This window comes from Bombus flavifrons, chromosome 18, assembly GCF_040668555.2.
Source record: "Bombus flavifrons isolate JBK064 chromosome 18, iyBomFlav1_principal, whole genome shotgun sequence".
NCBI lineage: Eukaryota > Metazoa > Arthropoda > Insecta > Hymenoptera > Apidae > Bombus > Bombus flavifrons.
The window spans coordinates 431,763-503,851 of record NC_138459.1 but is presented as its reverse complement, the minus strand read 5'-3'; the positions used below and the strand labels follow the sequence as shown (position 1 = coordinate 503,851).

The 72,089-nt window shown below is 36.6% G+C and overlaps 1 long non-coding RNA gene across 2 annotated transcripts; it reads left to right on the top strand.

The window, feature by feature from the left end:
• Positions 1-23,350: 23,350 nt before the first annotated feature.
• LOC138189102 (uncharacterized) lies at positions 23,351-47,305 on the top strand. 2 transcript variants are annotated; one of them, XR_011175895.1, is made up of 3 exons: positions 23,351-23,375; positions 46,987-47,075; positions 47,177-47,305. It is a non-coding gene; the product is annotated as an uncharacterized LOC138189102 (long non-coding RNA). The 2 variants fall into 2 exon arrangements; XR_011175894.1 differs by lacking the exon at positions 23,351-23,375 and adding an exon at positions 46,375-46,483.
• Positions 47,306-72,089: the final 24,784 nt, after the last annotated feature.

Sequence of the window (72,089 nt, the reverse complement as noted above, 5' to 3'; positions counted from 1 at the left end):
CGAGATTTGCGAGCTGTTCCGCTTGTTTCGACGGTTAAACGGTTGTGCATTGCATTCTGCACGTAAAAAGGAGTGAAATGAGCTTTTAAACGTCGAAATATCTCAAACGGGAAGGAAATGACGGTCAGTTTTCATCAAAATCGACGAAATCATCGAGATTTGCGAGCTGTTCCGCTTGTTTCGACGGTTAAACGGTTGTGCATTGCATTCTGCACGTAAAAAGGAGTGAAATGAGCGTTTAAACGTCGAAATATCTCAAACGGGAAGGAAATGACGGTCAGTTTTCATCAAAATCGACGAAATCATCGAGATTTGCGAGCTGTTCCGCTTGTTTCGACGGTTAAACGGTTGTTTATTACATTCTGCACGTAAAAAGGAGTAAAAAGAGCGCTTAAACGTCGAAATATCTCAAACGGGAAGGAAATGACGGTCAGTTTTCATCAAAATCGACGAAATCATCGAGATTTGCGGGCTGTTCCGCTTGTTTCGAGGGTTAAACGGTTGTTTATTACATTCTGCACGTAAAAAGGAGTAAAAAGAGCGCTTAAACGTCGAAATATCTCAAACGGGAAGGAAATGACGGTCAGTTTTCATCAAAATCGACGAAATCATCGAGATTTGCGAGCTGTTCCGCTTGTTTCGACGGTTAAACGGTTGTTTATTACATTCTGCACGTAAAAAGGAGCAAAAAGAGCGCTTAAACGTCGAAATATCTCAAACGGGAAGGAAATGACGGTCAGTTCTCATCAAAATCTACGAAATCATCGAGATTTGCGAGCTGTTCCGCTTGTTTCGACGGTTAAAGGGTTGTTTATTACATTCTGCACGTAAAAAGGAGTAAAAAGAGCGCTTAAACGTCGAAATATCTCAAACGGGAAGGAAATGACGGTCAGTTTTCATCAAACTCGACGAAATCATCGAGATTTGCGAGCTGTTCCGCTTGTTTCGACGGTTAAACTGTTGTGCATTGCATTCTGCACGTAAAAAGGAGTAAAAAGAGCGCTTAAACGTCGAAATATCTCAAACGGGAAGGAAACGACGGTCAGTTTTCATCAAAATCGAAGAAATCATCGAGATTTGCGAGCTGTTCCGCTTGTTTCGACGGTTAAACGGTTGTTTATTACATTCTGCACGTAAAAAGGAGTAAAAAGAGCGCTTAAACGTCGAAATATCTCAAACGGGAAGGAAATGACGGTCAGTTTTCATCAAAATCGACGAAATCATCGAGATTTGCGAGCTGTTCCGCTTGTTTCGACGGTTAAACGGTTGTGCATTGCATTCTGCACGTAAAAAGGAGTGAAATGAGCGTTTAAACGTCGAAATATCTCAAACGGGAAGGAAATGACGGTCAGTTTTCATCAAAATCGACGAAATCATCGAGATTTGCGAGCTGTTCCGCTTGTTTCGACGGTTAAACTGTTGTGCATTGCATTCTGCACGTAAAAAGGAGTAAAAAGAGCGCTTAAACGTCGAAATATCTCAAACGGGAAGGAAACGACGGTCAGTTTTCATCAAAATCGACGAAATCATCGAGATTTGCGAGCTGTTCCGCTTGTTTCGACGGTTAAACGGTTGTGCATTGCATTTTGCATGTAAAAAGGAGTGAAATGAGCGTTTAAACGTCGAAATATCTCAAACGGGAAGGAAATGACGGTCAGTTTTCATCAAAATCGACGAAATCATCGAGATTTGCGAGCTGTTCCGCTTGTTTCGACGGTTAAACTGTTGTGCATTGCATTCTGCACGTAAAATGGAGTAATAAGAGCGCTTAAACGTCGAAATATCTCAAACGGGAAGGAAATGACGGTCAGTTTTCATCAAAATCGACGAAATCATCGAGATTTGCGAGCTGTTCCGCTTGTTTCGACGGTTAAACGGTTGTTTATTACATTCTGCACGTAAAAAGGAGTAAAAAGAGCGCTTAAACGTCGAAATATCTCAAACGGGAAGGAAATGACGGTCAGTTTTCATCAAAATCTACGAAATCATCGAGATTTGCGAGCTGTTCCGCTTGTTTCGACGGTTAAAGGGTTGTTTATTACATTCTGCACGTAAAAAGGAGTAAAAAGAGCGCTTAAACGTCGAAATATCTCAAACGGGAAGGAAATGACGGTCAGTTTTCATCAAAATCGACGAAATCATCGAGATTTGCGAGCTGTTCCGCTTGTTTCGACGGTTAAACTGTTGTGCATTGCATTCTGCACGTAAAAAGGAGTAAAAAGAGCGCTTAAACGTCGAAATATCTCAAACGGGAAGGAAACGACGGTCAGTTTTCATCAAAATCGAAGAAATCATCGAGATTTGCGAGCTGTTCCGCTTGTTTCGACGGTTAAACGGTTGTTTATTACATTCTGCACGTAAAAAGGAGTAAAAAGAGCGCTTAAACGTCGAAATATCTCAAACGGGAAGGAAATGACGGTCAGTTTTCATCAAAATCGACGAAATCATCGAGATTTGCGAGCTGTTCCGCTTGTTTCGACGGTTAAACGGTTGTGCATTGCATTCTGCACGTAAAAAGGAGTGAAATGAGCGTTTAAACGTCGAAATATCTCAAACGGGAAGGAAATGACGGTCAGTTTTCATCAAAATCGACGAAATCATCGAGATTTGCGAGCTGTTCCGCTTGTTTCGACGGTTAAACTGTTGTGCATTGCATTCTGCACGTAAAAAGGAGTAAAAAGAGCGCTTAAACGTCGAAATATCTCAAACGGGAAGGAAACGACGGTCAGTTTTCATCAAAATCGACGAAATCATCGAGATTTGCGAGCTGTTCCGCTTGTTTCGACGGTTAAACGGTTGTGCATTGCATTCTGCATGTAAAAAGGAGTGAAATGAGCGTTTAAACGTCGAAATATCTCAAACGGGAAGGAAATGACGGTCAGTTTTCATCAAAATCGACGAAATCATCGAGATTTGCGAGCTGTTCCGCTTGTTTCGACGGTTAAACTGTTGTGCATTGCATTCTGCACGTAAAAAGGAGTAATAAGAGCGCTTAAACGTCGAAATATCTCAAACGGGAAGGAAATGACGGTCAGTTTTCATCAAAATCGACGAAATCATCGAGATTTGCGAGCTGTTCCGCTTGTTTCGACGGTTAAACGGTTGTGCATTGCATTCTGCACGTAAAAAGGAGTGAAATGAGCGTTTAAACGTCGAAATATCTCAAACGGGAAGGAAATGACGGTCAGTTTTCATCAAAATCGACGAAATCATCGAGATTTGCGAGCTGTTCCGCTTGTTTCGACGGTTAAACGGTTGTTTATTACATTCTGCACGTAGAAAGGAGTAAAAAGAGCGCTTAAACGTCGAAATATTTCAAACGGGAAGGAAACGACGGTCAGTTTTCATCAAAATCGACGAAATCATCGAGATTTGCGAGCTGTTCCGCTTGTTTCGACGGTTAAAGGGTTGTTTATTACATTCTGCACGTAAAAAGGAGTAAAAAGAGCGCTTAAACGTCGAAATATCTCAAACGGGAAGGAAATGACGGTCAGTTTTCATCAAAATCGACGAAATCATCGAGATTTGCGAGCTGTTCCGGTTGTTTCGACGGTTAAACGGTTGTTTATTACATTCTGCACGTAAAAAGGAGTAAAATGAGCGCTTAAACGTCGAAATATCTCAAACGGGAAGGAAATGACGGTCAGTTTTCATCAAAATCGACGAAATCATCGAGATTTGCGAGCTGTTCCGCTTGTTTCGACGGTTAAACGGTTGTTTATTACATTCTGCACGTAAAAAGGAGTAAAAAGAGCGCTTAAACGTCGAAATATCTCAAACGGGAAGGAAATGACGGTCAGTTTTCATCAAAATCGACGAAATCATCGAGATTTGCGAGCTGTTCCGCTTGTTTCGACGGTTAAACGGTTGTTTATTACATTCTGCACGTAAAAAGGAGTAAAAAGAGCGCTTAAACGTCGAAATATCTCAAACGGGAAGGAAATGACGGTCAGTTTTCATCAAAATCGACGAAATCATCGAGATTTGCGAGCTGTTCCGGTTGTTTCGACGGTTAAACGGTTGTTTATTACATTCTGCACGTAAAAAGGAGTAAAATGAGCGCTTAAACGTCGAAATATCTCAAACGGGAAGGAAATGACGGTCAGTTTTCATCAAAATCGACGAAATCATCGAGATTTGCGAGCTGTTCCGCTTGTTTCGACGGTTAAACGGTTGTGCATTGCATTCTGCACGTAAAAAGGAGTGAAATGAGCGTTTAAACGTCGAAATATCTCAAACGGGAAGGAAATGACGGTCAGTTTTCATCAAAATCGAAGAAATCATCGAGATTTGCGAGCTGTTCCGCTTGTTTCGACGGTTAAACGGTTGTTTATTACATTCTGCACGTAAAAAGGAGTAAAAAGAGCGCTTAAACGTCGAAATATCTCAAACGGGAAGGAAATGACGGTCAGTTTTCATCAAAATCGACGAAATCATCGAGATTTGCGAGCTGTTCCGCTTGTTTCGACGGTTAAACGGTTGTTTATTACATTCTGCACGTAAAAAGGAGTAAAAAGAGCGCTTAAACGTCGAAATATCTCAAACGGGAAGGAAATGACGGTCAGTTTTCATCAAAATCGACGAAATCATCGAGATTTGCGAGCTGTTCCGCTTGTTTCGACGGTTAAACGGTTGTTTATTACATTCTGCACGTAGAAAGGAGTAAAAAGAGCGCTTAAACGTCGAAATATCTCAAACGGGAAGGAAATGACGGTCAGTTTTCATCAAAATCGACGAAATCATCGAGATTTGCGAGCTGTTCCGCTTGTTTCGACTGTTAAACGGTTGTTTATTACATTCTGCACGTAGAAAGGAGTAAAAAGAGCGCTTAAACGTCGAAATATTTCAAACGGGAAGGAAACGACGGTCAGTTTTCATCAAAATCGACGAAATCATCGAGATTTGCGAGCTGTTCCGCTTGTTTCGACGGCTAAACGGTTGTTTATTACATTCTGCACGTAAAAAGGAGTAAAAAGAGCGCTTAAACGTCGAAATATCTCAAACGGGAAGGAAATGACGGTCAGTTTTCATCAAAATCTACGAAATCATCGAGATTTGCGAGCTGTTCCGCTTGTTTCGACGGTTAAACTGTTGTGCATTGCATTCTGCACGTAAAAAGGAGTGAAATGAGCGTTTAAACGTCGAAATATCTCAAACGGGAAGGAAATGACGGTCAGTTTTCATCAAAATCGACGAAATCATCGAGATTTGCGAGCTGCTCCGCTTGTTTCGACGGTTAAACGGTTATTTATTACATTCTGCACGTAAAAAGGAGTAAAAAGAGCGCTTAAACGTCGAAATATCTCAAACGGGAAGGAAATGACGGTCAGTTTTCATCAAAATCGACGAAATCATCGAGATTTGCGAGCTGTTCAGCTTGTTTCGACGGTTAAGCTGTTGTGCATTGCATTCTGCACGTAAAAAGGAGTAAAAAGAGCGCTTAAACGTCGAAATATCTCAAACGGGAAGGAAATGACGGTCAGTTTTCATCAAAATCGACGAAATCATCTAGATTTGCGAGCTGTTCCGCTTGTTTCGACGGTTAAACGGTTGTGCATTGCATTCTGCACGTAAAAAGGAGTGAAATGAGCGTTTAAACGTCGAAATATCTCAAACGGGAAGGAAATGACGGTCAGTTTTCATCAAAATCGACGAAATCATCGAGATTTGCGAGCTGTTCCGGTTGTTTCGACGGTTAAACGGTTGTTTATTACATTCTGCACGTAAAAAGGAGTAAAATGAGCGCTTAAACGTCGAAATATCTCAAACGGGAAGGAAATGACGGTCAGTTTTCATCAAAATCGACGAAATCATCGAGATTTGCGAGCTGTTCCGCTTGTTTCGATGGTTAAACGGTTGTGCATTGCATTCTGCACGTAAAAAGGAGAGAAATGAGCGTTTAAACGTCGAAATATCTCAAACGGGAAGGAAATGACGGTCAGTTTTCATCAAAATCGAAGAAATCATCGAGATTTGCGAGCTGTTCCGCTTGTTTCGACGGTTAAACGGTTGTTTATTACATTCTGCACGTAAAAAGGAGTAAAAAGAGCGCTTAAACGTCGAAATATCTCAATCGGGAAGGAAATGACGGTCAGTTTTCATCAAAATCGACGAAATCATCGAGATTTGCGAGCTGTTCCGCTTGTTTCGACGTTTAAACTGTTGTGCATTGCATTCTGCACGTAAAAAGGAGTAAAAAGAGCGCTTAAACGTCGAAATATCTCAAACGGGAAGGAAATGACGGTCAGTTTTCATCAAAATCGACGAAATCATCGAGATTTGCGAGCTGTTCCGCTTGTTTCGACGGTTAAAGGGTTGTTTATTACATTCTGCACGTAAAAAGGAGTAAAAAGAGCGCTTAAACGTCGAAATATCTCAAACGGGAAGGAAATGACGGTCAGTTTTCATCAAAATCGACGAAATCATCGAGATTTGCGAGCTGTTCCGCTTGTTTCGACGTTTAAACTGTTGTGCATTGCATTCTGCACGTAAAAAGGAGTAAAAAGAGCGCTTAAACGTCGAAATATCTCAAACGGGAAGGAAATGACGGTCAGTTTTCATCAAAATCGACGAAATCATCGAGATTTGCGAGCTGTTCCGCTTGTTTCGACGGTTAAACGGTTGTGCATTGCATTCTGCACGTAAAAAGGAGTGAAATGAGCGTTTAAACGTCGAAATATCTCAAACGGAAGGAAATGACGGTCAGTTTTCATCAAAATCGACGAAATCATCGAGATTTGCGAGCTGTTCCGCTTGTTTCGACGGTTAAACGGTTGTTTATTACATTCTGCACGTAAAAAGGAGTAAAAAGAGCGCTTAACCGTCGAAATATCTCAAACGGGAAGGAAATGACGGTCAGTTTTCATCAAAATCGACGAAATCATCGAGATTTGCGAGCTGTTCCGCTTGTTTCGACGGTTAAACGGTTGTGCATTGCATTCTGCACGTAAAAAGGAGTGAAATGAGCGTTTAAACGTCGAAATATCTCAAACGGGAAGGAAATGACGGTCAGTTTTCATCAAAATCGACGAAATCATCGAGATTTGCGAGCTGTTCCGCTTGTTTCGACGGTTAAACGGTTGTTTATTACATTCTGCACGTAGAAAGGAGTAAAAAGAGCGCTTAAACGTCGAAATATTTCAAACGGGAAGGAAACGACGGTCAGTTTTCATCAAAATCGACGAAATCATCGAGATTTGCGAGCTGTTCCGCTTGTTTCGACGGTTAAACGGTTGTTTATTACATTCTGCACGTAAAAAGGAGTAAAAAGAGCGTTTAAACGTCGAAATATCTCAAACGGGAAGGAAATGACGGTCAGTTTTCATCAAAATCTACGAAATCATCGAGATTTGCGAGCTGTTCCGCTTGTTTCGACGGTTAAACTGTTGTGCATTGCATTCTGCACGTAAAAATTAGTGAAATGAGCGTTTAAACGTCGAAATATCTCAAACGGGAAGGAAATGACGGTCAGTTTTCATCAAAATCGACGAAATCATCGAGACTTGCGAGCTGTTGCGCTTGTTTCGACGGTTAAACGGTTATTTATTACATTCTGCACGTAAAAAGGAGTAAAAAGAGCGCTTAAACGTCGAAATATCTCAAACGGGAAGGAAATGACGGTCAGTTTTCATCAAAATCGACGAAATCATCGAGATTTGCGAGCTGTTCCGCTTGTTTCGACGGTTAAACTGTTGTGCATTGCATTCTGCACGTAAAAAGGAGTAAAAAGAGCGCTTAAACGTCGAAATATCTCAAACGGGAAGGAAATGACGGTCAGTTTTCATCAAAATCGACGAAATCATCTAGATTTGCGAGCTGTTCCGCTTGTTTCGACGGTTAAACGGTTGTGCATTGCATTCTGCACGTAAAAAGGAGTGAAATGAGCGTTTAAACGTCGAAATATCTCAAACGGGAAGGAAATGACGGTCAGTTTTCATCAAAATCGACGAAATCATCGAGATTTGCGAGCTGTTCCGCTTGTTTCGACGGTTAAACGGTTGTTTATTACATTCTGCACGTAAAAAGGAGTAAAAAGAGCGCTTAAACGTCGAAATATCTCAAACGGGAAGGAAATGACGGTCAGTTTTCATCAAAATCGACGAAATCATCGAGATTTGCGGGCTGTTCCACTTGTTTCGACGGTTAAACGGTTGTTTATTACATTCTGCACGTAAAAAGGAGTAAAAAGAGCGCTTAAACGTCGAAATATCTCAAACGGGAAGGAAATGACGGTCAGTTTTCATCAAAATCGACGAAATCATCGAGATTTGCGAGCTGTTCCGCTTGTTTCGACGGTTAAAGGGTTGTTTATTACATTCTGCACGTAAAAAGGAGTAAAATGAGCGCTTAAACGTCGAAATATCTCAAACGGGAAGGAAATGACGGTCAGTTTTCATCAAAATCGACGAAATCATCGAGATTTGCGAGCTGTTCCGGTTGTTTCGACGGTTAAACGGTTGTGCATTGCATTCTGCACGTAAAAAGGAGTGAAATGAGCGTTTAAACGTCGAAATATCTCAAACGGGAAGGAAATGACGGTCAGTTTTCATCAAAATCGAAGAAATCATCGAGATTTGCGAGCTGTTCCGCTTGTTTCGACGGTTAAACGGTTGTTTATTACATTCTGCACGTAAAAAGGAGTAAAAAGAGCGCTTAAACGTCGAAATATCTCAAACGGGAAGGAAATGACGGTCAGTTTTCATCAAAATCGAAGAAATCATCGAGATTTGCGAGCTGTTCCGCTTGTTTCGACGGTTAAACGGTTGTTTATTACATTCTGCACGTAAAAAGGAGTAAAAAGAGCGCTTAAACGTCGAAATATCTCAAACGGGAAGGAAATGACGGTCAGTTTTCATCAAAATCGACGAAATCATCGAGATTTGCGAGCTGTTCCGCTTGTTTCGACGGTTAAACGGTTGTTTATTACATTCTGCACGTAAAAAGGAGTAAAAAGAGCGCTTAAACGTCGAAATATCTCAAACGGGAAGGAAATGACGGTCAGTTTTCATCAAAATCGACGACATCATCGAGATTTGCGAGCTGTTCCGGTTGTTTCGACGGTTAAACGGTTGTTTATTACATTCTGCACGTAAAAAGGAGTAAAATGAGCGCTTAAACGTCGAAATATCTCAAACGGGAAGGAAGTGACGGTCAGTTTTCATCAAAATCGAAGAAATCATCGAGATTTGCGAGCTGTTCCGCTTGTTTCGACGGTTAAACGGTTGTTTATTACATTCTGCACGTAAAAAGGAGTAAAAAGAGCGCTTAAACGTCGAAATATCTCAAACGGGAAGGAAATGACGGTCAGTTTTCATCAAAATCGACGAAATCATCGAGATTTGCGAGCTGTTCCGCTTGTTTCGACGGTTAAACGGTTGTTTATTACATTCTGCACGTAAAAAGGAGTAAAAAGAGCGCTTAAACGTCGAAATATCTCAAACGGGAAGGAAATGACGGTCAGTTTTCATCAAAATCGACGACATCATCGAGATTTGCGAGCTGTTCCGGTTGTTTCGACGGTTAAACGGTTGTTTATTACATTCTGCACGTAAAAAGGAGTAAAATGAGCGCTTAAACGTCGAAATATCTCAAACGGGAAGGAAGTGACGGTCAGTTTTCATCAAAATCGACGAAATCATCGAGATTTGCGAGCTGTTCCGCTTGTTTCGACGGTTAAACGGTTATTTATTACATTCTGCACGTAAAAAGGAGTAAAAAGAGCGCTTAAACGTCGAAATATCTCAAACGGGAAGGAAATGACGGTCAGTTTTCATCAAAATCGACGAAATCATCGAGATTTGCGAGCTGTTCCGCTTGTTTCGACGTTTAAACTGTTGTGCATTGCATTCTGCACGTAAAAAGGAGTAAAAAGAGCGCTTAAACGTCGAAATATCTCAAACGGGAAGGAAATGACGGTCAGTTTTCATCAAAATCGACGAAATCATCGAGATTTGCGAGCTGTTCCGCTTGTTTCGACGGTTAAACGGTTGTGCATTGCATTCTGCACGTAAAAAGGAGTGAAATGAGCGTTTAAACGTCGAAATATCTCAAACGGGAAGGAAATGACGGTCAGTTTTCATCAAAATCGACGAAATCATCGAGATTTGCGAGCTGTTCCGCTTGTTTCGACGGTTAAACTGTTGTGCATTGCATTCTGCACGTAAAAAGGAGTGAAATGAGCGTTTAAACGTCGAAATATCTCTAACGGGAAGGAAATGACGGTCAGTTTTCATCAAAATCGAAGAAATCATCGAGATTTGCGAGCTGTTCCGCTTGTTTCGACGGTTAAACGGTTATTTATTACATTCTGCACGTAAAAAGGAGTAAAAAGAGCGCTTAAACGTCGAAATATCTCAAACGGGAAGGAAATGACGGTCAGTTTTCATCAAAATCGACGAAATCATCGAGATTTGCGAGCTGTTCCGCTTGTTTCGACGGTTAAACTGTTGTGCATTGCATTCTGCACGTAAAAAGGAGTAAAAAGAGCGCTTAAACGTCGAAATATCTCAAACGGGAAGGAAATGACGGTCAGTTTTCATCAAAATCGACGAAATCATCTAGATTTGCGAGCTGTTCCGCTTGTTTCGACGGTTAAACGGTTGTGCATTGCATTCTGCACGTAAAAAGGAGTGAAATGAGCGTTTAAACGTCGAAATATCTCAAACGGGAAGGAAACGACGGTCAGTTTTCATCAAAATCGACGAAATCATCGAGATTTGCGAGCTGTTCCGCTTGTTTCGACGGTTAAACGGTTGTTTATTACATTCTGCACGTAAAAAGGAGTAAAAAGAGCGCTTAAACGTCGAAATATCTCAAACGGGAAGGAAATGACGGTCAGTTTTCATCAAAATCGACGAAATCATCGAGATTTGCGAGCTGTTCCGCTTGTTTCGACGGTTAAACTGTTGTGCATTGCATTCTGCACGTAAAAAGGAGTGAAATGAGCGTTTAAACGTCGAAATATCTCTAACGGGAAGGAAATGACGGTCAGTTTTCATCAAAATCGAAGAAATCATCGAGATTTGCGAGCTGTTCCGCTTGTTTCGACGGTTAAACTGTTGTGCATTGCATTCTGCACGTAAAAATTAGTGAAATGAGCGTTTAAACGTCGAAATATCTCAAACGGGAAGGAAATGACGGTCAGTTTTCATCAAAATCGACGAAATCATCGAGATTTGCGAGCTGTTCCGCTTGTTTCGACGGTTAAACGGTTATTTATTACATTCTGCACGTAAAAAGGAGTAAAAAGAGCGCTTAAACGTCGAAATATCTCAAACGGGAAGGAAATGACGGTCAGTTTTCATCAAAATCGACGAAATCATCGAGATTTGCGAGCTGTTCCGCTTGTTTCGACGGTTAAACTGTTGTGCATTGCATTCTGCACGTAAAAAGGAGTAAAAAGAGCGCTTAAACGTCGAAATATCTCAAACGGGAAGGAAATGACGGTCAGTTTTCATCAAAATCGACGAAATCATCGAGATTTGCGAGCTGTTCCGGTTGTTTCGACGGTTAAACGGTTGTTTATTACATTCTGCACGTAAAAAGGAGTAAAATGAGCGCTTAAACGTCGAAATATCTCAAACGGGAAGGAAATGACGGTCAGTTTTCATCAAAATCGACGAAATCATCGAGATTTGCGAGCTGTTCCGCTTGTTTCGACGGTTAAACGGTTGTGCATTGCATTCTGCACGTAAAAAGGAGTGAAATGAGCGTTTAAACGTCGAAATATCTCAAACGGGAAGGAAATGACGGTCAGTTTTCATCAAAATCGAAGAAATCATCGAGATTTGCGAGCTGTTCCGCTTGTTTCGACGGTTAAACGGTTGTGCATTGCATTCTGCACGTAAAAAGGAGTGAAATGAGCGTTTAAACGTCGAAATATCTCAAACGGGAAGGAAATGACGGTCAGTTTTCATCAAAATCGAAGAAATCATCGAGATTTGCGAGCTGTTCCGCTTGTTTCGACGGTTAAACGGTTGTTTATTACATTCTGCACGTAAAAAGGAGTAAAAAGAGCGCTTAAACGTCGAAATATCTCAAACGGGAAGGAAATGACTGTCAGTTTTCATCAAAATCGACGAAATCATCGAGATTTGCGAGCTGTTCCGCTTGTTTCGACGGTGTTACGTTCCTGTTTGTTTGAATTGATTTTAAACCGTTGAATTCGCAAGATTTTTTTTTTTTTTTATTGTTTTAATTTTAATTAGTTTTTTGTGTTTGTTTTAATTTATTTTGTTTTGTTTAATTTAATTTAATTTAATTTAGTTCGATTTAGTTGAGTTTCGTCAGGAGGGGAAAATTTACACGATATAATTATATTTAAGATATTGAATCAAGGTTTTCGATTAAAATCTATTTCTAAGTTGAAAGTTTATTGTTACGTACTCGTTTAAAGTCAATTCAAACTTTTGATTTTAATTTAATCTGAAGGGAAAGATTTAAATTTAATTGGCTGTATAAGAAATATTTCTCACACGGTAGTTGCTGCCACCAGAAACAGTCTGAGGACTGTTTCGAATAGAAAAATTTCCTTGTACTTATTTTCGAAATAATTCTATTGATAAATTAATTACTTATGGATAGCGTTGACTAGTGTTAGGCTACTGATAAAATAATTTCCACGTTTTTCGGCTAACCTGCTATGTGCAGGGATACTCGCACGGGAGAGGATTAAAGTTGGATAAAAATAAGTATTCGATTTGTTCGCACGGAATTTATCTAAACTTCAGTATAGAATTATTTAAAATTATATATATATATATATATATGTGTATGTATATATCTGTATGTAGGAATTATTTGAGAGTTCGGTTCAATTTCGTTGTATAGAATTTATTTAAATTTGAATATGGAATTATTCAAGTTGTTATATATATGTATATATATATATATATATATATATATAGCGTTTTAGGGACGGTAAAACAAGAGTGTTCGCGTTAATGGATTGGTTAAGATTTCGAATTTTCTTCGTTTGATGCAAATTTTATCTTTACGTTTCCTTCTCCTCCTCTCTTAATTTCGCCAATGAATCTATCATTGAACTGGACCTTAGTTCATTTGTTAGAGTGATTTTTTTTTTTTTTTTTTTTTTTTTTTTTTTTTACCGTTTCGATCTTCTTGCCTTCCGAATTGAGTGTTTACGAGAAAGTGATTTCAATGATCCTCTCTGTGTGGGGTTCGTGTGATTTCGCAAACCTTGCCCAAAGATGGGCAGTATTTTGCCAGCAGTGGGAGGAGGAATGCGAAGATCAATAGATGGTTCGATAGTCGAAACACCGTTATCCACAACCCAACACAGCGAATGATCCTTTGGTTAAGATTCAGAAGGGAATTATTCTATTTTATAATTGTATACAACGATGGCAAGAATGAAGATATCGGTCAATTAGATCTAATTTGATAGTCTTCTCTGCGTAAAACTCGTGTGATTTCGCAAGCCTTGCCCAAAGACGGGCAATGTTTTGCCAACAGTGGGAGGAGGAATGCGAAGATCAATGAGTGTTTCAGTAATTGAAGACACCGTTTTCACAAGCCTACGCAGCGAATGACCCTTCGTTTATTCTCAAAATTGAAACGAAATTGAATGTATTAATTGATGATAAGTAAATCGGATTCGGTTCCTGGATGTGGCGAAGTTACTAGAGAAGAAGAAAATTTTATAAAAATTGAGACTCTTACCTTGTTCCGTCAGGGGCCATCGGCTCGTAATAGTCGTCGGTGAAATTTTTTTTTTTATTTGGTTTAGTTATTCGACTCAGGTATAATTATTATTAGAACTGTAGTTTATTTATTTTTGATTAGAAATACACTCTAAATAAGCTTGCGGCTTATTTATTCGGATAAACGTCGCGGGTATAAATATATTTATTTATGAGGATGTTTTTTTTTTTTTTTTTTTTTTTTTTAAATCTCGCCAATGAAATGAACACTTAAAAAGATTTCTAACTTAATTTGTGACTTAAACTGAGCAATTAATAAGAGACCGTCGAGGTGCAATGCGCGAATGACGACAATATATTGAAAATCTTCTATGTTCCTGCGCTTATTTATAATAACATCCCCCACGGGGTGGCGGTCAACTGGTGGTTCGCTTCCGTGGGAATCGGGATGCTGCAGTTTTGGGGTTCCTGAACTCGTACGTGAGAGAATGCAAATTCTGTAATCGTTGATGTCTCCTTTGCTTCGTTATCTTGTCTTTTAACTTCCAGATTCCCATCGCGGGTACGTGAGAGAATGCAAAAATCCGTATTTCGACTTAGTTCCCATCGGTTCTATTTTCTGCTGAGGTAGCGTCTAGGAGGCTTGGAGCCTTCCATGCTGGTCTAGTCTTTTTCTTGAGAATCTTTATGTTAGTACTGTGGGAATAATTTTTGTTCTTCGGCGCGTGGAAGGGCCGGTGGCTAGAGTCTCATTATTATATCGACACTTGCCCCGGCAACACGCGCGATCCGCCACTCTCCCGCAGCAAGGATTTCTTTTGGTTTATCTTGGGTAAGTTTGGTTTTGATGAATATTTCCATGTTATGGTTGCTTTTGGGATTTAATTTGATTTTCGATTTTTGCTATTTTCATAAACGTAGATTTCGGTGATTTGGACTTTGACGTTTGGACGATGGTTGCGGAGGCAATTTTATCAGAGGTTCTTATGCAGGCTTCGCGAGTGCGTATTTTGTCTTGTTTTTAGTCCGCTTAATTTATCCCGTTTTGTTCCATTAAGCTCTATTTGTATTATTCTAGCGGAAGAGGAAGAGGGATAGCGAAGAATCCATGAGTGATTCGGGAGGACCCAGCAAACGTATGAGGTATTGTGACCAAGTACGAGAACCAAAGTTGTTGGAGGAGTTGCGTGACATCAGTGCTGATTCCTTGGAATCGAGTTCTGACAATTCTGCTGTTGTTGACGAAAGCTTCTTTGATGCGGAAACCGTCATACTCGAGTGGGATTTTCCTCTATTTGAAGTTGTTGATACTGACCGTTGCGCGAAGGTGCGTTTTCCTGATGAAATCCCTGAAGTAGTTCTGGAGGCACATCTTCGCCATCATGCTTCTGGAGAAAGGGGAATTTCCCCTGTCGTACGTTATTGGTGTATGTGTAAGTTTAGCGAGCTTTATCCTGGAGCTCCTTGTCCTGATTTCGATTTAGTATAGTTGCTCTGTATTTGTAGTTTCGCCGTTTAACAATTTCGGTTTTCTTTTATTTTGGTTGTATGTTAAATATATATATATATATACATATATATATATGTTTATATACTTGTTTCATAATTTATTTCTTTTTATGTTTGTTAAGTACGTGTGTATACTTTTATATATTTTATTTTGTATTTCTTTTATAATATATATATATATATTTTTTTACATTTGTGTTTGATAGTGTAGTTATATATTTTATTTTGTATTTCTTTTATAATATATATATATATATATATATTTTTTTTTTTTTTTTTTTTTTACATTTGTGTTTGATAGTGTAGTTATATATTTTATTTTGTATTTCTTTTATAATATATATATATATATATATTTTTTTACATTTGTGTTCGATAATGTAGTTACACATAGGATTTATTCAATTTTGAAAAAATGTTAATTAATCTTAACAATGTGTTTTCACGATTGTTCCTTACGGCTGATTAGGTATTAATTATTACTTATTCTTTCCTTATTACGATCTCCCATTTGTACTAAATATTTATTCTCTTCTTTTTTTTTTTCTCTTTTTTTTTTTCTTTTCTTTCTTTTTTTTTTTTTTTTTTATTGATTGAGAATATAATTTATTTGTAAAGCAAGAAGGTTAATACGCATGTGGATTATCCAAAATGGCCGCCTGTGAATGTCCCTAGCATATAGTGACTTTTGTTAATATCGAATCTATTATTTATTTGTTAATTATTAAAACCCCCTTTTTTTATGTTTGACGTGTAGTTGAGGCGAGAATAACATTATTTTGCACTTATTTAATGCGTATAACTATTGCATGTGTTCCGATGCACACGTGTAAGAGCTATGACAATCTAAGATGGCTGTTCGTGAATATCTCCAGTATAGTGACGGGTCTTTGCTTTATTTAATATTGAAATAATTATTTCTCCGCCTTAATTTTCTTTATTCTAGCGCAGTTAGGATAGTATTGTTTGTGTATTTATAATATATATATATATATATATACATATATATATACTATATTTATATATTGTGTGTTCATATAATAACATGCGAATAGTATTGTTGTTAAATTTTATAACTCATTAATAGCATTGTTTTATTGTTTTGAGTAGAATGTTCGATAACATAAAGTACACACATATATATAAATATACATATATATTTTTTCTCTCTCTTTTTTTGTGTAGTTTTCATATAAAATTCTCTGAGGTTATCCGAATGTTAGTTAGTTTAAATAATGTTATGTTGTGTGTTCTACTTCTTTTATGTTCATTTAGATTATTAATAATTTGGCTTAAAATATAGATTTTGTATGTATGCGTGCATGTTTCATGAAATTCTTTACTGAAATGTTGGTTAGTTTTAATTATTTATTTTATGTTTACTAGTTAATTTTGATTTAGTAGAGTAGAACACGCATACACACACATAAGTATATATGTATATATTTCTGATAGTGTGACCTTTCTCTTTTTTTTTGTTAAAAAGAATTCTTTAATTGTGTATTTGAGGTTATATGTCAATTATTTGTTTTTATATATATATATATATCTATATGTTTGTAATGTGACAACGTAGTATTGAAAGTTTACCAGATTATTATGTGTTTGATATGGTTTACATATTTATGCTGTACGCAATTCTCCCAATCGAGGCGGTGTTAATTATTTTTAATCGCTGGATTTGCTAACAAGTAGTTAGTCGGTTAGTTTCAATAGTACTGTATGTTCTATATCTTTTATATTCATTTAGATTATTAATAATTTGGTTTAAAATATAGATTTTGTATGTATGCGTGCATGTTTCATGAAATTCTTTACTGAAATGTTGGCTAGTTTTAATTATTTATTTTATGTTTACTAGTTAATTTTGATTTAGTAGAATAGAACACGCATACACACACATAAGTATATATATATATATATTTCTGATAGTGTGACCTTTCTTTTTTTTTTTTTTTTTTTTGTTAAAAAATTCTTTAATTGTGTATTTGAGGTTATATGTCAATTATTTGTTTTTATATATATATATACCTATATGTTTTGTAATGTGACAACGTAGTATTGAAAGTTTACCAGATTATTATGTGTTTGATATGGTTTACATATTTATGCTGTACGCAATTCTCCCAGTCGAGGCGGTGTTAATTATTTTTAATCGCTGGATTTGCTAACAAGTAGTTAGTTGGTTAGTTTCAATAGTACTATGTGTATGTTCTATATCTTTTATATTAGATTATTAATAGCTTGGTTTAAAATCTAGGTTTTATATATATATATATAGACATGCATGTTTCGTAGTATAGTTTTCATATGTAGTTCTTTACTAGAATGAGCACGAGTTTTGATTATGTATTTTATGTTTACCAGATTGTTAATTTGATTTAATAGTATAGAATGCGCACACATATACATATTTCCGTCAATGTGATTTTTATATAAGTTTTTTTTTTTTTTTTTTTTAATAGTGTAGTATTGTGTATTTTAGGTTAGGTGTTTATTAGACTGTTAACCATTTGATTTCGTATATGCATATATATTTGAAATTTGATAATTTTGGATTTGTTACATAGTATTGAAAGTTTTATTTCTAATATTTACTAAATTGTTATGTGTTTAACATATATGTATATATTTGTGTATAATACTCCAAGTTGCTGCGATGTTAGTTGTTTTGATCATTTGTTTTGTTAATTAAAAAAAATGTATTCCCGCTGTTTCAATTATTTCCCTTCTGTAGTCATTCTTATTTCTTGATTTACTCGTTTGGTTCGCCACTCGTTTAATTCATTAATTAATTTTTATTTACTGATTTAAATTCTTCTTTTGTATTTCACATATTCCGTCTTCGTTGATTGATTGTAGTATATCTTCTTGTTGCTCCTTTGCGAATTTGTCATATATAATCCTACTTATTCTTGTTTTATTTGATCGGTTCGTATCTAGTCCAGTTTATTAATTGACTTTATTTTATACTGATAGTTATCGGTTAGTTTTTCGAATCGTGGTTTATCCTTTGCCAAGTTATCAAGTTCATAGGATATTGGTAGGTTTATTTGATGTTATATACCTATATTTTATTTATTGGTTGATTTATTGAACCATAGGTTTTTAAATATCGTGTCGGTTATTGGTAGATTTATTTAGTGTTATGTGCATATATTTATTTATTGGTTGATTTTATTCTACATATTTTGTGTTTCGTATATATTCATCCCTATAGTTAGTCTATAGTCGCCCTTATTCGTTAATCTTTTATTTTGTTTTGCAGTAGCGTGTGTTCCTTGGTCTATTCAAATTTTACTCGCGCTGATTTCCGTATAGTAGCTTTGTATTTTCGTTACGGCACGTGCGGAGCGCGGGACGTGACACCCCCGCCCTTGGAGTTCAAATTTCCGGAGGAAATTTGACTGATGGTGTCTTTGAGTTCGCTCAAGGCGAACGTAGATGCTGTTGGTTGTTGGGTGACTGTTGGTGTTATTGATATTCCTTGAGGTTGTGTCGCTGGATCGTCGACATTTCGTCTTCTTTTGAGGTATAATAGCAGGTGTGTGACTGACCCGCATATTGCTCCTAGTAGGGCGATTCCACATCCGTAAGTCTCGCGTAACTGGTATCCGTGTATAGTTATGTCTACTATTGTCTTGATTAGTTTAAATATTACAATTATTCCAAATATTGCTGCACTGATCGTTCCAAATTCCATGAAACCAGACCATAATTTCGATGCGGTATTTTTTGCTATTGTCGTTAATGTGTTTTCGTCCATGACTCCCAGGATGTTTACCGTTCCAGGGACGATTGATTTTCCTGTCGCCCCTCTGGCCAGTGTGTTTAAGACTGCTGTTTTTTCTGCCGGGAACATGACGTGGTCTCGAAGTGTATCCAGGTCCTTTTGGGTGTATATCCCGCTTGTGGCCAATGATGATGGTGCTGAATATTGCCATGTTTGGCGTACGTCTGGGTGGAGTTCTTGTGGTGCGATTGCTTCCATCGGTTTTGGTAGGAATTTGTGCCAAAGTCCGTCGATATTGTATAATGTGGGTAGTATTGCACTACATTCCCTATGGTTTCCATGTTGAGTTAGGATGTGTGTCTTTGGTGTTAAAAATGCGGTACGATTTCCTTGCCAAACCGGTAGCTCCGAATAGCATTCCGTTGTGTGTCGTATTTTTACTTGCACGGGAATGCATTTGACTATATGGACCGCTTCTCCAGCAATCAAGGCCATGTGTCCCGGGGTTTTAGTTACTGTATATGCGAACTCATCGGGTAATAGGATTGCTAAACTTAAAGCGTTTTCTATTAACTTCTTTTCCGTGGTGCATCGTTGTGTCAGTACATCATGGTATAGTGCCGTCATTTGTCTTTTAATATGTTTTTCTACATAAACGAATTTAGAGTTAACGTAGGTGAATATATCCAGATTTTCAACTGCTGTCTTGCTTTTGGATATGAACGTATTCCCTTTTGTTGTTTCCAACAGGAACAATTTTGGGTGTTCTGTCGATAGTAAGGTGTATCCGCACAGGGGTTGTTCTCCGGTTTTAGTCAGTGCAAAGGTTACTTCTTGTGTTGTCAATGCATAAACTGGTTGTGCTGGTTCCCTGTTGGTTCTTATTTCCTGAATCTTTGTAGCAATTCCTTCATATAGCACATCGTATTGATCAAATTTGCATGGTGAGGGCGGTTGTGGTTGCCAATAAGTGTACCCGTCCTCAGCGTCTAGGCAGTTTCCTTCGCTGAAGGTACATACTGTTCCTGATTTCAGTATAATTTTATTTGCTTCAATACGTACTGGCACGACTCCTGATCTTAAACTTATCCTCACTGTGGCTTGTACGACTACCCTTTCCCAGCTCCCGTATGGGTCTACGTACTGTGTTCCCTGGCAGCTGCCGTCGTTTGTTAGCTTGCCGGCTAGGATAAGCGACTGCGTTTCCGTTGCATTATCCTTTAAGCCTACTATGAGGTTTTGTGGTCCGAGTGAAAACGTGCCGTCCTGGTGCATTCTTGCACATTGTTGGGCAGTTGTTTCCTGAAGGTATTCGGCGAATCCATTATGCACTGCCGACGTGTGGGAGTGCATGCCACAGTAATGTATAATTCGAGTTATTTGCACCTTGCATTGCCTTACACTGGTAAATTCGAATTCTGAGAGTTGCAGTAGTTGAATATAAATATCTTGGGTTTCTGTCGTTGCAGGTTGTATGCTGCAGTCCCCGATGGAGTTTAAAGAGATGGTGGTAACGTTGAGGTGGTTGCCATTGCAGTCGTATCCTACCAGGCCATATGTTATTTTGATGAGGGTAAGTACGATGACCAGGTGATTCATCTTCCTATTAACAGTTTATTAAATTGTTTCTTACTCTTGAGTTTTCAGAAATAAGAATAACCTTTTAATATATATATATATATATATATGTGTGTAAAGAAAGGAAATTATATTTATACATTTTCTCTTTTCCCTTTCTTCCTTTTCCCCCTTTTTTCTATAACTTTGTTCTATTTTAGGTTTGATGTACATGCTGTCAGTGAAAATAATTTTATGAAGGCTACGTGAGTTATAATTATATACATATATGCGTACGTTTTGATGAGTAATATAAATGGGATTTATTTTATCGTTATAAGTATGTATTATTAATAGGTAAAAGTGTCACAAGTGTAGCTTGTTTTCGTATATATATATATGTGTGTGTGTATAAATATGACAATTTATTTTATAAGTCACTTGCATTGTCAATGGAAGTGAGTGTTACAAATATCATCTACTTTAAAACATGCGTGTATATATATTAGTAAACATGAATAAAAATTATATGTATAGTTATTAATGTTGTTTGTTTACAGGTGGATTTAAGTATTTCCTTTCGTGCACAGCACACAAGTACGTTATATTTCGGTGGTGCGGAGTATCCTTCCTTGAACTAAAAATTCTCTTTCAAGGTGAGTCAGATTATAGTAGACCATCATGCATTGGAGGCATGATGTAGCGGGTTGTACGTCTGCTATGTTTATACCGCACATGGTGCAGCGTGATATTTGTGTTCTTAAAGGTACTCCGCATAGAAAATGGATGGGCGGCTCTTCACACAGGTCCTGGTCGTCCGGATCCAGGCCGTCGAAACAGTCTTGGCAAAAATAGCCGGTATCATAATTGTTAACGGGACATAACAACTGAACACAGAGGCAGGACTCAACCTCCTCTGTCACTTCCAGATCGAATGCGAGCTCGGGTCCGTCTGGATTTTCTATGTCAGAATTGATGAGTTCGCCACTCGTTCTGTACATACATACAAAAACAATTAATATATATATTTTTATTATATTTTTTTTTTATTTATTTTATTTTTATTTTTATATGTTTCGTTCGGATCCGTCCCTTTATATGAATATTGTATCCCTGTATATAATATAATATATATGTAATATGTTATGAATATGTTAGTTATTATTTATTATTTCCCCTTTTTTTTTCTCTCTTTTTTTTTTTTTTTTTTTTTTTTTTTACTCTCCTCTCTTCTTTTTTTTTTATTTAGTACCTAACATAACTATCATGATCCTACATTACATTGTATTGGTTATTATTCGTGTTGAGGTGTGTGTGTGTGGGGTGTGCGCGACGTATTTTTTTTTTTTTTCAACATGGTCGCTCGCGTGTATCTTTGGTATGGTGTTGTTTTAATGTCAACAGTAATGTATTATTGAAATAACTGGTTATGATTTTATTTAGTAGTGTTTTGTAATGTTGTTTTGTGTTTCATGGTATTGTGCGTGTAGATACCGCGTGTTACTTTAATGTAATAACATGGGTTATATTGTTGTCGAATTTCAATGGTCATCGTTTTGGTTATACGTGACTTGCGTTTATATAAGTCTCGTTTAATTTAGTTAGTATTTTGTGTATTGTGTTACCAGTCGCTTTCATGTACTATAACTTTATTCCTTGGTACTAAGTTCAGTCATGACTTGTTAATATTTAGTTAGTCTATCGTGATTAGTTTCTAACCTATTTCTGTGTTTATTAACCTTTCTTATTTCCCTATTAATTTTATTATTGCTTATGTTTGCTATTGTTATTATTTTATGTTTGATATGAATTAGTTCCTTTATTAGTGATTAAGTCGTATTTGTTAGATTAACATTGTTTGTAAAAAAAAAAAAAATTTCTTTTTAGATTTTTGATGCTGCGTTGCTTACCTGGATCATTCTCACATCATCATCAGATTCTTCGGTATTACCTTGGATACTTACTATGGTTGCCTTCAATCATCCTATGTCTGCGATCATAAAGGTACTGTTTAATTTATTAATTCAATATGTGTATGATATATTGTGTGAGCGACCGCTATTGTGTATTACAAAGTATGCTTCTACATGTTAGATATAATAGTTAATACAATATACTATCCTTTACTCTGGTTCTATCTATTACTAGCTTCCAATTAATCTATCTTAATTATCTTCCTAACCACTTTCTATACTTATCAACTATTTCATTTCTTCTTATTAATTTGTGAAATTCATGCTTGTGCGCTTCTTGTATGGTGTTTGATTGTTCATGAGGTAAGTTGCACCTTCACTGTTTTAAATATTCGTTGAACTATTACTTTTCATATTCAAACAATAATTGGAGCACTTGTAGTAATCTTTCCCCCCTTTTTTTTTTTCAGGTTACCTGTTATCTGTGCCATTCGACGAACAGTGTCACGCTTTCATAGTCTTGCTATGACGTTTAGTAGTGTTGCCTCTTGTATTAAGGCGATCGAAGTTAATCCATTTATTTACTTTCAGCTGGCTGTCGTACATGGTGTTCCGCAAACAGGGATCCATGGCCTATTTTGCACGTAAATCTTTTGTATAGCGATTACTTGTTCGCAAGGTGACTTTCACTTTCACTATTTTAGTTATTCATTGAATTAACACATTTTATATTCAGACAATAATCGGAGCACACTTAATAGTTTTCTTTTTCCCTTTTAGGTTTTCACTATCTGTATTATTCGACGAACAGTGTCACTCTTCCTTCTGATTTGATCACAATATTGTTATAACATTTAGTAATATTGTATTTTGCATTGAAACACTTGAAGTTAATTCATTCATTTATTTCAGCTGGCTGTCGTACATTGTATTCCGCAAACAGGGATCCATAACCTATATTTGCACATACACTTTCTTGTATGATGATTACTTGTTCACAATGTAAACTTCACTTTCGCTGTTTTAATTATTCATTGAATTAACACATTTTATATCCAAACAATAATCGGAGCACACTTAATAATTTTCTTTTTCTTTTTAGGTTTCCACTATCTGTATTATTCGACGAACAGAGTCACACTTGCTTTTGTTTTAACCACAATATAATTATGACATTTAGTAATCTTGTATTTTGCACTGAAACAATTGAAACTAATTTATTCACTTATTTTAGGTAGTTGTCGTACATTACGTTCCACAAATAAAGATTCACAACCTATACTTGCACGTACACCTTTCTTGCATGTTGATTACTTATTCACAAGGTAACTTTCACTTTCACTATTTTAATTATTCATTGAATTCACACATTTTATATTCAAACAATAATCGGAGCACACTTAATAATTTTCTTTTTCTTTTTAGGTTTCCACTATCTGTATTATTCGACGAACAGAGTCACACTTGCTTTTGTTTTAATTATGACATTTAGTAATCTTGTATTTTGCACTGAAACAATTGAAACTAATTTATTCACTTATTTTAGGTAGTTGTCGTACATTACGTTCCACAAATAAAGATTCACAACCTATACTTGCACGTACACCTTTCTTGCATGTTGATTACTTATTCACAAGGTAACTTTCACTTTCACTATTTTAATTATTCATTGAATTCACACATTTTATATTCAAACAATAATCGGAGCACACTTAATAATTTTTCTCTCTCTTTTTTTTTTTATATATTTTTTTCTCTCTCTCTTTTTTTTTTTTTTTTTTTTTTTTTTTTTTTTTTTTTTTTTTTTTTTAGGTTTCCACTATTTGTATTATTCAACGAGCAGCACTACAATATACAGTATTGTACTATTTTGCCCACTGAAATCGTTTTGTCTATTGTTTACTTCGGTTATGCGCTAGTTTTAACTTGTTTAGGTGCACTGTTCGCGGAATCCCTTTTACTTCAATCTTGACGTTTTGGTTTTGCAAGATTTCTAGCACTTTATGTGGTCCAGTATATTGATCGGAGAATTTTCCTTTACTAGGTTCTTTTAATAGATATACTGAATCCCCTACTTTAAAATTTTGAGGGTTGATTCGTCGGTCGTAGTATTCTTTTGATTTTAGTTTAGATTTTATCAAATTTTCCCTTGCTATTCGTTGTACCGTGTTAATTTTATCGAACAGATCTCCGAGGTATTCTGCGTATGTTGGTTCCATGTTCTCTTCGATTATTACTTCACCTGTAGGCTCTCTGGCTAAATGTCCAAAGACTAATTCGTGCGGAGAGAATTTCGTTCCTTCGTGTACAGAAGTATTATAGGAAAACATAGCTAATTCTACCCATTCGTCCCAGTTTTTGGAATTTTCAATGTATAGCTTGAGATATTCAATCAGTACGTGGTGGGATCTTTCGATCGAACCGTTACTTTGTGGATGATATGCCGTCGTGGTATATTGTTTGATGCGGAATCTCTTTGCTACTTTCTTCATTAGCGAGGATGTGAAGTTTGTTCCTTGATCAGTGAGGATAGCTCTCGGTGATCCGAAACGACAAATAAATTGCTTTACGAATGCATCCGCTACCTCGGCTGAAGAGATTCCTCCTATTGAAATCCCGATAGAGTATTTTGTTAATAAATCTTGGATAGTTAAAATATATTCATTCCCCTTTTGAGTTTTTGGCAATGGACCTACAATATCCATACTAATCTTGTCGAACGCTTTACCTGGTGTGTCTGTAAGTACCATCGGTTGTTTTGCTTTTATTCTTGTGAGTTTCTTCAATTGACATTCCTTACATGTGTTTACGTAATCTTGAATTTCCTTTTTCATGTTTTCCCAATAATAATATTGTCGTATTCTTTGATAAGTTTTTGTTATTCCCTTGTGTCCTGCTACACTTGATTCATGTTTTTCTCGTATTATGTTGTTTCGCGCTTCCACAGGCGGGGTAATTACTTCCCCCGTGCAAATAGTGATGGTTAGGGTTTTTTCCATAAATATTTCTTTTAATTTTCTGATTGTATATCGCCAGGGTATTTCCTCCAAATTTCCTTTGCTAATGCTAAAGGAAGTAAATTGTTTTTCATTTACTACATCTAGTAGAGATCGTAGTGAGTTTAATAAATTTTCTGGTGCTATTGGAATATTCCTATTTTCCTTTATTGGTAGAGATACGATGTATTTCCCGGAATCGCAGTTCAATCTTGCTTTTTCCAACATTAAATCTTCGTAACGAGGCAATTTTCCCATCTCTTTCATTTCTAAGGCTCCTTTATCTATCGGGTTGCCATGTACATCTATGAATATTATTTTATGGTCATTTACTCTTGTAATTGAATCTCGGGTTTCTGAAATTTTTTGTTCCGCAATTATTGTAGGTCTCTGGTCCTTTTCTCGTTGTGGAATTAATTCCGGAATTACAGTAGAGAGCTCTTCTTCGCCTGTCGTATCTGTGTCTTCTTTTTCTCGCTTGGTTATTCCTCTATCTATATTTACATCGACTTCTGCCAGTGCCTGATCAAAATATTTTATGGGGGTTTCTTCTATTGTACGATGTTTTCGGGTATAAACCTTTCCTTGATTTTTCGAATCACTGGCTTGAGGCCAGGCGCGTGGTTTAGCTTCGAATATGGGAGAATCTTCGGTTGACGTATCCAATTTGAATCTTTTTGAGACATGCGTATCCCTTTCTCGTTGTCGAGTTAGTTCTGGAGTTTCGGCGGAATACTCCTCGTCGCTTGTTGTACCCATTCTCCTTTTCCCTCGATCAGTTATTTCTTTATTTACATCGAGCTCGGCTAGTGCTTCGTCAAAATATTTTACGGGCGTTTCTTCCAATGCAAGGTACTTCCGAGCACAAACCTTTTCTCGTTTTGCAGGATCAGTGGGTTGAGGCAAGCCGCGTGGTTTAGTTTCGAATATGGGAGAGTCTTCAGACGATGTATCCTTTTCGAATCTTTTTGAGACAGGATAGCGAATTGGTGAGACTTCCTCTCTCCTTCTGATTGGTAGACAAATTTCCGGAGGATTCCTAGATAATGCGTCAGCGTTTGCATTCGCCCTACCTTCCTTGTACACAATATCGAATTCAAAGTCCGATAATTTCAATTTCCATTTCCAAATTCTCGATGTAGGGTCTTTGATAGAATGCATCCAGACTAAGGGTTTATGATCGGTTACGATAGTAAATTTCCTTCCGTAAAGATACGGTCGGAAATGCATCGCGCTGTAAACGATTGCCAGACACTCCTTTTCTATGGTAGAGTAGTTTTGTTCAGCAGAATTCAATAGTCTTGAGGCATACGCAATCGGTAAATCTTTTCCGATTGGCCCTTGACTTAGTACACCGCTTATAGCATACCCTGATGCGTCTGTAGTAAGGTTAAAAGGTTTAGAAAAATCCGGATATTGTAGAATGGGTTTTGTCATTAGTGCTGCCTTTAAATCTTCGAATGCCTTGTCTTGATTTTCCGTCCATTTAAAGGGAGTGTCTTTCTTCAATAGTTGTGTCAATGGTTTTGCGACCTTGGAGAAATCGGGTATAAATCTTCTGTAGTATCCTGCTAATCCCAAAAATTGTTTGATATTTTTCACTCTTTTGGGTCGCGGAAATTTTGATACGGCTTCGATTTTCTTCGGATCGGGTTTTACTCCATCTTCACTAATTATATGTCCTAAATAATTCACTTCGTGTCGTAAAAATTCGCACTTATCGGGCTGTAATCGTAATTTAGCTGCCCTCAGTCTTTCCATTAACTTATTAAATTTAATTTCATGTTCTTGAAGGGACCTAGAATAGATCACTATATCATCCAGATAGACGAATAGTTCTATTCCTTGTAGACCGGATAACACTGAGTTCATCAAACGTTGAAATGTCGCTGGGGCATTCTTTAGTCCAAAAGGCATTCTTTTGAATTGATAATGTCCATATGGTGTCGAAAATGCAGTTTTGTGGGCGTCTTCTTGTGACATACGGATCTGGTGAAAGCCCGATGCTAAGTCAAACGTGGAAAAATATTTCGCACTTCCTAATTGATCCAATATTTCTGTAATGTTGGGTAGTGGGAAAGCATCGCCGATCGTTTTATCGTTTAATTTCCTATAATCAATAACTAATCTCCAGCGTTTGTTTCCTTGCGAGTCGGATTTTTTGGGTACTATCCATAACGGGGAATTATATGGAGATATCGACGGTTCCACTACATCCGTATCTAGTAATTCTTGAATTTGTCGATTTATTTCTTCTCGATGTACTGGTGGATATCGATACTGTTTAGTATTAACTGGTATATTATCCGTTGTAATTATTTTATGTTCCAAAACTCCAGTTGCTTCAAGTGCATCTCCTGGAATATGAAATCTATCTTGATTATTACGAATCAACCTTTGAACGTTTTCCTTTTCTTCTTCGTTTAAGTGTTCGAGCCGTAGTAACTCAATTATTTGATCGTATCTACTCTCCTTCGATTTTAAAACTGTATTACACGCCGTCCTAGGAAGCGGGGGGGGGTTTTCAAATTCTTTAATTACCATTGTTGGTGTTGTGAATTCGTAATTCCTCGAGGTAGTATTTATTATCCTTATGTAACATTTTCCTCTATAATTCCTCACAACTGCATTACCAAAATAGATTCCCTTGATTGGCTCGATTCTGGGAATAAATCCTTCTTTCATCTCTGGATTTGCGATATTTACTGAACACGTTACTGAGCTTCGCTTAGGTATAATTATCTTTTCTTTAGTATCAAAGGGAATATAAATATTTCCCCATTTGATATGTTTTCCCTCATAGTCCAAACGAGCCTTACATCCTGCAAAAAATTCGGATCCCAGGATTCCGTCTTGATCGATTAGCAATGAATCATCGACTACATGAAAAATAACCGGATGGCCCGCAACCTGTATTACCGTCTGCCCTAGGGAGACCAGGCTCGTTGCCGTAATTCCTCGCACTTCAATTGATTCTTTATCGTCGATGATGGCTGAATCGCGTAAAGCAGTTTTCTTGATAATATTAATCTCCGATCCAGAGTCTAATAATAAACTCGTCTTAGTTTTTAGTTCTGGGGAAACTATTCGCGCAGTTGGTGTCGTTGGGGAATCGTTAAATTTTATTGAAATAATTCGGAGAGGTCGCCTTCCGAATCCGAATCTAACTCCTGGTGATCCTCCTTCGCCGGTTGCTTGTGCTTCACCTTTTCCTTCTTGACTTGAGATTCTGAATTTTCTGTTTGTGACCTCGTTTGGTTGTGGGATGTCTCTCCCACAGTATTTAATACTTGTTCGTTCGTCCTCTCGGTCGGCTTTGCGTTTGCCCTGTTCCTCATTATAGGTGGTGGAGTCGATCTTGCGGGGGCGGCTACCCTTGTTCTGTTCGTTGCCGTCGGCGCCGGTCTCCTGGTTGCTGCTTGCACTCTTGGGCGATTCGGCGTATCGTTCCTTCGAGGCTCGCCCCATTCTCCCGAAGGACGTGTTTGGTTTCCCGATTGTCTCGAAGCATAGGGTACGATTATTCCGGCATCTACACGGGCTTTAAATTTGTAGCAATCTTTTACTAAATGCCCAGGTTTTTTACAATAGTTACATGTGATAATATTTTGTCTCGGAGCATTTGAGTAATTCTGTGATGGAGGTACTGATCTTCGATCTTGGCGGTTATTCCTGACATTGTTGTTAGTGTTCAAAGGACGTACGTTTTCGCGTTTGTAATTGTTCGGAGGTATCGGTCGTTGGGGTCGCGTTCTATCGTTTATTTGTTTTAATTCGTGTGTTGCTTTGACGGCTTGGCGATACGCGTCTTCTAAAGTGTGGTATCCTGCTAGCTTTACTCGCATATATACCTCGTTCGGGAGTCCCTTAACGAAGGCTTCTCTTGTTTCCCAGTCTATTGTATCTTGGATGTCGGGGGATATAATCCCGTAGTCGCCCCTTTCTCCGTCCATTATTGCTAATCTAAGATTTCTAACGCGATCCATATAATCTAATATGTTTTCTCCGGGTCGTTGAAATATCGTCCCTAATTCTCCTTTATATTCGTTAAGAGATTTCTTTGGGCCGAACAGATCCTTTAATTTATTTGCAAAATCGTTTAGGCTTCTTAATTCCGTATCTTCGATGGCGAGGAACGCGTGTCCACGGAGTTTATTGGTTAATAATTTTACTAATTGTGGTTCTTGATACCTAGGAATCATATTTCGCGCGCGCTCGCAAGCTCTTAAAAAGTGAAATACCGATGGTCGATAGCCGTCGAACACTGGTACCGACTCGATCGCGTCTTTTAGTTTAATCGGTTGGACATATCCGCCTGGCTGTATTGTCTCTTGTTGGGTTCCCGGCGGCGATACGGGTGATTCAGGTTCCCTTTTTGATTTGAGTTCATACACGCCATTTTGTACTTCAGCGAGTTTTGTACTCATGTCGCGAAAATTCGCATCCCATGCTTTAAGTTTTTCCGATAACGTCAAGATTAAGTCTTCGTCTAATGATTCTAGCCCGGTCGCCATTATTTCTTAGGTATATAATTTATTGATAAATGTAACAACTTTAATCCTCTGTGGAGCGTATCCCACCGCTGCCACCAAAAATATAACCCTCTAATGTTACGTTCCTGTTTGTTTGAATTGATTTTAAACCGTTGAATTCGCAAGATTTTTTTTTTTTTTTATTGTTTTAATTTTAATTAGTTTTTTGTGTTTGTTTTAATTTATTTTGTTTTGTTTAATTTAATTTAATTTAATTTAGTTCGATTTAGTTGAGTTTCGTCAGGAGGGGAAAATTTACACGATATAATTATATTTAAGATATTGAATCAAGGTTTTCGATTAAAATCTATTTCTAAGTTGAAAGTTTATTGTTACGTACTCGTTTAAAGTCAATTCAAACTTTTGATTTTAATTTAATCTGAAGGGAAAGATTTAAATTTAATTGGCTGTATAAGAAATATTTCTCACACGGTAGTTGCTGCCACCAGAAACAGTCTGAGGACTGTTTCGAATAGAAAAATTTCCTTGTACTTATTTTCGAAATAATTCTATTGATAAATTAATTACTTATGGATAGCGTTGACTAGTGTTAGGCTACTGATAAAATAATTTCCACGTTTTTCGGCTAACCTGCTATGTGCAGGGATACTCGCACGGGAGAGGATTAAAGTTGGATAAAAATAAGTATTCGATTTGTTCGCACGGAATTTATCTAAACTTCAGTATAGAATTATTTAAAATTATATATATATATATATATATGTGTATGTATATATCTGTATGTAGGAATTATTTGAGAGTTCGGTTCAATTTCGTTGTATAGAATTTATTTAAATTTGAATATGGAATTATTCAAGTTGTTATATATATGTATATATATATATATATATATATATATAGCGTTTTAGGGACGGTAAAACAAGAGTGTTCGCGTTAATGGATTGGTTAAGATTTCGAATTTTCTTCGTTTGATGCAAATTTTATCTTTACGTTTCCTTCTCCTCCTCTCTTAATTTCGCCAATGAATCTATCATTGAACTGGACCTTAGTTCATTTGTTAGAGTGATTTTTTTTTTTTTTTTTTTTTTTTTTTTTTTTACCGTTTCGATCTTCTTGCCTTCCGAATTGAGTGTTTACGAGAAAGTGATTTCAATGATCCTCTCTGTGTGGGGTTCGTGTGATTTCGCAAACCTTGCCCAAAGATGGGCAGTATTTTGCCAGCAGTGGGAGGAGGAATGCGAAGATCAATAGATGGTTCGATAGTCGAAACACCGTTATCCACAACCCAACACAGCGAATGATCCTTTGGTTAAGATTCAGAAGGGAATTATTCTATTTTATAATTGTATACAACGATGGCAAGAATGAAGATATCGGTCAATTAGATCTAATTTGATAGTCTTCTCTGCGTAAAACTCGTGTGATTTCGCAAGCCTTGCCCAAAGACGGGCAATGTTTTGCCAACAGTGGGAGGAGGAATGCGAAGATCAATGAGTGTTTCAGTAATTGAAGACACCGTTTTCACAAGCCTACGCAGCGAATGACCCTTCGTTTATTCTCAAAATTGAAACGAAATTGAATGTATTAATTGATGATAAGTAAATCGGATTCGGTTCCTGGATGTGGCGAAGTTACTAGAGAAGAAGAAAATTTTATAAAAATTGAGACTCTTACCTTGTTCCGTCAGGGGCCATCGGCTCGTAATAGTCGTCGGTGAAATTTTTTTTTTTATTTGGTTTAGTTATTCGACTCAGGTATAATTATTATTAGAACTGTAGTTTATTTATTTTTGATTAGAAATACACTCTAAATAAGCTTGCGGCTTATTTATTCGGATAAACGTCGCGGGTATAAATATATTTATTTATGAGGATGTTTTTTTTTTTTTTTTTTTTTTTTAAATCTCGCCAATGAAATGAACACTTAAAAAGATTTCTAACTTAATTTGTGACTTAAACTGAGCAATTAATAAGAGACCGTCTAGGTGCAATGCGCGAATGACGACAATATATTGAAAATCTTCTATGTTCCTGCGCTTATTTATAATAACATCCCCCACGGGGTGGCGGTCAACTGGTGGTTCGCTTCCGTGGGAATCGGGATGCTGCAGTTTTGGGGTTCCTGAACTCGTACGTGAGAGAATGCAAATTCTGTAATCGTTGATGTCTCCTTTGCTTCGTTATCTTGTCTTTTAACTTCCAGATTCCCATCGCGGGTACGTGAGAGAATGCAAAAATCCGTATTTCGACTTAGTTCCCATCGGTTCTATTTTCTGCTGAGGTAGCGTCTAGGAGGCTTGGAGCCTTCCATGCTGGTCTAGTCTTTTTCTTGAGAATCTTTATGTTAGTACTGTGGGAATAATTTTTGTTCTTCGGCGCGTGGAAGGGCCGGTGGCTAGAGTCTCATTATTATATCGACACTTGCCCCGGCAACACGCGCGATCCGCCACTCTCCCGCAGCAAGGATTTCTTTTGGTTTATCTTGGGTAAGTTTGGTTTTGATGAATATTTCCATGTTATGGTTGCTTTTGGGATTTAATTTGATTTTCGATTTTTGCTATTTTCATAAACGTAGATTTCGGTGATTTGGACTTTGACGTTTGGACGATGGTTGCGGAGGCAATTTTATCAGAGGTTCTTATGCAGGCTTCGCGAGTGCGTATTTTGTCTTGTTTTTAGTCCGCTTAATTTATCCCGTTTTGTTCCATTAAGCTCTATTTGTATTATTCTAGCGGAAGAGGAAGAGGGATAGCGAAGAATCCATGAGTGATTCGGGAGGACCCAGCAAACGTATGAGGTATTGTGACCAAGTACGAGAACCAAAGTTGTTGGAGGAGTTGCGTGACATCAGTGCTGATTCCTTGGAATCGAGTTCTGACAATTCTGCTGTTGTTGACGAAAGCTTCTTTGATGCGGAAACCGTCATACTCGAGTGGGATTTTCCTCTATTTGAAGTTGTTGATACTGACCGTTGCGCGAAGGTGCGTTTTCCTGATGAAATCCCTGAAGTAGTTCTGGAGGCACATCTTCGCCATCATGCTTCTGGAGAAAGGGGAATTTCCCCTGTCGTACGTTATTGGTGTATGTGTAAGTTTAGCGAGCTTTATCCTGGAGCTCCTTGTCCTGATTTCGATTTAGTATAGTTGCTCTGTATTTGTAGTTTCGCCGTTTAACAATTTCGGTTTTCTTTTATTTTGGTTGTATGTTAAATATATATATATATATACATATATATATATGTTTATATACTTGTTTCATAATTTATTTCTTTTTATGTTTGTTAAGTACGTGTGTATACTTTTATATATTTTATTTTGTATTTCTTTTATAATATATATATATATATTTTTTTACATTTGTGTTTGATAGTGTAGTTATATATTTTATTTTGTATTTCTTTTATAATATATATATATATATATATATTTTTTTTTTTTTTTTTTTTTTACATTTGTGTTTGATAGTGTAGTTATATATTTTATTTTGTATTTCTTTTATAATATATATATATATATATATTTTTTTACATTTGTGTTCGATAATGTAGTTACACATAGGATTTATTCAATTTTGAAAAAATGTTAATTAATCTTAACAATGTGTTTTCACGATTGTTCCTTACGGCTGATTAGGTATTAATTATTACTTATTCTTTCCTTATTACGATCTCCCATTTGTACTAAATATTTATTCTCTTCTTTTTTTTTTTCTCTTTTTTTTTTTCTTTTCTTTCTTTTTTTTTTTTTTTTTTATTGATTGAGAATATAATTTATTTGTAAAGCAAGAAGGTTAATACGCATGTGGATTATCCAAAATGGCCGCCTGTGAATGTCCCTAGCATATAGTGACTTTTGTTAATATCGAATCTATTATTTATTTGTTAATTATTAAAACCCCCTTTTTTTATGTTTGACGTGTAGTTGAGGCGAGAATAACATTATTTTGCACTTATTTAATGCGTATAACTATTGCATGTGTTCCGATGCACACGTGTAAGAGCTATGACAATCTAAGATGGCTGTTCGTGAATATCTCCAGTATAGTGACGGGTCTTTGCTTTATTTAATATTGAAATAATTATTTCTCCGCCTTAATTTTCTTTATTCTAGCGCAGTTAGGATAGTATTGTTTGTGTATTTATAATATATATATATATATATATACATATATATATACTATATTTATATATTGTGTGTTCATATAATAACATGCGAATAGTATTGTTGTTAAATTTTATAACTCATTAATAGCATTGTTTTATTGTTTTGAGTAGAATGTTCGATAACATAAAGTACACACATATATATAAATATACATATATATTTTTTCTCTCTCTTTTTTTGTGTAGTTTTCATATAAAATTCTCTGAGGTTATCCGAATGTTAGTTAGTTTAAATAATGTTATGTTGTGTGTTCTACTTCTTTTATGTTCATTTAGATTATTAATAATTTGGCTTAAAATATAGATTTTGTATGTATGCGTGCATGTTTCATGAAATTCTTTACTGAAATGTTGGTTAGTTTTAATTATTTATTTTATGTTTACTAGTTAATTTTGATTTAGTAGAGTAGAACACGCATACACACACATAAGTATATATGTATATATTTCTGATAGTGTGACCTTTCTCTTTTTTTTTGTTAAAAAGAATTCTTTAATTGTGTATTTGAGGTTATATGTCAATTATTTGTTTTTATATATATATATATATCTATATGTTTGTAATGTGACAACGTAGTATTGAAAGTTTACCAGATTATTATGTGTTTGATATGGTTTACATATTTATGCTGTACGCAATTCTCCCAATCGAGGCGGTGTTAATTATTTTTAATCGCTGGATTTGCTAACAAGTAGTTAGTCGGTTAGTTTCAATAGTACTGTATGTTCTATATCTTTTATATTCATTTAGATTATTAATAATTTGGTTTAAAATATAGATTTTGTATGTATGCGTGCATGTTTCATGAAATTCTTTACTGAAATGTTGGCTAGTTTTAATTATTTATTTTATGTTTACTAGTTAATTTTGATTTAGTAGAATAGAACACGCATACACACACATAAGTATATATATATATATATTTCTGATAGTGTGACCTTTCTTTTTTTTTTTTTTTTTTTTGTTAAAAAATTCTTTAATTGTGTATTTGAGGTTATATGTCAATTATTTGTTTTTATATATATATATACCTATATGTTTTGTAATGTGACAACGTAGTATTGAAAGTTTACCAGATTATTATGTGTTTGATATGGTTTACATATTTATGCTGTACGCAATTCTCCCAGTCGAGGCGGTGTTAATTATTTTTAATCGCTGGATTTGCTAACAAGTAGTTAGTTGGTTAGTTTCAATAGTACTATGTGTATGTTCTATATCTTTTATATTAGATTATTAATAGCTTGGTTTAAAATCTAGGTTTTATATATATATATATAGACATGCATGTTTCGTAGTATAGTTTTCATATGTAGTTCTTTACTAGAATGAGCACGAGTTTTGATTATGTATTTTATGTTTACCAGATTGTTAATTTGATTTAATAGTATAGAATGCGCACACATATACATATTTCCGTCAATGTGATTTTTATATAAGTTTTTTTTTTTTTTTTTTTTAATAGTGTAGTATTGTGTATTTTAGGTTAGGTGTTTATTAGACTGTTAACCATTTGATTTCGTATATGCATATATATTTGAAATTTGATAATTTTGGATTTGTTACATAGTATTGAAAGTTTTATTTCTAATATTTACTAAATTGTTATGTGTTTAACATATATGTATATATTTGTGTATAATACTCCAAGTTGCTGCGATGTTAGTTGTTTTGATCATTTGTTTTGTTAATTAAAAAAAATGTATTCCCGCTGTTTCAATTATTTCCCTTCTGTAGTCATTCTTATTTCTTGATTTACTCGTTTGGTTCGCCACTCGTTTAATTCATTAATTAATTTTTATTTACTGATTTAAATTCTTCTTTTGTATTTCACATATTCCGTCTTCGTTGATTGATTGTAGTATATCTTCTTGTTGCTCCTTTGCGAATTTGTCATATATAATCCTACTTATTCTTGTTTTATTTGATCGGTTCGTATCTAGTCCAGTTTATTAATTGACTTTATTTTATACTGATAGTTATCGGTTAGTTTTTCGAATCGTGGTTTATCCTTTGCCAAGTTATCAAGTTCATAGGATATTGGTAGGTTTATTTGATGTTATATACCTATATTTTATTTATTGGTTGATTTATTGAACCATAGGTTTTTAAATATCGTGTCGGTTATTGGTAGATTTATTTAGTGTTATGTGCATATATTTATTTATTGGTTGATTTTATTCTACATATTTTGTGTTTCGTATATATTCATCCCTATAGTTAGTCTATAGTCGCCCTTATTCGTTAATCTTTTATTTTGTTTTGCAGTAGCGTGTGTTCCTTGGTCTATTCAAATTTTACTCGCGCTGATTTCCGTATAGTAGCTTTGTATTTTCGTTACGGCACGTGCGGAGCGCGGGACGTGACAACGGTTAAACGGTTGTTTATTACATTCTGCACGTAAAAAGGAGTAAAAAGAGCGCTTAAACGTCGAAATATCTCAAACGGGAAGGAAATGACGGTCAGTTTTCATCAAAATCGACGAAATCATCGAGATTTGCGAGCTGTTCCGCTTGTTTCGACGGTTAAAGGGTTGTTTATTACATTCTGCACGTAAAAAGGAGTAAAAAGAGCGCTTAAACGTCGAAATATCTCAAACGGGAAGGAAATGACGGTCAGTTTTCATCAAAATCGACGACATCATCGAGATTTGCGAGCTGTTCCGGTTGTTTCGACGGTTAAACGGTTGTTTATTACATTCTGCACGTAAAAAGGAGTAAAATGAGCGCTTAAACGTCGAAATATCTCAAACGGGAAGGAAGTGACGGTCAGTTTTCATCAAAATCGACGAAATCATCGAGATTTGCGAGCTGTTCCGCTTGTTTCGACGGTTAAACGGTTATTTATTACATTCTGCACGTAAAAAGGAGTAAAAAGAGCGCTTAAACGTCGAAATATCTCAAACGGGAAGGAAATGACGGTCAGTTTTCATCAAAATCGACGAAATCATCGAGATTTGCGAGCTGTTCCGCTTGTTTCGACGTTTAAACTGTTGTGCATTGCATTCTGCACGTAAAAAGGAGTAAAAAGAGCGCTTAAACGTCGAAATATCTCAAACGGGAAGGAAATGACGGTCAGTTTTCATCAAAATCGACGAAATCATCGAGATTTGCGAGCTGTTCCGCTTGTTTCGACGGTTAAACGGTTGTGCATTGCATTCTGCACGTAAAAAGGAGTGAAATGAGCGTTTAAACGTCGAAATATCTCAAACGGGAAGGAAATGACGGTCAGTTTTCATCAAAATCGACGAAATCATCGAGATTTGCGAGCTGTTCCGCTTGTTTCGACGGTTAAACGGTTGTTTATTACATTCTGCACGTAAAAAGGAGTAAAAAGAGCGCTTAAACGTCGAAATATCTCAAACGGGAAGGAAATGACGGTCAGTTTTCATCAAAATCGACGAAATCATCGAGATTTGCGAGCTGTTCCGCTTGTTTCGACGGTTAAACGGTTGTTTATTACATTCTGCACGTAAAAAGGAGTAAAATGAGCGCTTAAACGTCGAAATATCTCAAACGGGAAGGAAATGACGGTCAGTTTTCATCAAAATCGACGAAATCATCGAGATTTGCGAGCTGTTCCGCTTGTTTCGACGGTTAAACGGTTGTTTATTACATTCTGCACGTAGAAAGGAGTAAAAAGAGCGCTTAAACGTCGAAATATTTCAAACGGGAAGGAAACGACGGTCAGTTTTCATCAAAATCGACGAAATCATCGAGATTTGCGAGCTGTTCCGCTTGTTTCGACGGTTAAACGGTTGTTTATTACATTCTGCACGTAAAAAGGAGTAAAAAGAGCGCTTAAACGTCGAAATATCTCAAACGGGAAGGAAATGACGGTCAGTTTTCATCAAAATCGACGAAATCATCGAGATTTGCGAGCTGTTCCGCTTGTTTCGACGGTTAAACTGTTGTGCATTGCATTCTGCACGTAAAAAGGAGTGAAATGAGCGTTTAAACGTCGAAATATCTCTAACGGGAAGGAAATGACGGTCAGTTTTCATCAAAATCGAAGAAATCATCGAGATTTGCGAGCTGTTCCGCTTGTTTCGACGGTTAAACTGTTGTGCATTGCATTCTGCACGTAAAAATTAGTGAAATGAGCGTTTAAACGTCGAAATATCTCAAACGGGAAGGAAATGACGGTCAGTTTTCATCAAAATCGACGAAATCATCGAGATTTGCGAGCTGTTCCGTGTTACGTTCCTGTTTGTTTGAATTGATTTTAAACCGTTGAATTCGCAAGATTTTTTTTTTTTTTATTGTTTTAATTTTAATTAGTTTTTTGTGTTTGTTTTAATTTATTTTGTTTTGTTTAATTTAATTTAATTTAATTTAGTTCGATTTAGTTGAGTTTCGTCAGGAGGGGAAAATTTACACGATATAATTATATTTAAGATATTGAATCAAGGTTTTCGATTAAAATCTATTTCTAAGTTGAAAGTTTATTGTTACGTACTCGTTTAAAGTCAATTCAAACTTTTGATTTTAATTTAATCTGAAGGGAAAGATTTAAATTTAATTGGCTGTATAAGAAATATTTCTCACACGGTAGTTGCTGCCACCAGAAACAGTCTGAGGACTGTTTCGAATAGAAAAATTTCCTTGTACTTATTTTCGAAATAATTCTATTGATAAATTAATTACTTATGGATAGCGTTGACTAGTGTTAGGCTACTGATAAAATAATTTCCACGTTTTTCGGCTAACCTGCTATGTGCAGGGATACTCGCACGGGAGAGGATTAAAGTTGGATAAAAATAAGTATTCGATTTGGTCGCACGGAATTTATCTAAACTTCAGTATAGAATTATTTAGAATCATATATATATATATATATATATATATATATATATATATGTGTGTATGTATATATCTGTATGTAGGAATTATTTGAGAGTTCGGTTCAATTTCGTTGTATAGAATTTATTTAAATTTGAATATGGAATTATTCAAGTTGTTATATATATATATATATATATATATATATATATATAGCGTTTTAGGGACGGTAAAACAAGAGTGTTCGCGTTAATGGATTGGTTAAGACTTTGAATTTTCCTCGTTTGATGCAAATTTTATCTTTACGTTTCCTTCTCCTCCTCTCTTAATTTCGCCAATGGATCTATCATTGAACTGGACCTTAGTTCATTTGTTAGGGTGATTTTTTTACCGTTTCGATTTTCTTGCCTTCCGAATTGAGTGATCACGAGAAAATGATTTCAATGATCCTCTCTGTGTGGAGTTCGTGTGATTTCGCAAGCCTTGCCCAAAGATGGGCAGTATTTTGCCAACAGTGGGAGGAGGAATGCGAAGATCAATAGATGGTTCGATAATCGAAACACCGTTATCCACAACCCAACACAGCGAATGATCCTTCGGTTAAGATTCAGAAGGGAATTATTCTATTTTATAATCGTATACAACGATGGCAAGAATGAAAATATCGGTCTATTAGATCTAATTTGATAGTCTTCTCTGCGTAAGACTCGTGTGATTTCGCAAGCCTTGCCCAAAGATGGGCAATGTTTTGCCAACAGTGGGAGGAGGAATGCGAAGATCAATGAGTGTTTCAGTAATTGAAGACACCGTTTTCGCAAGCCTACGCAGCGAATGACCCTTTGTTTATTCTCAAAATTGAAACGAAATTGAATGTATTAATTGATGATAAGGAAATCGGATTCAGTTCCTGGATGTGGCGAAATTACTAGAGAAGAAGGAAATTTTATAAAATTGAGACTCTTACCTTGTTCCGTCAGGGGCCATCGCCTCGTAATAGTCGTCGGTGAATTTTTTTTTATTTGGTTTAATTATTCGACTCAGGTATAATTATTATTAAAACTTTAGTTTATTTATTTTTGATTAGAAATACACTCGGAATAAGCTTGCGGCTTATTTATTCGGATTAACGTCGCGGATATAAATATATTTATTTATAAAGATGTTTTAAATCTCGCCAATGGAATGAACACTTAGAAAGATTTCTAATTTAATTGTGACTTAAGCTGAGCAATTAATAAGAGACCGTCGAGGTGCAATGCGCGATAGACGACAATATATTGACAACAAAATAACAAGCCGAAACGTAACGTACAATTAGCGACAAAAAAATGGACTGAAACGTAACGTATAATTCGCGACAGAATAATGGACGATGTTCTGTGTTGCTGCGTTTATTTATAATAACATCCCCCACAGGGTGGCGGTCAACTGGTGGTTCGCTTCCGTGGGAATCGGGATGCTGCAGTTTGGGGTTCCCGAACTCGTACGTGAGAGAATGCAAATTCTGTAATCGTTGATGTCTCCTTTGCTTCGTTATCTTGTCTTTTAACTTCCAGATTCCCATCGCGGGTACGTGAGAAAATGCAAAAATCTGTATTTCGACTTAGTTCCCATCGGTTCTATTTTCTGCTGAGGTAGCGTCTAGGAGGCTTGGAGCTTTCCATGCTGGTCTAGTCTTTTCTCGAGAATTTTTATGTTAATACTGTGGGAATAATTTTTGTTCTTCGGCGCGTGGAAGGGCCGGTGGCTAGAGTCTCATTATTATATCGACACTTGCTCCGGCAACACGCGCGATCCGCCACTCTCCCGCAATAAGGATTTCTTCTGATTTATCTTCCGTGAGTTTGGTTTTGAAGAATATTTCCATGCTATGGTTGCTTCCGGGATTTAATTTGATTTTCGATATTTGCTGTTTTCGTGGTTTTGATCTCTTTTCCTATTTTGATGTTTCAGCGCAAGAGAAAGTGGGATTCCGAAGAACCGTGTGTGATTCCGAACGATGTATTCAGCGCATGACGCGTTGGCAGTTCCATCCTGAAGCTTCTTGATTTCGATTTTGCCGCTTTGGATATACCCCGTTCATATGTTAGTTATATATATATATATATATATATTTATTTATTTATACATTTTAAATATATTTGTTTAGTTTTATATTTTCTTTTTACTCGATTATATATATATATATATTTTTTATACAAAGTAATTTTCGCATAATAAAATTGTTAACAATGTGTTTTATGATTCATTTCTCGCGGCTGATTTCCACCAATCCCCGGCCTTCCTGTCCCGTGTCTTTATTTATTGCTACCTCGGCTCGACGTTCCATTTTGTATTAAATATTTATTTCCGCTGTTCTTTCCTTTTCCTTTTCTTTTCTTTTTTTCTATCGAAAGTATAATTTTATTATTATTATTTTTTGTAACACGTACGAATCAGTCCACGCATGTTTCAAAATGGCCGCCCGCGAATGTCCCTCGCATACAGTGACTTCTATTGATCTCGGATCTATTTATCGATTATGTGTAAATCTTGTTTCGGCGTTTTTGACGTATAGTCGAAGTGAAAAATATAGTATTTCGTATTTATCCAATGCGTACAATCATTGCGTGTGTTTCGACGTGCGCGTATAAATCTAACATGGCTGTTCGCAAATGTCATCAGTGAGGTTACAGTGGCGGGGTTTTAGTTTTATCGAACTGATTTTTCTGTCTGTCGCTCGTTTTCCCTTATTCTACCGCAATTAGACTGTATATTTATTGTTATTATTATTGTTAAAATGACAATAGTATTGTTCATGTGAATATATATATATATATATATTTATATTGTGTGTCATTTTAATGTGACTAATGTTTTGTAATTTTTTCGATAGTGCTATTTATTGTGCTAAGTAGTTTATTTTATAGTGTTCAATAATATAAAACACACACAAACGTATATATATATATATATATATATATGCATATACATGTTTCTTGTAGTGGTGTAGTTTCATACGAAGTGAAATGTTAATTGTTTATTTCGTGTTTACTAGATTGTTAATTTTGATTTAGTAGAATAGAACACGCATACACACACGCGCATATAAGTATATATGTATATATTTCTGATAGTGTGACTTTTCATATAAATTCTTTAATTGTGTATTTGAGGTTATATGTCAATTATTTGTTTTCATATATACATATATGTTTTGTAATGTGACAACGTAGTATTGAGAGTTTTATTTCTATCGTTTACCAGATTATTATGTGTTCGATATGGTTTACATATTTATGCTGTACGCAATTCTCCCAGTCGAGGCGGTGTTAATTATTTTTAATCGCTTGATTTGCTAACAAGTAGTTAGTTAGTTTCAATAGTGCTATGTGTATGTTCTATATCTTTTATATTCATTTAGATTATTAATAGCTTGGTTTAAAATCTAGATTATATATATATATATATATATATATATATATATATATATGCATGTTTCGTAGTATAGTTTTCATATGTAATTCTTTAATAGAATGATCACGAGTTTTGATTATGTATTTTAGTGACTAATGTTTTGTAATTTTTTCGACAGTGTTATTTATTGTGCTAAGTAGTTTATTTTATAGTGTTCAATAATATAAAACACACACAAACGTATATATATATATATATATATGCATATACATCTTTCTTGTAGTGGTGTAGTTTCATACGAAGTGAAATGTTAATTGTTTATTTTATGTTTACTAGATTGTTAATTTTGATTTAGTAGAATAGAACACGCATACACACATATAAGTATATATGTATATATTTCTGATAGTGTGACTTTTCATATAAATTCTTTAATTGTGTATTTGAGGTTATATGTCAATTATTTGTTTTCATATATACATATATGTTTTGTAATGTGACAACGTAGTATTGAGAGTTTTATTTCTATCGTTTACCAGATTATTATGTGTTTGATATGGTTTACATATTTATGCTGTACGCATTTCTCCCAGTCGAGGCGGTGTTAATTATTTTTGAACGTTTTAGCCTGTCGATAGGTTGTTACTTAGTCCCTAGTGTTGCGTTGTGTGTTCTATTTCTTTTATATTCATTTTTGTGTTTGCAATTCTTCAAGTCGTTGCGGTGTCAATTATTTTGAACGTTTTAGCCTGTCGATAGGTTGTTACTTAGTCCCTAGTGTTGCGTTGTGTGTTCTATTTCTTTTATATTCATTTAGATTATTAGTAGTAGTTTGGTTTAGAGTGTAGATTATATATTTATATATTTATATATATAGACATGCATGTTACGTAATGTAGTTCTCATTTATAATTATTTTACCCGAATGTTGGCTAGTTTTAAGTATGTATCTTAAATTAATAATTTTAATTTAATAATGTAGAGTGCGCACACATATATATATATTTCTGACGATGTAACCTCTATTTCTTTAATAATGCAATATTGTATGTTTTATGTATTCGTTAGACTATAAGTTCATTGATTTTATATACTCATATATTTATAGTTTGGTAATGTTGGATTTGTATTATTAGTATAGTATTGGAAGTATTGTTTCTAATATTTTCTGGGTTATTACATGTTTGGCATATATGTTTATATTTATATGTAACTCTCCAAGTTGTTGCTGCGTTGATTGAATAAAATATATTTATATACACATATATTCCTGGTGTTTCAATTATTTTCCTTTTGTAGTTATTCTTATTTCTTGATTTACTCGTTTGGTTCGCGACTCGTTTAATTCATTAATTAATTTTATTTACTGATTTAAATTCTATCTTTTGTATTTTACATATTCCGTCTTCGTTGATTGATTGTAGTATATCTTCTTGTTGCTCCTTTTCCTTTATTTTGCAAATTTGTCATATATAATCCTTCTTATTCTTGGTTTATTTGATTGGTTCGTATCTAGTCCAGTTTATTAATTGATTTTATTTACTTTATTTTATACTGATAGTTGGATTTATTTGTCGCCCTCATTTGTTAATTTTTTATTTTGTTTTGTAGTAGCGTGTGTTCCTTGGTGTATACAAATTTTTCTCGCGCTGATTTGCGTATAGTAATTTTGTATCTTCGTTACGGCACGTGCGGAGCGCGGGACGTGACACCCCCGCCCTTGGAGTTCAAATTTCCGGAGGAAATTTGACTGAGGGCGTCTCTGAATTCGCTCAAGGCGGATACAGATGCCGTTGGTTGTTCTCCAGTTTTAGTCAGTGCGAATGTTACTTCCCGTGTTGTTAGTGTGTAAACTGGTTGCACTGGTTCCCCGTTGGTCCTTTTCTCCTGGATCTTTGTAGCGATTCCCTCATACAATACGTCGTATTGATCAAATTTGCATGGTGAGGGTGGTTGTGGTTGCCAATAAGTGTGTCCGTCCTTTGCGTCTAAACAGTTTCCTTCGCCTTACTGTGGCTTGTTCAACGACCTTTTCCCAGCTCCCATTGTTGGGCAGTTGTTTCATGGAGGTATTCGGCGAATCCATTATGCACTGCCGACGTGTGGGAGTGCATGCCACAGTAATATATAATTCGAGTTATTTGCACCTTGCATTGCCTCACATTGGTAAATTCGAATTCTGAGAGTTGCAGTAGTTGAATATAAATATCTTGGGTTTCTGTCGTTGCAGGTTGTATGCTGCAGTCCCCGATGGAGTTTAAAGAGATGGTGGTAACGTTGAGGTGATTGTCATTGCAGTCGTATCCAACCAGGCCACATGTTATTTTGATGAGGGTAAATACGATGACCAGGTGATTCATCTTGCTATTAGCAATTTATTAAATTGTTTCTTACTCTTGAGTTTATTAGAAATAAGAATAACCTTTTAATATATATATATATATGTGTATAGAAAAGGAAATTATATTTATACATTTTGTCTTCTCCCTTTCCTCCATTTCTTTCTTTTTTTCTTTATTACAACTTTGTTTTATTTTAGGTTTGATGTATATGCTATCAGTGAAGATAATTTTATGAAGGCTACTTGAGTTATAATTATATACATATATGCATACGTTTTGGTGAGTAATATAAATGGGATTTATTTTATCGTTATAAATATATATAAGTATATATTATCAATAGGTATAAATGTCATAAATGTAGCTTGTTTTCATATATATATATATATGTGTGTATAAATATGACAGTTTATTTTATGAGTCACTTGCATCGTCAATGGAAGTGAGTGTTGCAAATATCGTCTACTTTAAAACATGCGTGTATATATATTGGTAAACATGAATGAAAATTATATGTATAGTTATTAATGTTGTTTGTTTACAGGTAGATAGTATAAGTATACAAGTACGTTATATTTCGATGGTGCGGAGTATCATTCCTTGAACTAAAAATTCTCTTTCAAGGTGAGTTACATTATTGTAGACCATCATGCATTGGAGGCATGATATAGTGGGTTGTAGGTTCGCTAGGTCTATATCGCACATGCTGCAGTATGATATTTGTATACTTGCAGGTACTCCGCATAGGAAATGAGTGGGCGGCTCTTCACATAGGTCCTGCTCGTCTGGATCTAGGTTGTCGAAACAATCTTGACAAGGATAGCCGCTATAAAAATGGTAAACGGAGCATATCAACCGAGCACAGAGGCAGGACTCAACCTCCTTCGTCACCTCCAGATTGAATGCGAGCTCGGGTCCGTCTGGGTTTTCTATGTCAGAATTGATGAGTTCGCCACTCGTTCTGTACATACATACAAAAACAATTAATATATTTTCTCTTTTTTTTTTTTTATATATTTCGTTCGGACCTGTTCCTTTATATGAATATTGTATCCCTGTATATAATATAATATATATGTAATATGTTATGATTATGTTAGTTATTATTTATTATTTCTTTTTTTTTTCTTTTTACCCTCCTCTCACTCTCCTCTCTCTTTTTTTTTTTATTAGTACCTAACATAGCTATCATGATCCTATATTACATTGTATTGGTTATTATTCGTGTTGAGGTGTGTGTGTGTGGGGTGTGCGCGACGGATTTTTTTTCAACATGGTCGCTCGCGTGTATCTCTGGTATGGTGTTGTTTTAATGTCAACAGTAATGTATTATTGAAATAACTGGTTATGATTTTATTTAGTAGTGTTTTGTAATGTTGTTTTGTGTTTCATGGTATTGTGTGTGTAAATACCGCGTGTTACTTTAATGCAATAACATGGGTTATATTGTTATCGAATTTCAATGGTCATTGTTTTGGTTATACGTGACTTGCGTTTATATAAGTCTCGTTTAATTTAGTTAGTATTTTGTGTATTGTGTTACCAGTCGTTTTCGTGTACTACAACTTTATTCTTTGGTACTAAGTTCAGTCATGACTTGTTAATATTTAGTTAGTCTATCGTGGTTAGTTTCTAACCTATTTCTGTGTTTATTAACCTTTCTTATTTCCCTATTAATTTTATTATTGCTTATGTTTGCTTGTATTGCTTATGTTTATTGTTATTATTTTATGTTTGATATGAATTAGTTCCTTTATTAGTGATTAAGTCTTATTTGTTAGATTAACATTGTTTGTAAAAAAAAAAAAAATTTTCCTTTTTAGATTTTTGATGCTGCGTTGCTTACCTGGATCATTCTCACAACATCATCAGATTCTTCGGTATTACCTTGGATACTTACTATGGTTGCCTTCAATCATCCTATGTCTGCGATCATAAAGGTACTGTTTAATTTATTAATTCAATATGTGTATGATATATTGTGTGAGCGACCGCTATTGTGTATTACAAAATATGCTTCTACATGTTAGATATAATAGTTAATACAATATACTATCTTTTTACTCCGGTTCTATCTATTACTAGCTTCCAATTAATCTATCTTAATTATCTTCCTAACGACTTTCTATACTTATCAGCTATTTTATTTCTTTTACTAATCTGTGAAATTCATGCCTGTACACTTCCTTGTATGGCGTTTGATTGTTTATAAGGTAAGTTGCACCTTCACTGTTTTAAATATTCGTTGAACTATCACGTTTCATATTCAAACAATAATTGGAGCACTTGTAGTAATCTTTCTCCCCCTTTTTTTTTTTTCAGGTTACCTGCTATCTGTGTTATTCGATGTACAGTGTCACGCTTTCACAGTCTTGCTATGACGTTTAGTAGTGTTGTATCTTGCATCAAGGCGATCGAAGTTAATCCATTTATTTACTTTCAGCTGGCTGTCGTACATGGTGTTCCGCAAACAGGGATCCATGACCTATTTTGCACGTACACTTTCTTGTATGATGATTACTTGTTCACAAGGTGAATTTCACTTTCACTATTTTAATTATTCATTGAATTAACACATTTTATATTCAAACAATAATCGGAGCACACTTAATAATTTTCTTTTTCCTTTTTAGGTTTCCACTATCTGTATTATTCGACGAACAGTGTCACACTTCCTTTTGATTTGATCACAATATTGTTATAACATTTAGTAATATTGTATTTTGCATTGAAACACTTGGAGTTAATTCATTCATTTATTTCAGCTGGCTGTCGTACATTGTATTCCGCAAACAGGGATCCATAACCTATATTTGCACATACATTTTCTTGTATGATGATTACTTGTTCACAAGGTAAATTTCACTTTCACTATTTTAATTATTCATTGAATTAACACATTTTATATTCAAACAATAATCGGAGCACACTTAATAATTTTCTTTTTCCTTTTTAGGTTTCCACTATCTGTATTATTCGACGAACAGTGTCACACTTCCTTTTCTTCATTTTAGTTTTTATTCTGCGCCAACACGCAAGTTTACTGACACCGATCCAATTATCCAATTGCTTGCCAATAGCATTTAAAATACAAATTTTTGAAAATGCCGTAGCTATATTAACCCAAATATATTTTAGATATAGTATAGTGTGATACCATCCATATTTTCCAAGAGGAATCATAAGATTAGCACTCATGTTATCTACGTCAAATGCTAGATGTAACAACCAATGAAGTATTTTTAATCCAATTATAATCCAATGGCTAGCGTACTTATTCGAATTTTTATATATATCCTTGACTGGTGATTCCCTATTTTCTCCCTTTTTATTTCCTTGAACACGTTGAACTTGCGTTTTTTCGGCTTGAAAATGTTTAGAATCCTTTTCCTTAGTTATCCATTCTTCTTTATTTACTTTATTCGCAACACGTTGATTTTTCTCTACCTTTTCAGGATGAATAGTTTCACTGGAAGTGCTTACTATAATTAAATTATTATTTATTTGTACAGAACGTTTAGGAATATTTTCGGTAGATTTAGAATTATTCTTTGAATTTTTATTACAAACCTTTCTGCTTATAGATTCTGTTTCGGATATAGGGATAGGTATACTTTTATTCTCTGTAGTCTGATCTTCCTTGCAATTTAATGGCTTGGCTTTGAGTCCGATTAAATTATTTTCTGATGGTTTTATAAAAATTTTTGAGTGAGATACACTCGCTATCTCCTTTTCTATTATGTTTGAAACATTCACGAAATTCGTGGAGCCTTGCTTTTGTATCTTTGCCAAGTCGAACGTGGAGAGGCACTTCGCACTTCCCAGCGGGTCCAATATTTCCGTGGTATTAGGCAGTGGATAATCGTTGCCCATCGTTTCGTCGTTCAGTTTTCCAGTTTCCGATTCTTCTGCAAGTTCTTTGGCATTAGTATTGTTTATCTTGTTTGGGAGTTCGGAAAATTTCTCACTGATGATCCTGTCTGTGGTGTCGTGCGTCCTGTTACTATTTAAAGTGACGTTATCCCTTATCACAGCAACGGAATGGTGTTTGCGTTGAAAAGTTGATTGATTCAAATGATCGTCATCCCTCTTTTGACTTAGATCTCTGTCGAGGTATTTACTTATGCATTTTTCTTCCCAGATTATTGCTCTTGCTCCTTTCCTGGCATCTTCCTCTATTCCCGGATTGTTTAGATATTTCCGCGACGGCGGTACAAATCTCCAATCCCTGTGGTTGTTTCCGATGTAATTACTATTGTATGGGGAATGAGCGTTGTTTCGGTTATAATTATTCGGAGGTGTCGGACGCTGGTATCGTATTCTATCGTTCACTTGTTTTAATTCTCGTGTTGCTTTCACTGCTTGGCGGTTATTCCTGATATTGTTGTTAGCGTTCGGAGGACGTACGTTATTGCGTCTGTAATAGTTTGAGGGAGTCGGTCGTGTGGGTCGCGTTCTATCGGTTATTTGTTTCAATTCGTGTGCTGCATGGACGGCCTGACGATATGCGTCTTCTAAAGTGTGGTATCCTGCTAGCTTTACTCGCATATATACCTCGTTCGGAAGTCCTTTAACAAAAGCTTCTCTTACCTCCCAATCTATAGTTTCTTGGATATCGGGGGAAATGATTCCGTAGTCGCCCTTTTCTCCGTCCATTATTGCCAATCTAAGGTTTCTAACTCGGTCCATATAATCTAATATGTGTTCCCCGGGTCGTTGAAATATCGTTCCTAATTCCCCTCTATATTCATTAAGAGATTTCCTTGGGCCGAATAGGTCCTTTAATTTATTTCCAAAATCGTTTAGGCTCCTTAATTCCGTATCTTCGATGGCGAGGAACGCGTGTCCACGGAGTTTATTGGTTAATAATTTTACTAATTGTGGTTCTTGGTACCTAGGAATCATATTTCGCGCGCGCTCGCAAGCTCTTAAAAAATGAAATACCGATGGTCGATAGCCGTCGAACACTGGCACCGATACGATCGCGTCTTTTACTTTAATTGACTGGGTAAATCCACTCGGCTGGGCCGTCTCTTGTTGTGTCGTAGGCGACGATGCGGGTATATTAGATTCTTGCTTTGCTTTGAGTTCATACACGCCATTTTGTAGTTCAACGAGTTTTGTATTCATGTCGCGAAAATTCGCATCCCATGCTTTGAGTTTTTCCGATAACGTCAAGACTAAGTCTTCGTCTAATGATTCTAGTCCGGTCGCCATTATTTCTTAGGTATATAATTTATTGATAAATGTAACAACTTTAATCCTCTGTGGAGCGTATCCCACCGCTGCCACCAAAATATATTATACTATCTAATGTTACGTTCCTGTTTGTTTGAATTGATTTTAAACCGTTGAATTCGCAAGATTTTTTTTTTTTTTATTGTTTTAATTTTAATTAGTTTTTTGTGTTTGTTTTAATTTATTTTGTTTTGTTTAATTTAATTTAATTTAATTTAGTTCGATTTAGTTGAGTTTCGTCAGGAGGGGAAAATTTACACGATATAATTATATTTAAGATATTGAATCAAGGTTTTCGATTAAAATCTATTTCTAAGTTGAAAGTTTATTGTTACGTACTCGTTTAAAGTCAATTCAAACTTTTGATTTTAATTTAATCTGAAGGGAAAGATTTAAATTTAATTGGCTGTATAAGAAATATTTCTCACACGGTAGTTGCTGCCACCAGAAACAGTCTGAGGACTGTTTCGAATAGAAAAATTTCCTTGTACTTATTTTCGAAATAATTCTATTGATAAATTAATTACTTATGGATAGCGTTGACTAGTGTTAGGCTACTGATAAAATAATTTCCACGTTTTTCGGCTAACCTGCTATGTGCAGGGATACTCGCACGGGAGAGGATTAAAGTTGGATAAAAATAAGTATTCGATTTGGTCGCACGGAATTTATCTAAACTTCAGTATAGAATTATTTAGAATCATATATATATATATATATATATATATATATATATATATGTGTGTATGTATATATCTGTATGTAGGAATTATTTGAGAGTTCGGTTCAATTTCGTTGTATAGAATTTATTTAAATTTGAATATGGAATTATTCAAGTTGTTATATATATATATATATATATATATATATATATATAGCGTTTTAGGGACGGTAAAACAAGAGTGTTCGCGTTAATGGATTGGTTAAGACTTTGAATTTTCCTCGTTTGATGCAAATTTTATCTTTACGTTTCCTTCTCCTCCTCTCTTAATTTCGCCAATGGATCTATCATTGAACTGGACCTTAGTTCATTTGTTAGGGTGATTTTTTTACCGTTTCGATTTTCTTGCCTTCCGAATTGAGTGATCACGAGAAAATGATTTCAATGATCCTCTCTGTGTGGAGTTCGTGTGATTTCGCAAGCCTTGCCCAAAGATGGGCAGTATTTTGCCAACAGTGGGAGGAGGAATGCGAAGATCAATAGATGGTTCGATAATCGAAACACCGTTATCCACAACCCAACACAGCGAATGATCCTTCGGTTAAGATTCAGAAGGGAATTATTCTATTTTATAATCGTATACAACGATGGCAAGAATGAAAATATCGGTCTATTAGATCTAATTTGATAGTCTTCTCTGCGTAAGACTCGTGTGATTTCGCAAGCCTTGCCCAAAGATGGGCAATGTTTTGCCAACAGTGGGAGGAGGAATGCGAAGATCAATGAGTGTTTCAGTAATTGAAGACACCGTTTTCGCAAGCCTACGCAGCGAATGACCCTTTGTTTATTCTCAAAATTGAAACGAAATTGAATGTATTAATTGATGATAAGGAAATCGGATTCAGTTCCTGGATGTGGCGAAATTACTAGAGAAGAAGGAAATTTTATAAAATTGAGACTCTTACCTTGTTCCGTCAGGGGCCATCGCCTCGTAATAGTCGTCGGTGAATTTTTTTTTATTTGGTTTAATTATTCGACTCAGGTATAATTATTATTAAAACTTTAGTTTATTTATTTTTGATTAGAAATACACTCGGAATAAGCTTGCGGCTTATTTATTCGGATTAACGTCGCGGATATAAATATATTTATTTATAAAGATGTTTTAAATCTCGCCAATGGAATGAACACTTAGAAAGATTTCTAATTTAATTGTGACTTAAGCTGAGCAATTAATAAGAGACCGTCGAGGTGCAATGCGCGATAGACGACAATATATTGACAACAAAATAACAAGCCGAAACGTAACGTACAATTAGCGACAAAAAAATGGACTGAAACGTAACGTATAATTCGCGACAGAATAATGGACGATGTTCTGTGTTGCTGCGTTTATTTATAATAACATCCCCCACAGGGTGGCGGTCAACTGGTGGTTCGCTTCCGTGGGAATCGGGATGCTGCAGTTTGGGGTTCCCGAACTCGTACGTGAGAGAATGCAAATTCTGTAATCGTTGATGTCTCCTTTGCTTCGTTATCTTGTCTTTTAACTTCCAGATTCCCATCGCGGGTACGTGAGAAAATGCAAAAATCTGTATTTCGACTTAGTTCCCATCGGTTCTATTTTCTGCTGAGGTAGCGTCTAGGAGGCTTGGAGCTTTCCATGCTGGTCTAGTCTTTTCTCGAGAATTTTTATGTTAATACTGTGGGAATAATTTTTGTTCTTCGGCGCGTGGAAGGGCCGGTGGCTAGAGTCTCATTATTATATCGACACTTGCTCCGGCAACACGCGCGATCCGCCACTCTCCCGCAATAAGGATTTCTTCTGATTTATCTTCCGTGAGTTTGGTTTTGAAGAATATTTCCATGCTATGGTTGCTTCCGGGATTTAATTTGATTTTCGATATTTGCTGTTTTCGTGGTTTTGATCTCTTTTCCTATTTTGATGTTTCAGCGCAAGAGAAAGTGGGATTCCGAAGAACCGTGTGTGATTCCGAACGATGTATTCAGCGCATGACGCGTTGGCAGTTCCATCCTGAAGCTTCTTGATTTCGATTTTGCCGCTTTGGATATACCCCGTTCATATGTTAGTTATATATATATATATATATATATTTATTTATTTATACATTTTAAATATATTTGTTTAGTTTTATATTTTCTTTTTACTCGATTATATATATATATATATTTTTTATACAAAGTAATTTTCGCATAATAAAATTGTTAACAATGTGTTTTATGATTCATTTCTCGCGGCTGATTTCCACCAATCCCCGGCCTTCCTGTCCCGTGTCTTTATTTATTGCTACCTCGGCTCGACGTTCCATTTTGTATTAAATATTTATTTCCGCTGTTCTTTCCTTTTCCTTTTCTTTTCTTTTTTTCTATCGAAAGTATAATTTTATTATTATTATTTTTTGTAACACGTACGAATCAGTCCACGCATGTTTCAAAATGGCCGCCCGCGAATGTCCCTCGCATACAGTGACTTCTATTGATCTCGGATCTATTTATCGATTATGTGTAAATCTTGTTTCGGCGTTTTTGACGTATAGTCGAAGTGAAAAATATAGTATTTCGTATTTATCCAATGCGTACAATCATTGCGTGTGTTTCGACGTGCGCGTATAAATCTAACATGGCTGTTCGCAAATGTCATCAGTGAGGTTACAGTGGCGGGGTTTTAGTTTTATCGAACTGATTTTTCTGTCTGTCGCTCGTTTTCCCTTATTCTACCGCAATTAGACTGTATATTTATTGTTATTATTATTGTTAAAATGACAATAGTATTGTTCATGTGAATATATATATATATATATATTTATATTGTGTGTCATTTTAATGTGACTAATGTTTTGTAATTTTTTCGATAGTGCTATTTATTGTGCTAAGTAGTTTATTTTATAGTGTTCAATAATATAAAACACACACAAACGTATATATATATATATATATATATATGCATATACATGTTTCTTGTAGTGGTGTAGTTTCATACGAAGTGAAATGTTAATTGTTTATTTCGTGTTTACTAGATTGTTAATTTTGATTTAGTAGAATAGAACACGCATACACACACGCGCATATAAGTATATATGTATATATTTCTGATAGTGTGACTTTTCATATAAATTCTTTAATTGTGTATTTGAGGTTATATGTCAATTATTTGTTTTCATATATACATATATGTTTTGTAATGTGACAACGTAGTATTGAGAGTTTTATTTCTATCGTTTACCAGATTATTATGTGTTCGATATGGTTTACATATTTATGCTGTACGCAATTCTCCCAGTCGAGGCGGTGTTAATTATTTTTAATCGCTTGATTTGCTAACAAGTAGTTAGTTAGTTTCAATAGTGCTATGTGTATGTTCTATATCTTTTATATTCATTTAGATTATTAATAGCTTGGTTTAAAATCTAGATTATATATATATATATATATATATATATATATATATATATGCATGTTTCGTAGTATAGTTTTCATATGTAATTCTTTAATAGAATGATCACGAGTTTTGATTATGTATTTTAGTGACTAATGTTTTGTAATTTTTTCGACAGTGTTATTTATTGTGCTAAGTAGTTTATTTTATAGTGTTCAATAATATAAAACACACACAAACGTATATATATATATATATATATGCATATACATCTTTCTTGTAGTGGTGTAGTTTCATACGAAGTGAAATGTTAATTGTTTATTTTATGTTTACTAGATTGTTAATTTTGATTTAGTAGAATAGAACACGCATACACACATATAAGTATATATGTATATATTTCTGATAGTGTGACTTTTCATATAAATTCTTTAATTGTGTATTTGAGGTTATATGTCAATTATTTGTTTTCATATATACATATATGTTTTGTAATGTGACAACGTAGTATTGAGAGTTTTATTTCTATCGTTTACCAGATTATTATGTGTTTGATATGGTTTACATATTTATGCTGTACGCATTTCTCCCAGTCGAGGCGGTGTTAATTATTTTTGAACGTTTTAGCCTGTCGATAGGTTGTTACTTAGTCCCTAGTGTTGCGTTGTGTGTTCTATTTCTTTTATATTCATTTTTGTGTTTGCAATTCTTCAAGTCGTTGCGGTGTCAATTATTTTGAACGTTTTAGCCTGTCGATAGGTTGTTACTTAGTCCCTAGTGTTGCGTTGTGTGTTCTATTTCTTTTATATTCATTTAGATTATTAGTAGTAGTTTGGTTTAGAGTGTAGATTATATATTTATATATTTATATATATAGACATGCATGTTACGTAATGTAGTTCTCATTTATAATTATTTTACCCGAATGTTGGCTAGTTTTAAGTATGTATCTTAAATTAATAATTTTAATTTAATAATGTAGAGTGCGCACACATATATATATATTTCTGACGATGTAACCTCTATTTCTTTAATAATGCAATATTGTATGTTTTATGTATTCGTTAGACTATAAGTTCATTGATTTTATATACTCATATATTTATAGTTTGGTAATGTTGGATTTGTATTATTAGTATAGTATTGGAAGTATTGTTTCTAATATTTTCTGGGTTATTACATGTTTGGCATATATGTTTATATTTATATGTAACTCTCCAAGTTGTTGCTGCGTTGATTGAATAAAATATATTTATATACACATATATTCCTGGTGTTTCAATTATTTTCCTTTTGTAGTTATTCTTATTTCTTGATTTACTCGTTTGGTTCGCGACTCGTTTAATTCATTAATTAATTTTATTTACTGATTTAAATTCTATCTTTTGTATTTTACATATTCCGTCTTCGTTGATTGATTGTAGTATATCTTCTTGTTGCTCCTTTTCCTTTATTTTGCAAATTTGTCATATATAATCCTTCTTATTCTTGGTTTATTTGATTGGTTCGTATCTAGTCCAGTTTATTAATTGATTTTATTTACTTTATTTTATACTGATAGTTGGATTTATTTGTCGCCCTCATTTGTTAATTTTTTATTTTGTTTTGTAGTAGCGTGTGTTCCTTGGTGTATACAAATTTTTCTCGCGCTGATTTGCGTATAGTAATTTTGTATCTTCGTTACGGCACGTGCGGAGCGCGGGACGTGACATCCGCTTGTTTCGACGGTTAAACGGTTATTTATTACATTCTGCACGTAAAAAGGAGTAAAAAGAGCGCTTAAACGTCGAAATATCTCAAACGGGAAGGAAATGACGGTCAGTTTTCATCAAAATCGACGAAATCATCGAGATTTGCGAGCTGTTCCGCTTGTTTCGACGGTTAAACTGTTGTGCATTGCATTCTGCACGTAAAAAGGAGTAAAAAGAGCGCTTAAACGTCGAAATATCTCAAACGGGAAGGAAATGACGGTCAGTTTTCATCAAAATCGACGAAATCATCTAGATTTGCGAGCTGTTCCGCTTGTTTCGACGGTTAAACGGTTGTGCATTGCATTCTGCACGTAAAAAGGAGTGAAATGAGCGTTTAAACGTCGAAATATCTCAAACGGGAAGGAAATGACGGTCAGTTTTCATCAAAATCGACGAAATCATCGAGATTTGCGAGCTGTTCCGCTTGTTTCGACGGTTAAACGGTTGTTTATTACATTCTGCACGTAAAAAGGAGTAAAAAGAGCGCTTAAACGTCGAAATATCTCAAACGGGAAGGAAATGACGGTCAGTTTTCATCAAAATCGACGAAATCATCGAGATTTGCGGGCTGTTCCACTTGTTTCGACGGTTAAACGGTTGTTTATTACATTCTGCACGTAAAAAGGAGTAAAAAGAGCGCTTAAACGTCGAAATATCTCAAACGGGAAGGAAATGACGGTCAGTTTTCATCAAAATCGACGAAATCATCGAGATTTGCGAGCTGTTCCGCTTGTTTCGACGGTTAAAGGGTTGTTTATTACATTCTGCACGTAAAAAGGAGTAAAAAGAGCGCTTAAACGTCGAAATATCTCAAACGGGAAGGAAATGACGGTCAGTTTTCATCAAAATCGACGAAATCATCGAGATTTGCGAGCTGTTCCGGTTGTTTCGACGGTTAAACGGTTGTTTATTACATTCTGCACGTAAAAAGGAGTAAAATGAGCGCTTAAACGTCGAAATATCTCAAACGGGAAGGAAATGACGGTCAGTTTTCATCAAAATCGACGAAATCATCGAGATTTGCGAGCTGTTCCGCTTGTTTCGACGGTTAAACGGTTGTTTATTACATTCTGCACGTAAAAAGGAGTAAAATGAGCGCTTAAACGTCGAAATATCTCAAACGGGAAGGAAATGACGGTCAGTTTTCATCAAAATCGACGAAATCATCGAGATTTGCGAGCTGTTCCGCTTGTTTCGACGGTTAAACGGTTGTTTATTACATTCTGCACGTAAAAAGGAGTAAAAAGAGCGCTTAAACGTCGAAATATCTCAAACGGGAAGGAAATGACGGTCAGTTTTCATCAAAATCTACGAAATCATCGAGATTTGCGAGCTGTTCCGCTTGTTTCGACGGTTAAACTGTTGTGCATTGCATTCTGCACGTAAAAATTAGTGAAATGAGCGTTTAAACGTCGAAATATCTCAAACGGGAAGGAAATGACGGTCAGTTTTCATCAAAATCGACGAAATCATCGAGATTTGCGAGCTGTTCAGCTTGTTTCGACGGTTAAGCTGTTGTGCATTGCATTCTGCACGTAAAAAGGAGTAAAAAGAGCGCTTAAACGTCGAAATATCTCAAACGGGAAGGAAATGACGGTCAGTTTTCATCAAAATCGACGAAATCATCTAGATTTGCGAGCTGTTCCGCTTGTTTCGACGGTTAAACGGTTGTGCATTGCATTCTGCACGTAAAAAGGAGTGAAATGAGCGTTTAAACGTCGAAATATCTCAAACGGGAAGGAAATGACGGTCAGTTTTCATCAAAATCGACGAAATCATCGAGATTTGCGAGCTGTTCCGGTTGTTTCGACGGTTAAACGGTTGTTTATTACATTCTGCACGTAAAAAGGAGTAAAATGAGCGCTTAAACGTCGAAATATCTCAAACGGGAAGGAAATGACGGTCAGTTTTCATCAAAATCGACGAAATCATCGAGATTTGCGAGCTGTTCCGCTTGTTTCGATGGTTAAACGGTTGTGCATTGCATTCTGCACGTAAAAAGGAGAGAAATGAGCGTTTAAACGTCGAAATATCTCAAACGGGAAGGAAATGACGGTCAGTTTTCATCAAAATCGAAGAAATCATCGAGATTTGCGAGCTGTTCCGCTTGTTTCGACGGTTAAACGGTTGTTTATTACATTCTGCACGTAAAAAGGAGTAAAAAGAGCGCTTAAACGTCGAAATATCTCAAACGGGAAGGAAATGACGGTCAGTTTTCATCAAAATCGACGAAATCATCGAGATTTGCGAGCTGTTCCGCTTGTTTCGACGGTTAAAGGGTTGTTTATTACATTCTGCACGTAAAAAGGAGTAAAAAGAGCGCTTAAACGTCGAAATATCTCAAACGGGAAGGAAATGACGGTCAGTTTTCATCAAAATCGACGAAATCATCGAGATTTGCGAGCTGTTCCGCTTGTTTCGACGGTTAAAGGGTTGTTTATTACATTCTGCACGTAAAAAGGAGTAAAAAGAGCGCTTAAACGTCGAAATATCTCAAACGGGAAGGAAATGACGGTCAGTTTTCATCAAAATCGACGAAATCATCGAGATTTGCGAGCTGTTCCGCTTGTTTCGACGTTTAAACTGTTGTGCATTGCATTCTGCACGTAAAAAGGAGTAAAAAGAGCGCTTAAACGTCGAAATATCTCAAACGGGAAGGAAATGACGGTCAGTTTTCATCAAAATCGACGAAATCATCGAGATTTGCGAGCTGTTCCGCTTGTTTCGACGGTTAAACGGTTGTGCATTGCATTCTGCACGTAAAAAGGAGTGAAATGAGCGTTTAAACGTCGAAATATCTCAAACGGAAGGAAATGACGGTCAGTTTTCATCAAAATCGACGAAATCATCGAGATTTGCGAGCTGTTCCGCTTGTTTCGACGGTTAAACGGTTGTTTATTACATTCTGCACGTAAAAAGGAGTAAAAAGAGCGCTTAACCGTCGAAATATCTCAAACGGGAAGGAAATGACGGTCAGTTTTCATCAAAATCGACGAAATCATCGAGATTTGCGAGCTGTTCCGCTTGTTTCGACGGTTAAACGGTTGTTTATTACATTCTGCACGTAAAAAGGAGTAAAATGAGCGCTTAAACGTCGAAATATCTCAAACGGGAAGGAAATGACGGTCAGTTTTCATCAAAATCGACGAAATCATCGAGATTTGCGAGCTGTTCCGCTTGTTTCGATGGTTAAACGGTTGTGCATTGCATTCTGCACGTAAAAAGGAGAGAAATGAGCGTTTAAACGTCGAAATATCTCAAACGGGAAGGAAATGACGGTCAGTTTTCATCAAAATCGAAGAAATCATCGAGATTTGCGAGCTGTTCCGCTTGTTTCGACGGTTAAACGGTTGTTTATTACATTCTGCACGTAAAAAGGAGTAAAAAGAGCGCTTAAACGTCGAAATATCTCAAACGGGAAGGAAATGACGGTCAGTTTTCATCAAAATCTACGAAATCATCGAGATTTGCGAGCTGTTCCGCTTGTTTCGACGGTTAAACTGTTGTGCATTGCATTCTGCACGTAAAAATTAGTGAAATGAGCGTTTAAACGTCGAAATATCTCAAACGGGAAGGAAATGACGGTCAGTTTTCATCAAAATCGACGAAATCATCGAGATTTGCGAGCTGTTCCGCTTGTTTCGACGGTTAAACGGTTATTTATTACATTCTGCACGTAAAAAGGAGTAAAAAGAGCGCTTAAACGTCGAAATATCTCAAACGGGAAGGAAATGACGGTCAGTTTTCATCAAAATCGACGAAATCATCGAGATTTGCGAGCTGTTCCGCTTGTTTCGACGGTTAAACTGTTGTGCATTGCATTCTGCACGTAAAAAGGAGTAAAAAGAGCGCTTAAACGTCGAAATATCTCAAATGGGAAGGAAATGACGGTCAGTTTTCATCAAAATCGACGAAATCATCGAGATTTGCGGGCTGTTCCACTTGTTTCGACGGTTAAACGGTTGTTTATTACATTCTGCACGTAAAAAGGAGTAAAAAGAGCGCTTAAACGTCGAAATATCTCAAACGGGAAGGAAATGACGGTCAGTTTTCATCAAAATCGACGAAATCATCGAGATTTGCGAGCTGTTCCGCTTGTTTCGACGGTTAAAGGGTTGTTTATTACATTCTGCACGTAAAAAGGAGTAAAAAGAGCGCTTAAACGTCGAAATATCTCAAACGGGAAGGAAATGACGGTCAGTTTTCATCAAAATCGACGAAATCATCGAGATTTGCGAGCTGTTCCGGTTGTTTCGACGGTTAAACGGTTGTTTATTACATTCTGCACGTAAAAAGGAGTAAAATGAGCGCTTAAACGTCGAAATATCTCAAACGGGAAGGAAATGACGGTCAGTTTTCATCAAAATCGACGAAATCATCGAGATTTGCGAGCTGTTCCGCTTGTTTCGACGGTTAAACGGTTGTGCATTGCATTCTGCACGTAAAAAGGAGTGAAATGAGCGTTTAAACGTCGAAATATCTCAAACGGGAAGGAAATGACGGTCAGTTTTCATCAAAATCGAAGAAATCATCGAGATTTGCGAGCTGTTCCGCTTGTTTCGACGGTTAAACGGTTGTTTATTACATTCTGCACGTAAAAAGGAGTAAAAAGAGCGCTTAAACGTCGAAATATCTCAAACGGGAAGGAAATGACGGTCAGTTTTCATCAAAATCGACGAAATCATCGAGATTTGCGAGCTGTTCCGCTTGTTTCGACGGTTAAACGGTTGTTTATTACATTCTGCACGTAAAAAGGAGTAAAAAGAGCGCTTAAACGTCGAAATATCTCAAACGGGAAGGAAATGACGGTCAGTTTTCATCAAAATCGACGAAATCATCGAGATTTGCGAGCTGTTCCGCTTGTTTCGACGGTTAAAGGGTTGTTTATTACATTCTGCACGTAAAAAGGAGTAAAAAGAGCGCTTAAACGTCGAAATATCTCAAACGGGAAGGAAATGACGGTCAGTTTTCATCAAAATCGACGACATCATCGAGATTTGCGAGCTGTTCCGGTTGTTTCGACGGTTAAACGGTTGTTTATTACATTCTGCACGTAAAAAGGAGTAAAATGAGCGCTTAAACGTCGAAATATCTCAAACGGGAAGGAAGTGACGGTCAGTTTTCATCAAAATCGACGAAATCATCGAGATTTGCGAGCTGTTCCGCTTGTTTCGACGGTTAAACGGTTATTTATTACATTCTGCACGTAAAAAGGAGTAAAAAGAGCGCTTAAACGTCGAAATATCTCAAACGGGAAGGAAATGACGGTCAGTTTTCATCAAAATCGACGAAATCATCGAGATTTGCGAGCTGTTCCGCTTGTTTCGACGTTTAAACTGTTGTGCATTGCATTCTGCACGTAAAAAGGAGTAAAAAGAGCGCTTAAACGTCGAAATATCTCAAACGGGAAGGAAATGACGGTCAGTTTTCATCAAAATCGACGAAATCATCGAGATTTGCGAGCTGTTCCGCTTGTTTCGACGGTTAAACGGTTGTGCATTGCATTCTGCACGTAAAAAGGAGTGAAATGAGCGTTTAAACGTCGAAATATCTCAAACGGGAAGGAAATGACGGTCAGTTTTCATCAAAATCGACGAAATCATCGAGATTTGCGAGCTGTTCCGCTTGTTTCGACGGTTAAACTGTAGTGCATTGCATTCTGCACGTAAAAAGGAGTGAAATGAGCGTTTAAACGTCGAAATATCTCTAACGGGAAGGAAATGACGGTCAGTTTTCATCAAAATCGAAGAAATCATCGAGATTTGCGAGCTGTTCCGCTTGTTTCGACGGTTAAACTGTTGTGCATTGCATTCTGCACGTAAAAATTAGTGAAATGAGCGTTTAAACGTCGAAATATCTCAAACGGGAAGGAAATGACGGTCAGTTTTCATCAAAATCGACGAAATCATCGAGATTTGCGAGCTGTTCCGCTTGTTTCGACGGTTAAACGGTTATTTATTACATTCTGCACGTAAAAAGGAGTAAAAAGAGCGCTTAAACGTCGAAATATCTCAAACGGGAAGGAAATGACGGTCAGTTTTCATCAAAATCGACGAAATCATCGAGATTTGCGAGCTGTTCCGCTTGTTTCGACGGTTAAACGGTTGTGCATTGCATTCTGCACGTAAAAAGGAGTGAAATGAGCGTTTAAACGTCGAAATATCTCAAACGGGAAGGAAATGACGGTCAGTTTTCATCAAAATCGACGAAATCATCGAGATTTGCGAGCTGTTCCGCTTGTTTCGACGGTTAAACGGTTGTTTATTACATTCTGCACGTAAAAAGGAGTAAAAAGAGCGCTTAAACGTCGAAATATCTCAAACGGGAAGGAAATGACGGTCAGTTTTCATCAAAATCGACGAAATCATCGAGATTTGCGGGCTGTTCCACATGTTTCGACGGTTAGACGGTTGTTTATTACATTCTGCACGTAAAAAGGAGTAAAAAGAGCGCTTAAACGTCGAAATATCTCAAACGGGAAGGAAATGACGGTCAGTTTTCATCAAAATCGACGAAATCATCGAGATTTGCGAGCTGTTCCGGTTGTTTCGACGGTTAAACGGTTGTTTATTACATTCTGCACGTAAAAAGGAGTAAAATGAGCGCTTAAACGTCGAAATATCTCAAACGGGAAGGAAATGACGGTCAGTTTTCATCAAAATCGACGAAATCATCGAGATTTGCGAGCTGTTCCGCTTGTTTCGACGGTTAAACGGTTGTGCATTGCATTCTGCACGTAAAAAGGAGTGAAATGAGCGTTTAAACGTCGAAATATCTCAAACGGGAAGGAAATGACGGTCAGTTTTCATCAAAATCGAAGAAATCATCGAGATTTGCGAGCTGTTCCGCTTGTTTCGACGGTTAAACGGTTGTTTATTACATTCTGCACGTAAAAAGGAGTAAAAAGAGCGCTTAAACGTCGAAATATCTCAAACGGGAAGGAAATGACGGTCAGTTTTCATCAAAATCGACGAAATCATCGAGATTTGCGAGCTGTTCCGCTTGTTTCGACGGTTAAACGGTTGTGCATTGCATTCTGCACGTAAAAAGGAGTGAAATGAGCGTTTAAACGTCGAAATATCTGAAACGGGAAGGAAATGACGGTCAGTTTTCATCAAAATCGACGAAATCATCGAGATTTGCGAGCTGTTCCGCTTGTTTCGACGGTTAAAGGGTTGTTTATTACATTCTGCACGTAAAAAGGAGTAAAAAGAGCGCTTAAACGTCGAAATATCTCAAACGGGAAGGAAATGACGGTCAGTTTTCATCAAAATCGACGACATCATCGAGATTTGCGAGCTGTTCCGGTTGTTTCGACGGTTAAACGGTTGTTTATTACATTCTGCACGTAAAAAGGAGTAAAATGAGCGCTTAAACGTCGAAATATCTCAAACGGGAAGGAAGTGACGGTCAGTTTTCATCAAAATCGACGAAATCATCGAGATTTGCGAGCTGTTCCGCTTGTTTCGACGGTTAAACGGTTATTTATTACATTCTGCACGTAAAAAGGAGTAAAAAGAGCGCTTAAACGTCGAAATATCTCAAACGGGAAGGAAATGACGGTCAGTTTTCATCAAAATCGACGAAATCATCGAGATTTGCGAGCTGTTCCGCTTGTTTCGACGTTTAAACTGTTGTGCATTGCATTCTGCACGTAAAAAGGAGTAAAAAGAGCGCTTAAACGTCGAAATATCTCAAACGGGAAGGAAATGACGGTCAGTTTTCATCAAAATCGACGAAATCATCGAGATTTGCGAGCTGTTCCGCTTGTTTCGACGGTTAAACGGTTGTGCATTGCATTCTGCACGTAAAAAGGAGTGAAATGAGCGTTTAAACGTCGAAATATCTCAAACGGGAAGGAAATGACGGTCAGTTTTCATCAAAATCGACGAAATCATCGAGATTTGCGAGCTGTTCCGCTTGTTTCGACGGTTAAACGGTTATTTATTACATTCTGCACGTAAAAAGGAGTAAAAAGAGCGCTTAAACGTCGAAATATCTCAAACGGGAAGGAAATGACGGTCAGTTTTCATCAAAATCGACGAAATCATCGAGATTTGCGAGCTGTTCCGCTTGTTTCGACGGTTAAACTGTTGTGCATTGCATTCTGCACGTAAAAAGGAGTAAAAAGAGCGCTTAAACGTCGAAATATCTCAAACGGGAAGGAAATGACGGTCAGTTTTCATCAAAATCGACGAAATCATCTAGATTTGCGAGCTGTTCCGCTTGTTTCGACGGTTAAACGGTTGTGCATTGCATTCTGCACGTAAAAAGGAGTGAAATGAGCGTTTAAACGTCGAAATATCTCAAACGGGAAGGAAATGACGGTCAGTTTTCATCAAAATCGACGAAATCATCGAGATTTGCGAGCTGTTCCGCTTGTTTCGACGGTTAAACGGTTGTTTATTACATTCTGCACGTAAAAAGGAGTAAAATGAGCGCTTAAACGTCGAAATATCTCAAACGGGAAGGAAATGACGGTCAGTTTTCATCAAAATCGACGAAATCATCGAGATTTGCGAGCTGTTCCGCTTGTTTCGACGGTTAAACGGTTGTTTATTACATTCTGCACGTAAAAAGGAGTAAAATGAGCGCTTAAACGTCGAAATATCTCAAACGGGAAGGAAATGACGGTCAGTTTTCATCAAAATCGACGAAATCATCGAGATTTGCGAGCTGTTCCGCTTGTTTCGACGGTTAAACGGTTGTTTATTACATTCTGCACGTAGAAAGGAGTAAAAAGAGCGCTTAAACGTCGAAATATTTCAAACGGGAAGGAAACGACGGTCAGTTTTCATCAAAATCGACGAAATCATCGAGATTTGCGAGCTGTTCCGCTTGCTTCGACGGTTAAACGGTTGTGCATTGCATTCTGCACGTAAAAAGGAGTGAAATGAGCGTTTAAACGTCGAAATATCTCAAACGGGAAGGAAATGACGGTCAGTTTTCATCAAAATCGAAGAAATCATCGAGATTTGCGAGCTGTTCCGCTTGTTTCGACGGTTAAACGGTTGTTTATTACATTCTGCACGTAAAAAGGAGTAAAAAGAGCGCTTAAACGTCGAAATATCTCAAACGGGAAGGAAATGACGGTCAGTTTTCATCAAAATCGACGAAATCATCGAGATTTGCGAGCTGTTCCGCTTGTTTCGACGGTTAAACGGTTGTGCATTGCATTCTGCACGTAAAAAGGAGTGAAATGAGCGTTTAAACGTCGAAATATCTGAAACGGGAAGGAAATGACGGTCAGTTTTCATCAAAATCGACGAAATCATCGAGATTTGCGAGCTGTTCCGCTTGTTTCGACGGTTAAAGGGTTGTTTATTACATTCTGCACGTAAAAAGGAGTAAAAAGAGCGCTTAAACGTCGAAATATCTCAAACGGGAAGGAAATGACGGTCAGTTTTCATCAAAATCGACGACATCATCGAGATTTGCGAGCTGTTCCGGTTGTTTCGACGGTTAAACGGTTGTTTATTACATTCTGCACGTAAAAAGGAGTAAAATGAGCGCTTAAACGTCGAAATATCTCAAACGGGAAGGAAGTGACGGTCAGTTTTCATCAAAATCGACGAAATCATCGAGATTTGCGAGCTGTTCCGCTTGTTTCGACGGTTAAACGGTTATTTATTACATTCTGCACGTAAAAAGGAGTAAAAAGAGCGCTTAAACGTCGAAATATCTCAAACGGGAAGGAAATGACGGTCAGTTTTCATCAAAATCGACGAAATCATCGAGATTTGCGAGCTGTTCCGCTTGTTTCGACGTTTAAACTGTTGTGCATTGCATTCTGCACGTAAAAAGGAGTAAAAAGAGCGCTTAAACGTCGAAATATCTCAAACGGGAAGGAAATGACGGTCAGTTTTCATCAAAATCGACGAAATCATCGAGATTTGCGAGCTGTTCCGCTTGTTTCGACGGTTAAACGGTTGTGCATTGCATTCTGCACGTAAAAAGGAGTGAAATGAGCGTTTAAACGTCGAAATATCTCAAACGGGAAGGAAATGACGGTCAGTTTTCATCAAAATCGACGAAATCATCGAGATTTGCGAGCTGTTCCGCTTGTTTCGACGGTTAAACGGTTATTTATTACATTCTGCACGTAAAAAGGAGTAAAAAGAGCGCTTAAACGTCGAAATATCTCAAACGGGAAGGAAATGACGGTCAGTTTTCATCAAAATCGACGAAATCATCGAGATTTGCGAGCTGTTCCGCTTGTTTCGACGGTTAAACTGTTGTGCATTGCATTCTGCACGTAAAAAGGAGTAAAAAGAGCGCTTAAACGTCGAAATATCTCAAACGGGAAGGAAATGACGGTCAGTTTTCATCAAAATCGACGAAATCATCTAGATTTGCGAGCTGTTCCGCTTGTTTCGACGGTTAAACGGTTGTGCATTGCATTCTGCACGTAAAAAGGAGTGAAATGAGCGTTTTAAACGTCGAAATATCTCAAACGGAAGGAAATGACGGTCAGTTTTCATCAAAATCGACGAAATCATCGAGATTTGCGAGCTGTTCCGCTTGTTTCGACGGTTAAACGGTTGTTTATTACATTCTGCACGTAAAAAGGAGTAAAATGAGCGCTTAAACGTCGAAATATCTCAAACGGGAAGGAAATGACGGTCAGTTTTCATCAAAATCGACGAAATCATCGAGATTTGCGAGCTGTTCCGCTTGTTTCGACGGTTAAACGGTTGTTTATTACATTCTGCACGTAAAAAGGAGTAAAATGAGCGCTTAAACGTCGAAATATCTCAAACGGGAAGGAAATGACGGTCAGTTTTCATCAAAATCGACGAAATCATCGAGATTTGCGAGCTGTTCCGCTTGTTTCGACGGTTAAACGGTTGTTTATTACATTCTGCACGTAGAAAGGAGTAAAAAGAGCGCTTAAACGTCGAAATATTTCAAACGGGAAGGAAACGACGGTCAGTTTTCATCAAAATCGACGAAATCATCGAGATTTGCGAGCTGTTCCGCTTGTTTCGACGGTTAAACGGTTGTTTATTACATTCTGCACGTAAAAAGGAGTAAAAAGAGCGCTTAAACGTCGAAATATCTCAAACGGGAAGGAAATGACGGTCAGTTTTCATCAAAATCTACGAAATCATCGAGATTTGCGAGCTGTTCCGCTTGTTTCGACGGTTAAACTGTTGTGCATTGCATTCTGCACGTAAAAATTAGTGAAATGAGCGTTTTAAACGTCGAAATATCTCAAACGGGAAGGAAATGACGGTCAGTTTTCATCAAAATCGACGAAATCATCGAGATTTGCGAGCTGTTCCGCTTGTTTCGACGGTTTAAACGGTTATTTATTACATTCTGCACGTAAAAAGGAGTAAAAAGAGCGCTTAAACGTCGAAATATCTCAAACGGGAAGGAAATGACGGTCAGTTTTCATCAAAATCGACGAAATCATCTAGATTTGCGAGCTGTTCCGCTTGTTTCGACGGTTAAACGGTTGTGCATTGCATTCTGCACGTAAAAAGGAGTGAAATGAGCGTTTAAACGTCGAAATATCTCAAACGGGAAGGAAATGACGGTCAGTTTTCATCAAAATCGACGAAATCATCGAGATTTGCGAGCTGTTCCGCTTGTTTCGACGGTTAAACGGTTGTTTATTACATTCTGCACGTAAAAAGGAGTAAAATGAGCGCTTAAACGTCGAAATATCTCAAACGGGAAGGAAATGACGGTCAGTTTCATCAAAATCGACGAAATCATCGAGATTTGCGAGCTGTTCCGCTTGTTTCGACGGTTAAACGGTTGTGCATTGCATTCTGCACGTAAAAGGAGTGAAATGAGCGTTTAAACGTCGAAATATCTCAAACGGGAAGGAAATGACGGTCAGTTTTCATCAAAATCGACGAAATCATCGAGATTTGCGAGCTGTTCGCTTGTTTCGACGGTTAAACGGTTGTTTATTACATTCTGCACGTAGAAAGGAGTAAAAAGAGCGCTTAAACGTCGAAATATTTCAAACGGGAAGGAAACGACGGTCAGTTTTCATCAAAATCGACGAAATCATCGAGATTTGCGAGCTGTTCCGCTTGTTTCGACGGTTTAAACGGTTGTTTATTACATTCTGCACGTAAAAAGGAGTTAAAAGAGCGCTTAAACGTCGAAATATCTCAACGGGAAGGAAATGACGGTCAGTTTTCATCAAAATCTACGAAATCATCGAGATTTGCGAGCTGTTCCGCTTGTTTCGACGGTTAAACTGTTGTGCATTGCATTCTGCACGTAAAAATTAGTGAAATGAGCGTTTAAACGTCGAAATATCTCAAACGGGAAGGAAATGACGGTCAGTTTTCATCAAAATCGACGAAATCATCGAGATTTGCGAGCTGTTCCGCTTGTTTCGACGGTTAAACGGTTATTTATTGACATTCTGCACGTAAAAAGGAGTAAAAAGAGCGCTTAAACGTCGAAATATCTCAAACGGGAAGGAAATGACGGTCAGTTTTCATCAAAATCGACGAAATCATCGAGATTTGCGAGCTGTTCCGCTTGTTTCGACGGTTAAACTGTTGTGCATTGCATTCTGCACGTAAAAAGGAGTAAAAAGAGCGCTTAAACGTCGAAATATCTCAAACGGGAAGGAAATGACGGTCAGTTTTCATCAAAATCGACGAAATCATCGAGATTTGCGGCTGTTCCACTTGTTTCGACGGTTAAACGGTTGTTTATTACATTCTGCACGTAAAAAGGAGTAAAAAGAGCGCTTAAACGTCGAAATATCTCAAACGGGAAGGAAATGACGGTCAGTTTTCATCAAAATCGACGAAATCATCGAGATTTGCGAGCTGTTCCGCTTGTTTCGACGGTTAAAGGGTTGTTTATTACATTCTGCACGTAAAAAGGAGTAAAAAGAGCGCTTAAACGTCGAAATATCTCAAACGGGAAGGAAATGACGGTCAGTTTTCATCAAAATCGACGAAATCATCGAGATTTGCGAGCTGTTCCGCTTGTTTCGACGGTTAAAGGGTTGTTTAATACATTCTGCACGTAAAAAGGAGTAAAAAGAGCGCTTAAACGTCGAAATATCTCAAACGGGAAGGAAATGACGGTCAGTTTCATCAAATCGACGACATCATCGAGATTTGCGAGCTGTTCCGGTTGTTTCGACGGTTTAAACGGTTGTTTATTACATTCTGCACGTAAAAAGGAGTAAAATGAGCGCTTAAACGTCGAAATATCTCAAACGGGAAGGAAGTGACGGTCAGTTTTCATCAAAATCGACGAAATCATCGAGATTTGCGAGCTGTTCCGCTTGTTTCGACGGTTTAAACGGTTATTTATTACATTCTGCACGTAAAAAGGAGTAAAATGAGCGCCTAAAAGGTCGAAATATCTCAAACGGGAAGGAAGGGACGGTCAGTTTTCATCAAAATCGACGAAATCATCGAGATTTGCGAGCTGTTCCGCTTGTTTCGACGGTTAAACGGTTGTTTATTACATTCTGCACGTAAAAAGGAGTAAAAAGAGCGCTTAAACGTCGAAATATCTCAAACGGAAGGAAATGACGGTCAGTTTTCATCAAAATCGACGAAATCATCGAGATTTGCGAGCTGTTCCGCTTGTTTCGACGGTTAGACGGTTGTTTATTACATTCTGCACGTAAAAAGGAGTAAAATGAGCGCTTAAACGTCGAAATATCTCAAACGGGAAGGAAATGACGGTCAGTTTTCATCAAAATCGACGAAATCATCGAGATTTGCGAGCTGTTCCGCTTGTTTCGACGGTTAAACTGTTGTTTATTACATTCTGCACGTAGAAAGGAGTAAAAAGAGCGCTTAAACGTCGAAATATTTCAAACGGAAGGAAACGACGGTCAGTTTTCATCAAAATCGACGAAATCATCGAGATTTGCGAGCTGTTCCGCTTGTTTCGACGGTTATAACGGTTATTTATTACATTCTGCACGTAAAAAGGAGTAAAAAGAGCGCTTAAACGTCGAAATATCTCAAACGGGAAGGAAATGACGGTCAGTTTTCATCAAAATCGACGAAATCATCGAGATTTGCGAGCTGTTCCGCTTGTTTCGACGGTTAAACTGTTGTGCATTGCATTCTGCACGTAAAAAGGAGTAAAAAGAGCGCATAAACGTCGAAATATCTCAAACTGGAAGGAAATGACGGTCAGTTTTCATCAAAATCGACGAAATCATCGAGATTTGCGAGCTGTTCCGCTTGTTTCGACGGTTTAAACGGTTGTTTATTACATTCTGCACGTAGAAAGGAGTAAAAAGAGCGATTAAACGTCGAAATATTTCAAACGGGAAGGAAACGACGGTCAGTTTTCATCAAAATCGACGAAATCATCGAGATTTGCGAGCTGTTCCGCTTGTTTCGACGGTTAAACTGTTGTGCATTGCATTCTGCACGTAAAAATTAGTGAAATGAGCGTTTAAACGTCGAAATATCTCAAACGGGAAGGAAATGACGGTCAGTTTTCATCAAAATCGACGAAATCATCGAGATTTGCGAGCTGTTCCGCTTGTTTCGACGGTTAAACGGTTATTTATTACATTCTGCACGTAAAAAGGAGTAAAAAGAGCGCTTAAACGTCGAAATATCTCAAACGGGAAGGAAATGACGGTCAGTTTCATCAAAATCGACGAAATCATCGAGATTTGCGGGCTGTTCCACTTGTTTCGACGGTTAAACGGTTGTTTATTACATTCTGCACGTAAAAAGGAGTAAAAAGAGCGCTTAAACGTCGAAATATCTCAAACGGGAAGGAAATGACGGTCAGTTTTCATCAAAATCGACGGAAATCATCGAGATTTGCGAGCTGTTCCGCTTGTTTCGACGGTTAAACTGTTGTGCATTGCATTCTGCACGTAAAAAGGAGTAAAAAGAGCGCTTAAACGTCGAAATATCTCAAACGGAAGGAAATGACGGTCAGTTTTCATCAAAATCGACGAAATCATCGAGATTTGCGAGCTGTTCCGCTTGTTTCGACGGTTAAACTGTTGTGCATTGCATTCTGCACGTAAAAAGGAGTAAAAAGAGCGCATAAACGTCGAAATATCTCAAACTGGAAGGAAATGACGGTCAGTTTTCATCAAAATCGACGAAATCATCGAGATTTGCGAGCTGTTCCGCTTGTTTCGACGGTTAAACGGTTGTTTATTACATTCTGCACGTAGAAAGGAGTAAAAAGAGCGATTAAACGTCGAAATATTTCAAACGGGAAGGAAACGACGGTCAGTTTTCATCAAAATCGACGAAATCATCGAGATTTGCGAGCTGTTCCGCTTGTTTCGACGGTTAAACGGTTGTTTATTACATTCTGCACGTAGAAAGGAGTAAAAAGAGCGCTTAAACGTCGAAATATTTCAAACGGGAAGGAAACGACGGTCAGTTTTCACCAAAATCGACGAAATCGTCGAGATTTGCGAGCTGTTCCGCTTGTTTCGACGGTTAAACTGTTGTGCATTGCATTCTGCACGTAAAAAGGAGTAAAAAGAGCGCTTAAACGTCGAAATATCTCAAACGGGAAGGAAATGACGGTCAGTTTTCATCAAAATCGAAGAAATCATCGAGATTTGCGAGCTGTTCCGCTTGTTTCGACGGTTAAACGGTTGTTTATTACATTCTGCACGTAAAAAGGAGTAAAAAGAGCGCTTAAACGTCGAAATATTTCAAACGGGAAGGAAACGACGGTCAGTTTTCATCAAAATCGACGAAATCATCGAGATTTGCGAGCTGTTCCGCTTGTTTCGACGGTTAAACTGTTGTGCATTGCATTCTGCACGTAAAAAGGAGTAAAAAGAGCGCTTAAACGTCGAAATATCTCAAACGGGAAGGAAATGACGGTCAGTTTTCATCAAAATCGACGAAATCATCGAGATTTGCGAGCTGTTCCGTCTGTTTCGACGGTTAAACGGTTGTGCATTGCATTCTGCACGTAAAAAGGAGTGAAATGAGCGTTTAAACGTCGAAATATCTCAAACGGGAAGGAAATGACGGTCAGTTTTCATCAAAATCGACGAAATCATCGAGATTTGCGAGCTGTTCCGCTTGTTTCGACGGTTAAACGGTTATTTATTACATTCTGCACGTAAAAAGGAGTAAAAAGAGCGCTTAAACGTCGAAATATCTCAAACGGGAAGGAAATGACGGTCAGTTTTCATCAAAATCGACGAAATCATCGAGATTTGCGAGCTGTTCCGCTTGTTTCGACGGTTAAACTGTTGTGCATTGCATTCTGCACGTAAAATGGAGTAAAAAGAGCGCTTAAACGTCGAAATATCTCAAACGGGAAGGAAATGACGGTCAGTTTTCATCAAAATCGACGAAATCATCGAGATTTGCGAGCTGTTCCGCTTGTTTCGACGGTTAAACGGTTGTGCATTGCATTCTGCACGTAAAAAGGAGTGAAATGAGCGTTTAAACGTCGAAATATCTCAAACGGGAAGGAAATGACGGTCAGTTTTCATCAAAATCGACGAAATCATCGAGATTTGCGAGCTGTTCCGCTTGTTTCGACGG